We start from the raw sequence: 72,089 nt of genomic DNA, 5'->3' as shown, positions 1-72,089 counted from the left end.
TTCTGACTTAATCCTTATATATTTATGTTGCAATAACATTAAGTTTAGGCCTTGCTCGATTGTGCCAATCCCTTTTTGAAAACCAAATTGCAAGTCGCTCATGACTTCATTTTCCTCCGCCCAGCTTAGGAGTCTTGCCAACACTATTCGTCCCAAAATTTTTATTGAAGAATCAAGAAGGGAGATTGGCCTATAACAGGCACAGCTGTTTCTATCCCCCTTCTTGTAAATAGGGACGATGACAGAGGTGAACCAGGAATCTTTTAAGCCCCTCGATAAAGCCGCATTAAAAAGTTGTACCAACATTGGGCCCCAGATTTCAGTATTTACTTTGAATAAGTCCGCAGGGATCCCATCAGACCCAGCTGCCTTTTCTCCTTTGGTAGCTCTTAGAGCGAGCAGTACCTCATCAAGAGTTACAACCAAATTTGGGCCTGGTTGTAAATCCAAGCTGGTCTGAGGACCTCCACTACGAGTATTATCCTGAGCCTTGTAAAGATTGGAGAAATGGTCCACCCAATTATCCTCATTTATTGCGATCTCAATTCGCGCCGTATGGGTTTCGTAAGGGAAGGGGGTGTTAATTACTTTCCAAAATGCGACGGAATTTTTAGTTTTTGAAGCCTCGCAGAGTGAATCTATTGCCTCCTTGTTTAGCGCAATTTTCCTTACTTTAAGGGCCTGGTTATATGCAGACCTGCATGTTCTTATTCCACCTGTGTCCCTGGGGCTTCTGTGCACTGCATGTTTTAGATTTTTTAGCGCCCTGGTACAAGCATTGTAGAACCAACTCCTGGATCCCTTACCTCTTCGTTTTGACTCCACCCGTAAGCCACTTTTTATGTTTGTAGCTATAATACCAAAGTGTTCAATTATTTGATCACTACTAGAATTATCTCCCAAACAGGTCATAAAGCTAGTAGAGCATACCTCCCAGAGTTCCTTGAAGAATGTAGCGGGGATTACTTTACTCCAGTTAAGTGTGTACCCATTTTGTCTCCCAAGAACCACGTCAACCGCTGCCTCAACAAGAGGCGCGGCCGAAGATGGGTCTGGGAATAAATCTGCTACCTTAAGGCATTGGGGGAGATGATCACTTATAGGCATTGGGATATTTGTAACCCCCACAACTCTATGATTAAGATTACTGGAGGAGATAATAAAGTCAATGGTTGACACCAAACCTCTACCAACAAAGGTCGGGACAAAGGGTGTGGGTTTTAGTGCTGTTTCATTGGCAAACCCCAAGTCGAACATAAATAATAATTCGTTCAACAAATCCCCCATTAAAGTGTGATCAAAGTGAGTCAGATTCATGTCTCTCTCTGTCATTAGGCCGCATAGGCCCTGACTCCCTTTGGTACACAGTGAACAGTTAAAATCCCCCCCCCCATAAAATTACTAGTTCTCTGTCATTTTTATCTACCTCTAACTGAACTTCCTCCTTGAGCTGCTTCATCGCAGCCGCAATTTCTTCCCTTGGGACATTATTATAAAAATTAATAATGATCACCTTTGCTCCTTTAAGATCTCTTAAAATTATGAGCTGAAAATAATTGGAATATAAATAACATTGGACCTGTTTGATTTTAAGTTTATTTGAAACAAACGTAGTCAAACCACCCCTTGCCCTTCCAAAGTGGCCTCCAACTGCTGGGGTAAAAAAGGTTCTATAACCATTTACATGGATTGGGTCCTGGATCCATGTTTCTTGCAGGGCCACTATGTCCTGGCCGCTTATTACAGACTCCCAGGCTGGGTTAGTGATTTTTTGCCTCAACCCAGCTACGTTCCAGAAAAGCAGTTCACAAAAGTCACTCTTCACCTGTGTCGGGCCATTACCTGTCTTTTCTCTACTCCCATAATTGTCGCCTACGATGGATTGCATCTGCTCCAGTAGATCACTGTCACAAGGTGTCAGCCCATCGAGAGTGAGGGTCTTATTTACTATGGGAGGTTCTTGAGATGACTCAGTGGGGGCCTCGATGTTATTAGAGAAAACCCCACCCCTAGTAAGAACTTGAGAAGCTGGGGGAGAGGGCTTTTTCCCAACCACAGTTTCTATGGGAATCTGGGCTTGCTGCCAATCTACCCCATCCAGACCAGAAAAGATCTGGTAGCGGTTTTGGATCGGTAAATTATACATATATGGAAACAATCCTCTATTGTTCCATGGTCCACCTTGAGTAGGGTTGGGTCCCAAATATGGTAGGTAATGATTACTGGGAGGGGGGTAATGATAGACCTGATGCTCATTTCTGAGATAAAAGTCCTCCGGCCTCTGAGTGTAAAGAGAGGGGCCTTGACCACTTGGATAACCAGAACTACCCAGCATAGGCGGTACTCCCCCAGGCCCAACCCTATCCCATGGTCTTACATTTCCAAGCCCCCAACGTTGATGAACTGGCTTCTTAATAAGCTGGCTGTCCCTGCCCCAGTTATTAAAACGTTTTGGGGGTGCATAGGGATAGAAATAGGAGAGAAGATGTGTGGAGATGGAGTCGCTACTTCTAGCATCAAACCAGTCCCCAATATGCCTCACAGCCCTATGATCCTTAAAATTGATGATTATAACATCACCATTTTTATCCTTTGGCCTGGCTCCCACCCAGTTGGCACGCCTTAGACTTATAATTTCACCATTTATTGATGCAGGTAACGGTCTATTATCACGGAGCCAGAAGACAACCTTATTCCGTAATGTACCATGATCTTCCCATTTACCTGCAGGCAGTTCTGGGACCCCTGCCATTACAATAACATAAGGAGCAGAATCAGGGGTTAAGTCTATGACACGATTAGTTTTTTCGGGAGCGATGGCCAAAACATTCCCTTTACTTATCTTGGTCGTTAGTAAGTCCTTACTACTACCTTGATTTTGGATTCCCCCTGGTTTAGATGTTTGCTCCTTAGTTACAGGAGCCGCCAGTTGAGATATGGCCGTTTGTGAGGTTGGAGTTATTAACGTAATCACAGGGCTACCCGATCTTACCCCCTCTTGCACAGATTTCTGTTTTTGTACAGGTACCGGTGTTGTAGATGCTGGTGTTATGGGTACTAACATTGGAGGGGGAGCTGTTACTATGGATTTTGCAGGTGGCTTGGCTCTTAATAAAGGGTTTGCCTTAGGTTTCTCTAGCCCCTTTACCAGGTCAAATAAGAGAAGGGAATTCTGTTCGACCTTCTTCTCTATTTGATCTAGATGTGCGCACATCATAATTGTCTTATCTAGGAGTGGTTGCGTCACACCCCTGATAAGTTCTACAATTTTGGCCATCATGACCGCCTCACATCCTGGAATTTGACCAGTTTGTGACTGGGGGGCATGAACAGCCCCTTTCCTTATTTTGAGTGCTCGATTTCCCAATGGCTCGCCCCCCCCTATTTTTGCTGTTTGTCGTAATAAGGGGGGATGTAGGGGACATGGGCGATGGCTCAATAGGAAGTTTTGGGGAGCCCGATAGCCTAACACTATCATTCCCAGTAAGTAAGTCCAATGCAGATGAACTAGCGGGTGTACTAGACAAAGGATGATTACTTATCATGGTGGGGTCATCAGAAGTGCTTTCAATATTATCTGTGACCCCTGAGTGTGATAAATCAATAAGAAGCAAGGAATCTTTAGGGCGTTTGGACGCGGTGACATCCCCTATTTCTCCTTGTCTGACTGATCTGATTTCTGTGAATAGTGATGAAGATCCAAACTCTCCCCCCCCCCTCCTTGTGTAGTTTTATGGTTGATTTTCCTTTGTTTCCCCCTGCGTCTCACTCGGGCTTTCTTAAATCTTCTAGGGGATTCCCTTACAGCAGGCTCAAGTATTTCAGAAGAGCCTATACCTGTCCCCATGAGGGCTTGGACGTTAGAATCCTCATCGTTCTGACCCGCATGAACCATGGCAACTACAGTAGTTACTTTGCCTACAGGGGGAGGGGGTTCCTCTGGCACAGGTGTATCTGTGACAGTAAATGGAAGCTCAGGTGTAATTGTAGGAGAATGCTCCAACCCCAGAGACGCCCTTCTGTTGTTGTTAATTTGCGCAACCTTTTTAATTAAAAAGTTGTCCATAGTTACCAATTTGGAGGGCATAATAGAGGATAATTCCAGACTTTCTGTTGTTGTTAATTTGCGCAACCTTTTTAATTAAAAAGTTGTCCATAGTTACCAATTTGGAGGGCATAATAGAGGATAATTCCAGACTTAAATAGGGAAAAGGGGTGTGGCCCCGGCCCGGCTCCTTCGGTCCCCGGAGGGCCACAGAGGGCCCACCCTTTGCCCGGGCTTAGCCACGGGCTACGACCGGCGCGCGTCCCGCGATGCGCATTAATGGAGTCACAAAAATTCTTGTTTGGTGAAAGGGGGCGGGGCTCTGGGAGGGGGCGCGGCTCACGCGGGAAGAGGACCAGCTGCTGGTGTTGATTGCTGGTCCTCGCAGTCCCGGGGCCGCGCCTCTCACCTCCGCTGCGGCCTCGCTGGTCGGCTCCTCTACACGCTGGACTCCTGAAAGTGCTAAAGGCAAGTTGGCTACTCCTGTAGCTTCGCTGAGGGTAGAATTACGGCAGGACCTCTATGCGAGCGGCTCCCGCGTAGCGGGGGCCGCGAGAGGTAAAGAGCACTTCCATGGGGGCGGGGCTCTGGGAGGGGGCGCGGCTCACGCGGGAAGAGGACCAGCTGCTGGTCTTGATTGCTGGTCCTCGCAGTCCCGGGGCCGCGCCTCTCACCTCCGCTGCGGCCTCCCTGGTCGGCTCCTCTGCACGCTGGACTCCTGAAAGGGCTAAAGGCAAGTTGGCTACTCCTGTAGCTTCGCTGAGGGTAGAATTACGGCAGGACCTCTATGCGAGCGGCTCCCGCGTAGCGGGGGCCGCGAGAGGTAAAGAGCACTTCGATGGGGGCGGGGCTCTGGGAGGGGGCGCGGCTCACGCGGGAAGAGGACCAGCTGCTGGTGTTGATTGCTGGTCCTCGCAGTCCCGGGGCCGCGCCTCTCACCTCCGCTGCGGCCTCGCTGGTCGGCTCCTCTGCACGCTGGACTCCTGAAAGGGCTAAAGGCAAGTTGGCTACTCCTGTAGCTTCGCTGAGGGTAGAATTACGGCAGGACCTCTATGCGAGCGGCTCCCGCGTAGCGGGGGCCGCGAGAGGTAAAGAGCACTTCGATGGGGGCGGGGCTCTGGGAGGGGGCGCGGCTCACGCGGGAAGAGGACCAGCTGCTGGTGTTGATTGCTGGTCCTCGCAGTCCCGGGGCCGCGCCTCTCACCTCCGCTGCGGCCTCGCTGGTCGGCTCCTCTGCACGCTGGACTCCTGAAAGGGCTAAAGGCAAGTTGGCTACTCCTGTAGCTTCGCTGAGGGTAGAATTACGGCAGGACCTCTATGCGAGCGGCTCCCGCGTAGCGGGGGCCGCGAGAGGTAAAGAGCACTTCGATGGGGGCGGGGCTCTGGGAGGGGGCGCGGCTCACGCAGGAAGAGGACCAGCTGCTGGTGTTGATTGCTGGTCCTCGCAGTCCCGGGGCCGCGCCTCTCACCTCCGCTGCGGCCTCGCTGGTCGGCTCCTCTGCACGCTGGACTCCTGAAAGGGCTAAAGGCAAGTTGGCTACTCCTGTAGCTTCGCTGAGGGTAGAATTACGGCAGGACCTCTATGCGAGCGGCACCCACTGTGATACAGAAAACCCTCTGTATTGTGGAAACAAGCAAAGGGCAATCCCCTGGTGAAGATTTCTCCAGTGTAATGACCACCAGCATGTTACCCTAATGTTGGATGATATTTGGTGGATTCTCCTCTTTCTTTCAGATATTGGGGGACTTTCTTCTACCACCATATTCTGAGACCTTTAATACTTGTCGTACCCATGCAGTCCATTCCATAATTCCCAAACCCTTGCACCGACTGTGATTCCCAAATTACCTCTAAGGGTGCAAGGCCCCTTCTTTAACTGGGAATCTGGAGGCGCTGTTAAGTGCCTGCGCCTTCATGTGGGCGCATGCCCTCATTTGTGCGGGGTTGTTTCAAGGCACGGCCTCTCGCTTACGCCTGCAAATATTCTCCTTGCATGAGATGCACCAGACGTTCTTAATTTGTAAAATATTAAGTGCCAGGGCCCAACATATTACACATGGGACCACAACAGCTTGCACAACCTGTATGTCACGTTAAACGGCAGGTTAAAGAACATCTTTTTTTTTTTTTTTTTTTTTTAAATGTCTTAAATAGCTGCTTAAAAATACATATAAAGTGCCACCATTTCTCATAAACATGCGCTGGTGTTTACAGAAAAATGCCAGTGCTCAGCCCCAGCAAACACCGGCACAAATTAAGCACTAAGGGCCCGATGTAGGTAGAATAGAGTTACCGATTCTTAATTACCGAAAATTACCGAATTTTACCGAATCGGTAATTAAGAATCGGTAAATCTAAGGGGTGGATATGTAGGTATTCCAGATGTGCTGGAATATCGATTCGGTAAAATTCGGTATCGTGTTTCGAGACTTACCGATTCGGTATCGACCGATTCGGTAGATACCGATTCGGTAATGGCCATACAACCGTATGGTCCTAAAGTCCCATAGGAATGCATTGGCAAAACCGAATCGGTATTTACCGATTCGGTAGTTCCCGATTCGGTATAAATACCGAATCGGTAAATACCGATTCGGTAAATACCGAATCGGCAAACACGGAATCGGCAAGCAAGAAAGTGAAACTAATGAAAGCAGCCAATGAGGTGAAAGCACCCCACCCTAGCAGGGAGTGGCAACCCAGGCAGGTGCAACTCATCAGAACTTTCTGGAGAGGCAGCCAGAGCTGAGCAGTGAGAGTGAGCAGCAGAGAGAGTGTTTGGAGATCAGTGAACACAGTGGAAATGGCAAGCAGCTCTGAGAGCCAGAAGGATGACAGAAAGCGCAAGGTCAAGTTCAGCAGCATGGAGCTGCAAGTATTGGTGGAGGAGGTGGTGAGGGTCCACAGGCAGCTGTATCGGAGGCTGTCCCTCACAGTCCCTGAGTCAACAAAGAGGAAACTGTGGAGTGCCATCAGTGAGAGGGTCAATGCTGTTGGTGTGACCCCCAGGAGCATGGATGACCTCAAGAAGAGGTTTTATGATATCCGGAGCCTCACCAAGAGGAAATTGGCAGAGCTGCACAAGCAGGCAGGACTGACCGGTGGAGGCAGGAACCCCGCGCCCCCCCTCACTGAACTGGAGGAACTGGTGTCCACAACCATTGAGACTGCGAGTGTGGTGTGAGTTGGGGACATGGACAGCTCAGCCAGAGCCAAAGCTAAAGGTAAGAAGCATGCACAGCATGACACACCCTACCAGACACCTCCCCATTGGCCCCAATGTACAGCCAAACCCCAGTCCAGTACTGCTAGCAAAATACATGAGCAATGCATGATGGAAAATGTAGACAGCTAATGTAGGAACAATTTACAGTGCACATTAAACTGCAATGCACTTTAAGAAAGAAGCAGAGTAATGAAAATGACATGTGCAATGCATTTATTATAGTGACAGTAAGACATTTCCGCTCAGTTGACAAATGCTACTTTATTCCTAGGGGCGCCATCAGGTAGTGGAGCAGCAGCTGCACAAGTCTCAGCTCCAGCAACAGCAGACAGTGCGGTGGCAGGGCCAAGCAGCATGGATTCCTCGCAGGAGGTGGAGGACAGCAGTGCCATGGCCAATGAGGATGACTCAGGACATGCCCTCTTATCTCCCCACTCCCCCCAATTGTCACAATCCCCACCATTGCAGTTCTCACCAGAGAACTCACCCACACGGTCCCAGCCAGCACCTGCCACTGCTCCAGCCAGGAGGAGTATTGTGGTGGCCCCATTGTCCATCATGGAGGGAGCTGCGGGTCAGGCACCAGCACCCACACCTGTGACACCTGTGGCACAGCCGGACACCCAGCAGACCAGCACCAATCGGCGCCACCCACGCACTTCCAGCAGTGCTAATCCATCACGAGAGGGCATCGTCTTCCAAGGGCTTGAGGGGAGCATGGTCCGAATACAGCGGATGCAGGCCAAGTCCATCCTCGCTTGCCACCGGCAATTGCGTGCGCATAACCTGCAGATGGTGGAAATGACAAAGGGATTTACAGACTTTGTGGCAAGTAACCGGGAGATAGCAACTGGAATGGGGCGCATTACAACTGCCATAACACAGCTGTGTGCCAAGATGGACCAGCATGAGCACATAAGGCGCAGGGATGCCCGTGTACAGAACCGGGCAATTACCCGGCTTGCCGCAGCAACAGCCCTGCTATGCCGCCGAGGCGCAAATATGGAAGAGTGCCTCACTCAAAACACTGCGGAGGTGACCAGGGGCATGGCTCGCATCACCAGTGCCATGGAGACACTCATTATTTCCAACGCAGTGGTTAATCCTGCCCTGGACGTGGCCGAGGCTGGGGACAGCAGCAGCCGCAGCAGTCCGGCCAGCGCAGTGTCCGAGCCGCGCCGGAGCTCCAGGCGCTCCGCAGAGGCAGCCGGACATGCAGAAGGGGGGGAGCCGCATCCCAGTGGGTCTGCAAAGCGCAGCAGGAAATGACACTGCCAGTGTGGGTGAGGCAACCCGGCCCATTTCCTGTCCCCACATTGTAGTTAAACATTTCAATTGTTGCACATCAGTGCTGTAACGTTGTACCACAATTAAAACAGTTTAATTTCTTCACATCCATAACGTGTCTGTGCATCTGTACTCACTCAGAAATAGTTGTCTGTTATCTCCTCACGTCTGACCCTGCCATCACTTGGTGTAGACACTCCAGCAGGTTGTGTTTGTGGCACAGCAATGTCATCGTCAGGGTCCTCGTAGTCAGACAACTCTACCTCTGTGCCCTTCTTGACCGCAAGGTTGTGCAACATTGCACAGACAGCAATTATCTTGCAGCAGGTGATGGGGGTATATTGCCTTGCACCTCCGCTCTTGTGCAAGCATCTGAACCTGCTTTTCCAGATGCCGAAGGTCCGTTCTATTACATTCCTTGTGCTTTTGTGCGCACGGTTATACCTCCTTTGGCTGGGTGTTGAGGGGTTGAGGTAGGGGGTGAGAATGAATGAGCGGAGGGCATATGCACTGTCGCCTAGAAGGAAAAGGGGTAACATTACTCACATGCATACATGTACTTCACACTGCTATTTAGGTTATGGGGGTCTGACACTGTGTCTTACCTAGGAGGTATCCTTCACCGAATTCCCCTGCCGTCAGCCGTGCATAAATTCCGCTATTTTGGAAAATGTAGGAGTCGTGGGTACTCTCTGGAAATTTTGCTACCACGTCAGTGATGACACACTTCGTATTACAAATCACCTGCACATTTATGGTGTGCCGTGACTTCCGATTGCGGTATACGTATTCCGTGTCTGCAGGGGGGGCAAATCGGAATGTGTGCGCCATCTATGCAGCCAATGATGTGGGGGAATCCTGCCATCTGGTAGAAGTCTGCTTTTGTCTGTACCAGTTCTGCTTGGGTTGCAGGGAAAGAAATGTATTGGTCCATCCTTTGTATCATGGCGTCAAGGAACTTGTGGAAGAACCTTGACAGGCTGCTCTGGGTCACCCCTCCTGCCACAGCAACTACACTTTGATAGCTGCCAGACGCAAGCAGGTGTAGGCTGCATAGCACCTGCACGTGCACTGGGATTGCGTGTGCCCTTGGGGTGGTGTGCTGCAACAGGGGTTGGAGGTCCCTAATGAGCTCTAAGATGGTCTCTGGGTCCAGCCTGTACCTCTGTAGGAACTCTGCATCTGTCAGCATGGACAGGCTGATCCGCTCTCTGTACACCTGCTCCTGTCTCAGCCATTCCCTCTCTCCTTCCTGCTGTAGCCGTAGCCGTATTGCTATGACATAAAATGCTGCCATGGTGCAAGACGAAATGCATTTTGGGTCAATTTTTATAGGTTGCACCTGGTTACCACCTGATTCCAATCTATGGTAAATACCGACTCTTAAATACCGAATTTGAAGCTAATTCGGTATTTCAGAGCTTTCCTACATCTCAATCTTCAGTTTTACCGAATCGGTATTTTTAACGAATCGGTTTTATAACGATTCGGTATTTTTATCCGATTCAGTGAATTTTCAGATTCTGTATTCTACCGATTTGGTGATTTTTCCGAATCCCTATTTTTACCGAATCGGTTAGTTAACGATTCGGTATACTTACCGAATCTGTGTTTTTTCCATTCGGTATTCTACCGAATCGGTAACTTTTCCGATTCGGTATTTTCACCGATTTGGGCGGTTTTCGGACTGCTACATTCCGATGGCTCGATACCGATCGGTAACGGCCGAAAATACCGATTTTCGGCTGTTACAGACCGACCTACATCGGGCCCTAAATGCCTTGCAGGGGAGTGCAAAATGCCTGTCACCCTTCGGTGCAGAACATTATTCGCTGCACCTGCCCTGCCCATGGAAGACATACTTGGAAACATGGCATTCCTGATTCTATGTACCATTCATGGGTACGGTTTGCCTTTTCCAGTGTCTGGTTAGGGTTGCCCAACACTGGGCCCAAGATCATAGGCTCTTTAGAAAATTAAACTATAGTAAATTAAAAAAGTATATATACCAAATGGATATCCCAGTTTTTACAGGAATATGTATTTATTATACAATAATGTACTGTGTTATACTTCATGATGCACTCGCTCTGCTAGTTGGCTGATATAATAGCATCTTGTTGGAGATTGATAAGGTCTATCTTCTTTCACTTCTTTTGCTATCTAAATGTACTCAATAAGCTGATGATTTTTTTATTTTGGGTGGTGATTGTAATCAAGTACTGGGCCCCTTTATTGATTGTCAATCTTCAGTTAAATGTATTCCCCACAAAATGCAGAAACAGTTCCTTTCCTTTATATCCAAATGTCTTCTGGTAGACTCATGCAGAATCTCTAAAACCATCTAATAAAGAATTATTTTTTTTCCCTCCACATGTTTCTTTTTCTAAATTGTACCATATCTTTGTTTCTAAATTACTCACCCAAAATCATTCTTCTATTGAGCCAATTGTAATCTCTGACCATGCCCCTGTCTTTACTGACCTCAATCTTATCCCGGTGCATTCCAAATCCAATAGATGGAGAGTCAATAATTCTCTCTTGCCTAATCCTGACTTTACATCTTCCTTTTTGACTTTCTCTGAGGACTTTTTTGAGGTTCACACAGACCCTACTATTTCTCCACAATCACTTTGAGATACCTTCAAAGCTTCTGCTCGAGGTCATATCATTGACTTTGTTTCTCGGAGAAAGTGATCTCTTCTTAAACAACATCCTTTTACTCAATATCAAACGATTGGAGCATCAATATTCGTCTTCTTCTCCAGCTAACTTAAAGGATCTTGTTCGTGCAAAATTAAAGTTTAACTACATTTCTACAGATAATGCCTCTTTAATTCTACTTCGAAGTAGCGCCCGTTATTACGGTGGTCGCAATAAAACGGGTAAGCTCCTAGCTAATTATCTGAAAATTCATAACCAGTCCTATATTTTAGATTCTGTCAAAAACGATAAAGGGGGGGGGGTGGCTTAGCAGGCGATGTGAGCAGACGTGCTCTGGAAAGGCTCCCGCACCCAGCCGCCTTTAGAAGCAATTTTAGGTGGAGCTGGGGGACTAAAAACGGCACCTCTGGACCACGCTTGGGGTGTTTTGGTGGCCGGTGACTTTTGGGAAACTCCAGGCTCTCAGGTGGCGGCATTCGGCGGACTACGGAGGTGGTCGGTGGCGGGCCCGGAGGAACGCCCCGCCATTTTGTGAGACCCCCGGATGAAGCGCCCCTGGACCCAGTGGCTTCATACTGAACCCTGCAGGCGGCAGAGGCGATCCGGGCTGGTGCCCCCCGGGGGTCTGGGGACCTGGCTGTCATCGTGGACTGTCATCTTGGGACTGAAGCCTGAGGACATTGCTTTGGAGGACGGGCTTTAGTGGTTCTCCTTTGAGCGGTGAGGAGAGACTTGGAGGCCGGGTCCGTTTGGGCGGTCATCCAGGGACGCTGGTGTTGCTATCCAGTACCTGTGCCTGGCATTTAGCGCTGCGGCGCGGGGGAGGCACTTTCTGGGGCTGTGGGACCGCCCTGGGGTCTGGTCTGGTGCGCTGAAGTGGGGGAGTTGTGTCCTGGAGTGAGCTACAGGTGAAGATTCGGGTTGGTGCATTTCCCCCCCCCTCGCTTTCCCCCTTATACTTGTTCCCCACTCCCCTCGGGGGTGCATCCTGATTGAACAGTGCGGGGTACACTGACTGATTGCAGCCACAGGTCTGGCAATGACACGGTCTAAGAGCCTTCATGGCCTCCTTCATGTCCGAGCTCAAGACTGAGATAGGCTCTCTGCGCTCCGAGGTTCACTCCGGCGTCAAGGAGCTGCGGAAGGAGGTCACGGATTTGGGAGACCGGGTCGATGGACTCGAAAAAATAGTGGATGCTCGTACCAGGGACCAAGAGCAGCTATGGCAACGTCTGGCGGCACTCGAGGAACAAAACTTAGAGTTGCAAGTCAAGCAGGAGGACCTTGAAAACAGGAGCCGCCGGAATAACCTCCGCATCCGGGGGGTTCCTCTTGAAGCGGAGGGGAAGGATATATTGACTTACATGGCCCAACTCCTTCACGAGGTTTGGGGAGATGAGGATGCCTCTCCGCCGGCTTTGGACCGCGCTCATCGGGTGTCCGGGCCCGCGGGAAGGCCGGGTCCCCTCCCGGACATTCTGACGGGAGTACACTTCTTCACTGAGAAGCAGGCTATCTTGAAGGTGGCGAGAGACAAACCGGATCTCAGCTACGATGGCCACAAAATCCAAATCTTTCAAGTCTTGGCGCCCAACACCCTGCGCAGAAGGAGGGCTTTCCGACCAGTGACGGAGAGACTGCGGGCCCTCAGCATCCCCTACCAATGGGGTCATCCATTCGCCCTCATCTTTCGCTGGGAGGATAAACGCAGAGTAGTACGGTCCTTCCAGGAAGCGGCACAACTGCTTAAATTGCCGGAATCGCCGGCACATAGCCCTACTTGCCCGCAGCGCCAGGAGAGAGTTCCGGCCCGACCGGCTTGGACTACTGTGCACCGCCGCCGTCGCTCCCCCCGCTGGATGAGAGGTCCTCCTCGCAGGCTAAACAAGATATCATAGCACACATCAAATCCCTGGAAGGGGAGCGCGAGAGTTCGCCACCACAACTATCCACCCCGTGACCTGGTGCTTCGCGATGGAATACGCCTAGATGTCTGAGCTGCTGCGGACGATGTCCCGGGTCCCCCGGATCTGTAGGGGGTGATCGGCTGTCCACCTGACTTCTGTGAGGCTGACATGCTCCTACTTCATATGTGGGGTGGAATGCTAGATTTTAGGTTTCATCGTTAAGTGGACCTCAACAACGCTGCAGAGACTAACGATAAGCCCTTTCCCACAAAATCACTGCACGTCCTCTGCTGCTCCTGTGGACTTCACGACAGGATCTCTTCCACGTTGCAGTGGCCACTGGGATGTCCTTCCTCATATGGCCACCAAGCGTCCCCTGTGCTCCGCAGAGACTCAGAGTTAGGAATGCTCCATGATGGAATTCTTGTGGCCCTCCTGTTCATGGGGTTTTGTAACTCATGCCTGACCATACGCATAGTACACCCTAGCCCCGGTCAGGGCGGTTGGGGTGCTGGGGCTCTGAGGTCCTTAGCTTCAATAATTCCTGTAGGTACCCCCCAAACTGTTCTCTAGGGAGTGACATCTCTGAGTGCGTCTGAACCCTTGGGTAGAGGACGCCCCGTGACTGGGACAGCATGCTGTGGCCCTGTTGGCCTATGTTGGCCTCTGTTGTTGACAGGCCTGCTTGGCCGCCTCTGGAACTTCTATTCCTCTTCTCCTTTTCTATCTCCTTTCTGGCTCTCTCTCTTCTCTCTCTTCTCCTTCTCAGGAGCGACGGGGTGGGGGCTAGGTGGCTGCAATCTTCTGGGCAGGCGGGGAGGGGGGCTGCTGCACCAATACCCTTTTCCTCACAGTGGTGGGAGTGGGAGGCGTGGCTGGGCCCTGATTGCTGCGCGATATGGCTGTGAACACCCCCAGGCCTTTGAAAGTCCTAACACTTATTGTTAAGGGCTTAAACTCCCCCAATAAGCGTAGGCAGGTATGGCGCTACCCTCTCCAGCAATACGCAGACATCGTATTTCTCCAGGAAACGCCCCTTCTGCAGGCAGACACGCAGCGCATGGCACACCCTAAGTATCCTCTTCAGTTTTGGGCTGCTGCTGACACTAAAACAGCGGGAGTGGCCATATTGTGTAGGGCTGGCTTCAGGCGGGGGGGCGGCAAAGCCCTCCCGGGGTGGTGATGGGCACTTTCTTAAAATCCAGGTGCATTTGGGGAGGCGTCAGTTTACCCTCTGTAACATATACGCGCCTAACCAGATGCAGGGCAGGTACCTCCAGACGCTTCTGCGGGAGCAGATCTCATGTGTGGACCCGTCCTTGATATTGGGAGGGGACTTTGATCTAGTCTGGGACCCGGACATGGACCGTAGCGATGCTTCCTTCAGCACCACCGGAGCAATGTCCTCTGCGCTACGCACGCAGATTGCGGAGCTAGGGTTAATTGATGTGTGGCGTTACCATTGCTCGGAGCTGAGGGGTTATTCCTCTTACTCACATGCCCACCGCTCATACTCCCGCATAGACTTCCTGTTTGCTTCGCTCGATCTGGTGCGGGATATGCTGGGGGCCTCCATATCGGATATATCACTGTCTGATCACACTCATGTCGAGCTGCTATGCGGGACCCAGCTGCTTCTCGCGCCCGAGAGACGCGTTGGTCTCTGCCACCGAGCATCCTTCGAGACGCTGCGGATGTTGAAAGCATCAGGGAGGCTATAGATTCTTACTTTCTCTACAATGACATCCCGGAGATGCCATTCCCAGTGGTATCGGATGCCTTCAAGGCCACGATTCGGGGCCACGTCACTTCCCTAACCGTAGCGCGGAGGCGCGAAGCCTGCAAGTTGGAGGCTGACCTGACGAAGGACATTAAGAATGCTGAGTTACGGGATCGGGAGCGTACGACACTGGAGTCCAGGAGGAGGCTGGCCAACCTCAGGGTACAGCTCAGGCTTCTACGCACCAACAAGGCCGAGCACTCTTTGCTGGCACTGAAGCAGAGGTATTTTGAGGGAGGGGACAAGGTGGGGCGCCTGCTGGCGGGGAGGTTGCAAGCACGTGCGGCTAAGGCCCACATAGCAAATATCCAGCTTCCGGATGGGTCCAGGGCTGTCTCGGAGAGGGGTAAGCAGGCTGCCCTGGACAATTATGAAGGGACACCGCTGCATCCAGTGTGTGCGGTGGAGCTGGAGGAATCTATAACCGAGGAGGAAGTCACGGCGGCCGTTAGAGACCTCCCCATGGGGAAAACACCGGGACCGGATGGCCTACCCTTGTCTTTCTATCGCACCTTCCAGGCCCAGCTTAGACCCTACCTTCTGAGACTGTTCAACTCCTTTACGGACAGTGAGGGACCATCCCCCGACATGGGTATGACGGAGATCGCATTGATACAGAAACCTGGGAAGGACCCCGCACAGTGTGCATCTTATCGTCCTATAGCTCTACTGAACCTTAAAATATATACCAAACTCCTCGCTAAACGCCTCGACCCTTATATGCCGGGGCTTGTGGACCCTGATCAGGCCGGGTTCATTCGTAACCGACAGGGTGCGGATAACGTGCGTAGGCTTGCGCATCTCGTGGGGAAGGTACACCACTGGAAAATTCCAGCCTGTCTCCTATCATTGGATGCGGAGAAGGCATTCGACCGGGTGGACTGGACCTTCCTCAAGGCGGGTACTTCATAAATTTAGATCATGGCCCCATATGTAGGGCCCCAGGCCAGGATCCGGGTCAATGGCCACCTAACACCATTGCTGCCTATTCACAGGGGCACGAGGCAGGGGTGCCCCCTCTCACCCCTGCTGTTTGCTCTCGCAGTAGAGCCCCTAGCGGAGATGATACGTTGGGAGCCGGGCATCCATGGGGTCGTGCACGGTGGATGGGACAATAAAATGGCATTGTTTGTGGACGACCTGATCCTTACTCTTACGCGTCCGCGGGAGTCTCTCACGGCCCTGCACGGGGTGCTCTGTCTTTATGAGAGGGCCTCTGGCCTCAAGGACACCCATGATAAATCTTGGGCTCTCAATCTCACCATACTGAAAGAGGAGATACCCTCTTTGAGAGAGGCGGTGCCTTACCGGTGGGCCGAGCACCATGTCCGATATCTGGGTCTTCTTCTGACCCCCCTCTTTGGACACGTGGTCGTTGGTGAACTTGCAGGAGTGCCAGAAAGCGGTTTTGGAGGAACTGCGATGGTGGAAGCCCCTGATGTTGTCATGATTGGTTAGACTTAATGCTGTTAAGATGTCGATCCTTCCTAAAATCTTATACGTGTTTCAATGTCTTCCCACCCCGGTCCCGCTCCACTGTATACGGAGTTTACAACGCGAACTCACGTCCTTCATTTGGGGCCGGAAACGCTCCCGCTTCTCTCAGAAGGTCCTTATGGCGCAGCGGGATAGGGAGGGTCTGGCCTGCCCTGACCTGGTGCAATACTACTGGGCCTCTCACCTCCACTTTGTGGTGGAGTGGGCGGCGCGTGAGAGGGAGAAAGGGTGGTTACATATGGGCCGAGCAGTAACGGGGCGCACTATCTGGGACCTAGCGTGGTTACACCGGACAGCCCGCTCCAACAGCGCCTATCTAGCAGTGCCTACGAGGATGGTCTTGGACATTTGGGACAGTGTAGCCGTGTCCAAGGGACTCACCACGTTCCCATCCCTGCACACCCCTATAGTGGGGAACCCGCACTTTCCACCGCCCTGTCAATCTCGAGCATTTGATAAATGGACGCAGGGAGACTGCAGGGTGATCTGTGATCTCTACGACGGGGGTACTCTTAAAACCTTTGCCCACTGTCGGGAGAAGTTCTGCGTGCCGCCAGAGGCACGCTTGCAATATGCGCAGCTGCGACATTGGGTCTCTGAAGGGGATATGCGCCAGGCAGCCACACGAGACTTCACCCCTTTCGAAAAATTGGTGCGTTCCCTTGGGGGTTCTAAGGGGCTAATCTCCCAGATTTACCACATCCTGCAACATCCACGGTCTATGTCTTCCCACCCATATCAGCGCCAGTGGCAGCTGGCGGTGGACACGGGCGTTGAACCTCTGCAGTGGGACAGGCTCTGGAGGGATATCCCCAAGATATACCAAGCATCCCGCAAAGGGAAAATGCCTACAAACTTATGACCCAATGGTACTACACGCCCCTACGGCTCCATAAGATGTTCCCCGCGGTCTCCCCTAAGTGCTGGACGTGTCAGTCTGCATCTGGGGACTTCACCCATGTATGGTGGGCGTGTCCGATCCTGTCCGTCTTCTGGAAGGAGGTTCTCAGCCACATTAGGGGTTGCTGGGGTTTCCCCTACCTGAAGCCGTAAGCACAATTCTACTTGGTATTAGACCTGCCACCCTCAAGGCGCTCACCTGCAGCGATTGGATCCTGGCACTCCAAATGCTTGGGGCGGCCAAGCAGCTTATAGCCCTACACTGGAAGAGACCTGAAGTCCCACCCATAGCATTCTGGTTTCTACGGCTCTGGCATGTCCTAGCGATGGAACTTCTCACAGCGCAACTGCATGCACGCGATACGCGTTTTGGGGCGTTCTGGCGACCCCTGGTGCGCTACCTCTGCTCAGTCGAACACGCGCGCCACATGCCTACCAAGCTCATAACCCTGCGCCTCTTTGACGACGCCATTGTCCCCTCAGACCCCAACAGGCTACTCTCTTAGGCATCTTACACAACGCTGGAGTTACATGGGATGTCCTTCCCCTGTTGGCCTCCCCCCTACGGCGCACCCACGCCCCGTCCTCACTCTCTCTTCTCTACCTCTTATCTCCCCTATCCCTCTTTTACCTTTTCCCTTTTTCCCTTCTTCTCTCTGTTTTCAAACTCCCTACATGTTCACTGAGCCCCGTTGGGCCGCCCTTGAGTGTTGGGCTAGTTGCCCGGTAGTTAATTCCCAATGGTACTGTGATCTGGGTTACTTATGTGCCACATCGATATTGCAGCTTCTGTTATGCCACGCGGCCGGCCCCGCTGGGGTTGTAGGCAAGGCGCTGTGTTAACATGTGTCTATGCGTAAACCTAACGCTCTAAATGTTGTTTCTTTCGCGGGTATGGGGTTGTAGGCTTAACGCTGTGTTCAGAAGGCCCTACCATTGGGGTTAATCTTCAAAATAAAACAGACTTGAAACAAAAACGATAAAGGTCTTCCTGTTTTTAAAGACTCCGAAATTCTGGCAGAATCTCCACCTCTGAATGTTTTTGAAAAAAGATTATTTACAAATCTCTAAGATCTCCCTTGATACTCATAGAGACCTTTCGTCCTTGGAGGCTGACATTTCTATATCTGAGATCCTTCAGGTTCTTCAATCTCTTAAGAAGAATAAGTCCCTTGACCTAGACGGATTCATGGTTGAATGCTTTCTACATTTTTCTAATATTCTTCTCCCTAAGCTGTTACATCTCTATCATTTTTTTTCTGCATCTGGTTCTACTGGTGGTTCCTTCCAAGAAGCTACTATCTGTCTCATTCATAGAGATGGGAAGGATCCGAATCTTTGCGAAAATTACAGGCCTATTTCATTAGTCAATGTTGATTATAACTTTTTTGCCAAAATGCTTGCTTTACATCGCGATCCCCTCCTTCCTTTAATGATTGGGAAGGAACAGTCAGGGTTAATTAAGGAAAGCAGTACCTCGGATACTTCTAGATTATTCTTTAATGTTTTAAACAAGGCTTCTTCCCTTTAGCACCCTCTATCAGCTATATCTATTGAGGCTGAGAAAGCATTTGATCGAATTGCTCAAATCCCTAGCATGGAATGGGTAAGGTCCTCACTTTATCTCGTACGTTTCCTTACTCTCCCAATCTCCAATGGCCTCGTTTTAGTTAATGGAAACATTGCTAGCTATTTCCATTGGCCCGTGGGGTCCGTCAGGGATGCCCTCTGTCCCCTTTATTATTTACATTAGCTTTGGAGCATTTTCTATCCCCTATTAGCAATAATGCTGACATTTGTGGATTTCAGTATGGAACTGATCATCTAAAATGTTCCGCTTATACTGACGACGTACTACTTTTCATTTCCTCACCTGAACAGTCCGTTCCAGCTCTTCTTCAGGAACTTGCTTCATTTTCCTCACTTTAAGGCTATAGAATTAATTCTGACAAAACTGAAGGTATGCCCCTTAATAAGCTTACTTTTAGTCAATCTTTCGATGCCACAGGATTTCACTGGGATATTTCCAAAATTAAATATTTGGGCATCTGGTTTACCTCCTCCATTATAGGTTCAGTTTCAGCTAATGTTAATATTTGTCTAGATAAAGTTGAAAAGCTCTTCTCATCCTGGAATCCACTATTCATCTCCTGGTGGTGGTCATTTGGACTCTAAATGATGGTGTCACCCATAATTTAAATACACTTTCAATGATCCCAGTCAATATGCCTGCTTCGTTCTTGAAGCAATTGGATTCTAAACTTTCTAGGTACCTTTGGAATAACAAAAAAAGCCAGAATCTCCCTATGGTGGAGCTAATTTTCCCGACTTTCGGTTATACCACAGGGCTTTGTGTCTCCAACAAGCTTCTAGATGGCTTTTTTTTACACAATCTTCGTATACTCCCTTATGGTTGGACATTGAATGTTCTTTCCTTTTTCCTTTTATCCCCCGTGAAGTTATAGCCTTCTCAGCTAAAACCTCCCTAATCTCCTCTTCCATTTTTAAACATACTGGTAATATTCTAAAACCAATTTACTACTAGCAGCCTGCAACTCGCGATTTATTTCGTCACTCGCCTCTCTGGTACAACAAACGTATCCATATTAACAACAAACCGATTTTTGGGTGAACTTGGAGACAAAGTGGCATCATTTGGGAAAATGATTTATTCACTAATAATGATCCTCTACCCTTTTCACAATTGCAACTCTTATTCAAATGTCCTTGCTCCTTTTTAACTACATTTCTTCTTCTTATAAATCTTCTTCTCGATGTTCTTTATTCTTTACCTGACACTCTTCCTTCCCCCTCTTCTCATTCCTCCCGTGGTTCATTTCTCACCTCTGTTCCTAATGATTCACCTATTTATAAACTTCTCCGCTCTTTATCTTATGCCAGATCAAAATCTAAGATATAATTGCAGTGGAAACTGGGTTTGGGCTGTATCTGGACTCTGACAATTTGGAACAACATTTGGGACAAACTCTTTAAAACCTCAAGAACTGCCTCCACTTCCCAATCTTTGTTTTTCCTCTGTCATAGACTTTACTTCACCCATCCTCTGCTAGCAAGATTCTCCATGAACTCCTCTCCTAAATGTTGGTCCTGTGATCACCAATCTGGCGACCTTATGCATATGTTGTTCCATTGTCCCCCTATAACTTCCTTCTGGGAAAAGTTTTGGTCTCAATTATCCCTTTTTTATCTATCTAAATTGTCCATTATCCTCCTTGACTCTCTTTTTGGGTAGTCTATATGAAGATATCCACTCACCACACAGTAATTTACGCTTATTAGATCTTATGCTAGTTCTTGTCTTCCAACTGATTGCTATTAATTGCAAATGTGCTTCAAATAACTCTTATGTAGCCTGGTGAAATAATGTTTGTCATTATCATAGATTAGATACTGCCTTCTCCTCTATGTATTTTACGTCTGCTAATAGTTTTATATTTGTTACCCTTCAGCTCTTTTGTGGATGAGGTTGCTCATAAATCTCCCAGTTGTACTTCACCTGAAAATTTTAAACAACCTTTATTTTATTTTCCTCTGCCATGAGTTCAAAATGTTATTACTCCTTGTTTGGATTTTTTATATTACTTAATATTATTATCTCCTTATTCTGATAATTTTTTGACTGCTTTTAACTTGGTCTTCCTGTTATTTATTCCCCTCCTTCCCTTTCCTCCATCTCCTCAGTATAGTTTCAAAATGATTAAACAGCTTCAATTCTTATGCTTCTCATGATTCTTAGTTTACTGTTTTATCTAATTCTTGTAACTGTTTTTGGTTATGTTATTTTTTGCCTAATAAAGCTGCTTTACCTAAAAGAAAAAGTTAATCTTTGAACTTTATTGCAACCCATTTACCATGCGTCCAACATAATGAGATAGTGGATGCTTACACCCTTTAATAGTATGTTACTGTGAAACGTATTAGACGCTATCAACCACACAACCAAATAAAACCCTTTGGGGATAATGTGCACTATCACACAAAAACATAAGGTGTACAAAAATGGTGAGCTTTCTGTATGGTAATGTTCATCTACATAGACACAAATAACACTGTGATTCTGGATACAATGACTTTTCAGTGTTATGAAACCAATTCTCCTAAAAGGGGCTGGAAAAAAATGGGCAAAGGGCACTGGAAATGACTGAGTACCTAGATTAGATTTAAAATGAGAAAGAAACATAATGGACTATATCTCATAAATGGCTGGTCAAAGTAGAAATGTTCATATTGAGAGGGCACCCACAGAATCTTCGCCATTTCTCACTGGCAACTGGAAACTGGTATTCAGCATTAGGGTCCAGCTGAGTCTCTAAAACAAGACATCGCCTGAGCTGCAAGAGGCAGACAGGTGGTTGAAAGAGTTCCAGAATCATGGGAAACCAGACAAAGTCAACGAGGAGTGACCCTAATGCCTTAGGTCAAAAACCTGTCTTTTTCTTGTCCTGATAATGGAGTGGGGCATCTACAATTTAAGAGACTGCACAAGGTGGGCAAGGGCAATGAAGCATCAAGGCACGTGCAGTCCTGCAATGCGTCCTGATTGTTCTACAACCAGAAGTTTAAAAATGTGACCTCTGCTTATATCAACTTAAGAATTTAGTCTACCAACACTTGGTGAAGATAAGTAGATGAACATTAAGAATATCGGGTCCATAATCCTCTCTATATGCTTAGCTTGACAATACGTCGGTAGTGGAAATAGTGGAGTCAATATAAGTGTAATTAGCTTTCTTAGCATCTAACGTTTCCTGCAGGTTCTGGATGCCTTTCCAAACCAGATGTCTTATATCTGGTTCTGGCGATTTGAAGTAATTGTGGCTCTCGGACAACTCTCCACCTGGAGGCTATCTCCACAACAATTTTAATGCTTGGTGGGCTTTGCTGCTTGCCCTTCTGGCCAGTACTCAGTTTGTCTCCAGATACCAGGTAACAGGGCTCCCTCTTCATCTAGGGCAGACGCTCCTTTTTGCCCCTGAAGCAGATCTTCTCTTGAGGTCCTTACACATACAACGTTATGGCTCAAGAGAAGCTGTATTTATCTAATACTTTTAGACAACTTTAGATCTCTTGCCTTGCTCTAAAATTTGGTGGTACTCAAGGATCCATATTGTCATCCTCTCTTTTAAACATCTAAATGAAGCCTCTAGGCCCAAAGCTTCTGGAAAACTGCATCTCCCAATGTAGTCCATGTTCTACTCAGAAAAATCTACTGTATTTTGTGACACAGTAAGGAATAATCTGCTGCAACTTCAGAACCCTTACCCTATGTAAACTACGTTTCCCTGAGAAAGTTGGGTGGCTTTTCATGCTTTTATGTGACTTGTATGGTTGCCCTTTTTGCTAGCTCCGTAGTATACAAAGATCTTGATAAAATGAATCTTTAAAAAAAAGATCATGGACTTTGAAGAAGCCCAGTTATAGGGAACAGATAAGCAATAAAGATGCCTTTATATGTTATTTTTATCTTGACACCTTTGCTGCCTATACAAGGGCAGAGGTTAGAGTTTGCCTTTTTAATATTTTTGTGACTTACCTTTTCCTGGAGAATTGTGTTTACGTTTCCTTCTCTTACTACAGTTAGAGGCTGTTGTCAAGTGAGCTATCTGAAAATCATTGTGAAACAAAAGGCTGCAAGATGTTGGATCTTTCTAACACACAACATTTAAATAGCTTGTAAATGAATAGGACAAACACTTTGCTCAAACGCTCCGTCTATCAACCCCTTTTGTATCGCTTTGTTCGCCCTAAGTGTGGCAGGGTATGCTCAGACGTGAGTCCCTTGCTCACTTGGCCACTGGATTCAAGCTAGCCTGGCTGATGAGGATTATGAATCCGAAACCAGTCCCAGGATGCTTGTTTCCGGTCCAGGGAAGACATGGCTTGGCAGTTCGGGCTGGACTGTTCCCATGAGGCACAGGGTCAGACTGATTTGCATATAGCCATGTCTGAACTGGGGAGGCCGAGTGAGCTAAAGAATGGTGATGGATTAAACCCAGATCAGTTGACTGGGGGTCAGTGTTTGATTTGCTCAAACGCTCCGTCCATCATCCCCTTTTGTATCATTAAGGAACTAAGAGGCAAGTCAGGAGTCATGTGTATCCTATATGTGGCTAGATTTGTATTACCTATGGAGCAAAAGTTTAGTCTATAAAATCAAACAACATTTTTTTTTATATAACAGACATGCTGAACTCGTGTAGTTTAAGTTTGTCTTAAACGTGATTATATGTGATAATGAAGAAAATGGCGGGTCTGTGAATTTAAATATTTGCCCAGGATCACATCATTTGAAACCAGTTTATGGGACAAGAACATTACAGTTAGGTCGAGTTGATTATTTAAGTCACTTGACCTGCAGGTCTAGTAACATATTTATGATTGTTCGAGGCCTGCTCCTTTCTCTTCCCCTTGAGGTGCTTTCATACCTAGACCTCCACCAACCAGTGACTAAGGTCCACACATCTGAAAGAGACATCAATTCAGATGCACACTGAGGAAGTCTACTATTGAGAGAAGCTGAACAGATATATACAAACCCAAGGGGAAGTCTTAAACTTCATAAACATAAAACGTATGCTGGGCACGACTGAAAATGTTTTAAACAACTAGGTTTAACTAGTTTAGAAAGTGCATGGGCGCAAACTGGAAGGTTCGGAATAACAGAATCTAGATCTGCCAACATATACACCAACAGGCAATTGTCCGCCTCTAAACACTTGCCAGGTAGAAGTATAGGGTAAGAAAAACTATGATTTGGAATTCTTCCCGAACATGTTTACCGGGTATTTTAAGATCTCCTTATAGATGGAAATATTTTGATAAGTGGGAGGAAAATATGCACATTTCTAACGTTTTCAGTATTCTTTGGAAAACTGCAACATAGGCTGCTGGACAGTATGAACCGCCAGTCCAGTTACAGGGCACATACAATTTAGCTAGAATAAAGATCGTAGAACATAGACTTTAAAAGAGGATGTCGTAGATAAACCTGAACAGCAGAGGGCAAGACCGTATCTGTCAGCAATGTGACATATGGAATTTCACATCCTCTTACTCATACACTGTCGCCTAAAATGACAAAGGGGCATATGTATCAACACCCGTGTTTGCGATTCTCAAATAGCGATTTTTTGGGGAATCGCTATTTGAGAATTGCAAAACGAGATGTATTAAAAAAATTGCAATTATTTAGTGATTTCTTAGTATTCCTTAATTGCGATTAGCAAATTGCAAAATCGCAATTAAGGAATACCTTCCCATTCATTCCTATGGGCCAGAAGGCCCATTGGAATGAATGGGAAATAATTCTCAATTTGCGATTAGCAATTTGAGAATCTCAAATTGAGAATAATTTCAAGGGTGCAAGGGTGTCATGAGGACACCCTGATGCACCCTTGAAATGGGCATGTGTGCGCATATGGCGCACATATATGCTCCAAGGGCATGTATGTGTGCTTCATGGCACTTTGAAACATGCCAAAAAGTGCATTATTGACAGAAATCGCAAATTACCACCAACTTGAAGTGTAGTGTAGTTCCTATATTCCCAATAGGCTCTGCGCATTGGAATAATACATACTATAGATTTGACATAGGACTGAGGTCCACTAGGTCTCTATCGAATATATTAGACTTAATTGTGAGTGCCAGCTAGCTCAGAGGTCACTAGAAACTTTCTCGAATGAACAAGAAGGGATTAGTTTCTGACAACCGCATAAACATGACAACTTTGTTTCCCAAGAATAAGAAATATATCTCTAGAGTCGCCGAAACAATAGATAGTTATTTCACTCAGTCAATCGTGCATGCTTCGTTTCACCAGAGGTGCAGAGAATTAGAGAGACGGGCATTTTCAATAAAAAGTATTTATTGAACAGTCTTCTGTCTCATGCAGGAGAAATTAACTGCTACAATCGTAATACTGGTTGCAAAGTACAATGCATACAGTACGAAGAGTATTATAAAATAATACTGTAAAAGCAAGATATTGTTTCTAAGCCATAAAATAAATAAAATACATATATTAATAAATAAAGACTAAAAGTACTCAACAGGTGCTTCTAAAATACGCCTACCCCTGTGTACCTAACCTAAGTCTAGTACAAGGGAAGAAGTAAGTGAGGTGTAGCTTAGTTTCAGTATTCTTTTTCAAGAATCTATCCAAGAATTCTCTAAGGGTCTAATCAGCTCCGTACCTTGGTTTTAGAATGAAGAAAGTCTGGTATCTCTCTCTCAGGACTCGATTTTCTTAACAACCCGCAAGGGTAGCTTGGAAACACTGGAGCTGGATTTCTCGGCAGGAGAAAAGACAGCATCTCTCTCAGTGGGTCTGCTGGAGGGTGGGCTTCCTTCGGCACTTGCTTCGGCGAGCTGTGTCGTGTGGGTAGATAGTCGAACTGCTGCAAACCACCATATCCTGGGCAAGTGTAGGCATGTTTATAGCTTGAAGGTGCCGAGTTTGACGTAAGGTTGGACATAATAACGTAATCAAAGACTCAGTTCTTTGAAAACGCCATGAGTTCTTGAATAAATCAATATTCAAGCAAGGGGAGGTCCCTGACTGCTGAAGGCGGGCTTTTCCAAGAAATCGTTGTGGATTTTCGGAACTAGTGGAAGTAGCCATGCCGTATTTGGACTGCCTGAGCTAAGTCTTAATATGGTTATGATTTCTATGCCTATATAAGGATATGGTGATTTATACCTATATAAGGGCATGAATCGGGAAAATTACACTAGGGTCCTAAAATGCTGTACAACACCCACTCCACTTTATTATGTTTGACATTACCAACTATAAGCATTTTTTTTTTTTTTTTAAACCTTTATTGTACAGAAGGCGCTCACAGATACGGGCCTACAACCCACCGGGCCGGCCACCACAATAAAATGTCATACGAGGCAATACAGGAGTGACAACAGGATTTCTAAATAGCTCATATGAAGGCAAAGGTAACAAGTCTTCGAGCCGCAATCACGGACAGGATAAGAGTAGGTTAATTTTATAATAGAAAAAGGGGGTTTCGCAGGATAATGACAATCTGTAGAGTCCAGAGGGCCGTGGTGAGCCGTGAGCAAGCCGAAGTTTCGAATACAGGAAAAGATCAAAAGAACAGTCACATTTTGGCAAAGGCAGAACGTGAGTCCCACATCAATAACAATCACAATCGCTGCTCAACGCCCTCCCACCACTACCATGGCACATAATAGTAAAACAGCGAAAAGTACGCTTACGAAACTAAAAGCCCTCCGTTACAGCAACCCTGGAGAGGAAAAGAAAAATAAGGGGGGGGAAAGGGAAAATAAGGGAGGAAAAGGACATCGGAAAAAGGAGGGGGAAAGTGAGGGCGCAGCGTCAGTGCACGCCCCCCACGGCTAATAAAGCACCCAATACTAATTCGGCACAAGGAACTAGTGGCCAGAGGAGAAACGAATGCATATTAAACCGTAACAGCAGACATACCAAAAGGGCCATGCCAGCACAAACACCCCGGGGGGCGATGTGCCGACACCGCGCCGCGAAATCAGGGGATACATAAGAGCCATAGAACCAAAAAAGGAACAAAGGAAGATACAATAAAACAGACCCCCCCACCACCCCGCACAGCCCACCCTGCACCCCTGCAGAAGGCTATGGCCTACCCCCCAGCAGCGTGCCTGTTGCCCTAATTAGAACCCGAAATATAGAAGAAATATAGAAAGAAAGAATCACGTAGATAAAAAAGGGGGAGGGGAAGGGAAAACAGGGAAAAACAGCGGGAGAGGAGCCACAGAATCAAAACCCCTTCGGCTCCCGCCCCCCGGCCCGAAAATACTCAGAGCCCACGGGAAGATAGTAAATACACGGATAAGCTCCAGGAACGTTAAGAAATATCAAACAGAATCATACAATTATAAACGGATCACCCAACCCTACCACAAAATAGCAGTCCATAGAGGCAAGATCAGCTCAACCCTGTCCTCGTTTTTCGCAAACTGTAGTCGTCCAACAAAGCAGGAACCAGAGCACATGGAAACGGAGGTGAATAACAGGGAGTCGAATCACAAATACACTCAAGTCATAGCGATCGCGACACGGATGATCCAGAAAGCACAGTAACCACCTCAGGCAAAGCAGGCACAGTTCCGAAGAGAACACGGAGAAAGCCGGTCCAGCGGCACAGTCACAGGATCTTCGCTCGGCCATGTGAGGCAAAAGAGGAAAAGGAGACCCAGCCAGGTCGGTCCAGACGGGATCCGGCTGGCGAACCTCCGGAGCAGAAGGAGGCACAGGATGAAGAAGGGCAGCGGACTTCCGTATGTCCACACCAACAGTAGCATCCAGGTCCACGACCCCAAGGAAAGGTCCAGCAGCACACAACAGAGATGAAGCCGCACAAACCGGAGGGGGCCCGGCAGGCCCAGCCAAAGGACCTCTCTCCAGGATAGCGATAGGTGCGGTCATGGGCGCCCCCCAGGAGCGCAGGGCGGCGAGGATGTCGCCAAGTGTAGGCTCACCTTTGCAGTATTCAGAAAACGTGCCGTGCGGCGGATCCGCATCGCCGGTCCCAGCAAGGCCGAGAGTCATAGAGCCGGCCGCCATCTTAGAAGCTCGGCGGGGCCGCTGCAAACACCAACCCCCGCCCGGGTACCAACGGGGCCAAATAGGATACCGGCAGCCACCGGTGGAGGTGCCACCAGGGCAAGAAGGGGGGCCACCAGAAGAAGGCGATGCGCCGGCACCCCACACGCCGCCGGCACCGTTCTCCGAGCCCGGGCGGAGGAACTCAAAATGGCCGGGTCGGAGAACAAAGGGGAGACGAGCCCGATGTACGGTGAACCCCGTCCATGGAAGGCAGTGCCCCAACACCAGGCCGCAGGACCGCCGGATCAGGCCCGGGGGGCCGCAATCGGTCTATTAGCACATCGGCCTCTCCGACCGACTCCACACCACCACCAAGGGCCGGCCACCGCACCCCGTCCAGCCCGGGCGCCGCCAAGGAGTGTCAGGCCCGGCCGCTCCGGAGGCCCCGAAGCAGACAGGGGCGTAACTCAGGATCCGCGACACCTAGGAACCACCGGAGCAAACGGTAAGCGCCTGTGAGGTATTGTCGTTCCACTGCACATCGTAGAATACTTCCCGGGGCAGGATAAAGTACAGGATAGTTGTTGCAGACAGGAGAGTGAACGGAGCCGAGCTAAAACGCGGCCATCTCGGACGCGAGCCTGGCTCCTCCCCAACTATAAGCATTTTTAAACATATCTAAAGCATGTGTTTACAATCCCACCCAAAATACACAAAATGCATTTTAAAATGGTTGCACACGAAAAATGAGCATTTGTACAGTACGCATATAAAAGGAATGATGTCATCCTAAGCATATAGTATGATATTAGTAATATCTAACTAACGGAATGAATCACGAGTGTACATTTTTATGAAATGGCCCCAGGTTTACAGAAGAAAAAGGTCGAGACCATTTCATAGCAGAATATATAGACTGTTATTGTTTTTGAGGACAAGGTCAAATATTGTCTTTAGGAAGTGTTCGAAAAAGAATTTCCTGTTCTCTAAGAATAGTTCTACTTTAAGCAGATTACTTTGTGCCAAAAAGAGTTAAATTTTGGAAAATGTCAAATCAAAATAGTAGAAAAAATAGGGTTCCAAAGTTAGAGGCTTTGTTTTTGAAAAACGAAGGCCAAATTCAGAGTTCATGGAACGCTGTGTGCAGATTTCTAAAGTTATTCTCGGTGTCAGGAGAAAATATCAAATCGTCTAAGCTGGCAAAGAAATCATCTACCACAGTCGGTGAAAGTGGAACTACTTCATTAAGTAGATCAATTGTGCACAGATGAGAAGCATCGCCGTCAACGTCAGTTGCATTAGCAATGTTCGCAGTAGATGGTACCTGTGTGCCTGTTGTTCCACGTACCTTACCATTAGCTGTAGTTGCTGGTGAGATCTCTACAAATGCCGTCATCAGGATTGGCAGCCGTTGGGGGCAACATGATGCATGAGCCATTACCGGACCTAGCAAGGCGTCAACATCCGTTGGCAGTGCTGATGGAAGTGTAAGACAAACGTCCAACACGCATTCTTCTCCGCAAAGCAGGCATCGTAGAACAGGTAAGATGCAATCTTGCCAGATTGGTCTGAACGAAAGAAACCATGTGATATTCAGATCTCTTTAACGAGCCAAGCCCAGAATCTGTGTAATTCTGTCACGGTACCGTATGGCCAGGAGAGCGTCCTCCATGGTAGTCTGGGTATCGCTGGTGACTGGACTTGCCATATCGGAGCAGAAGAAACAAAAATAGAATTCCTGCTACGAGTCCCAAAATGAGAGGCAGGCCGCCGAACACAGAGTGCACGAAATTTTGAAAAATACCTAGGACTGGTTCAAAGGGTGCTAACAGTCCCGAAAAACTGTCTTAAATACATGTACAATACCACTCGTATCAGACATGTTTAAGATATGACCTAACATTTCTGCGAAATGTATTGGACAGTTCCTTGATAATAGGGCATGTATCTCCGCAGAAGTCCTTGCGACTTGCAGATCATATGTTTCTCTGGACGAGGTCAGTGGCACAGTTTTTTGCAAAAGAATGGTTTTCATTCTGCTTAAAGTATCAATTCGTATAGAAGAGTGTAATAACTCGAAGGTAAAAGCAGTTTCTTTAAAGTATAAACTTTATTGAGTTCCCACATGTAGGTCCGACATACAAGCCGGATAGGCGTAAAATGGCCGGCACCAACTGACCAGCCTAACTGTCACAATGACGTACATAAACAAACGGGCAGCACGAGGCAATGGCTAATAGAGCCCACGCGCTCAGGGCGCGTGGTGGGCGAGACTACTACATATATCTCCTTTCCTCAGAGAGAAGGGAGAACAAAGCAGAAAGGGAATAAGAAGCGAGACGGGAAGAAGGAAAAAGGAGAGGAGAGGAGAGGAAGAAAATGAGAAAGGAGGGAACAAAAGTAATTGAAAGAAAAGGGAACTAACGCCGGTACCTGACCGGAATCCTGACCACTCTTTTGCTCCTCCTCAACACCGAGGGTGAATGGCATGAATCATGAACACTGCGATCTCTAGGAACAAAGTTGTGTGACACATCAAATACATCAGTGGAATTGTGCATACCATCCACTACATTTTTAACTTTTACGACTTTGTTCAAATTCCACCAGTTTTTTCCATTGACGCGAACTGCACTGCCACACACTTTGTCTACAACCACAGGTTTACTGAACTTAGATTCTCCCTTTTTGACAAAACCCTGTTTCTTTATTTTCACACAGTCACCTACAGTCACCTACAGCAATCTCCCTGCTTGTGACCCGCTTCCTGTCGTCAAAGTATTCTTTCTGCTTGGACTGTACCTTTTCAACCTTTGATCTGACCCTTTCATCTAGTTCTTGTGAAGTAGTGTTGGATCTAAACCATTTAGACATCCATGCAGGTCTAAACTCAGTACATGGCTTTCTGCCTCTCAGAAGTTCAAAGGGAGATACTCCCGTAGATGAATGAGGGGTGGTCCTGTAGAACCACAACATTGTTCTTACACTCGGGGGAACAGCTTTGTTGTGTTCAATGGCCCATTTGACACAATCACCAATTACTCTATTAAGCCTCTCGACCAAACCAATGGTTTGAGGATGGTAAAGAGAGCTTCTCAGATGGGTAATAGCAGATTCTTTAGGAAACTCTTCCACGTCAGCAGACACAAACTGCAACCCGTTATCGGAAATGATGGATAAGGGGAACCACTCTCTTATGAAGACTTCTTTCATGAAGTCCAGAATCTCCTTCAAGTCTACTCTGGATACAAACTTAACCTCTGGCCACTTAGTGTAATAATCCATCATCACTATGGCAAACTTACATTGCTTACTAGCTTCAGGGAGAGGTATGGGAGTGAGAGGGGGATTAAATGTGCGGAGACTTTTGTCGCTGCTGGCGCAAATGGTACACTCCTGCACCATAGCATCTATGTCCTTATCCATCTGTGGCCACCAAAAGTATTCTCTAACCCTACGTTTGGTAAGAGTGGCTTCCAAGTGTCCCTCGTGTGCTTTTTCAAGTAAGGTGGGTCTAACGCTTTCGGGAGGTATTAGCTTATCTAGCCTGAATACTAGACCATCCTCTATAGAAAGCTCTTCACATATTTTCACGAAAGGTTGTAAGGCCACATTCACATTCCTTTCCCTTGGACAACCCTGGATTGTGTACTTCTTCACATCTTTTAACACTTCATCTCTTGTCATAGCTGCGCTCCAACTTTCTTGCATCACCGAACATACATTCATTAACTCAACACTGGCTATGATACAATCCTCTTTCTCATCATAATCAATGTCGTCATCACACTGAGTGGCATGACTGGAGGTTACAGGCAAGCGTGACAGAGCATCCGCCCTCACATTTTTGCCCCCAGTGATGTGTGTTACCTCAAAATTGAATTGTAAAAGTTTTGATGCAAGACGGGCTATGCGAGGTGTAGCATTTCGATTGTTGGTGTTACCTTAAATAGCCACCCGAGCTTTATGGTCAGTTTGTAATGTGAATTTCCGTCCCCAAAGATAATTCTTGAATTTTTCAATGCCCCACCAACATGCAAGAAGTTCTTTTTCAGTTACTGAATAATGGGTTTCAGCCTCCCTCAGTACCCTGGATGCAAAACCAATAGTATGTTCCTGATGTCCAATTTCCTGTGTCAAAACTTCCCCCAATCCATAGTTACTAGCATCCACAGTCAATGTGCACGGTACATCAGGCAGAAATGGTTTCAAAGCTTTTACTGTGCTCAGTTGTTCTTTGAGCCAAGTAAAAGCTTGTTTGCAGTCATTGCCCCACACAAATTCACTTTTATCTTTCAACAATCTCGAAATGGGACGTACTTTGGTGGTGTAATCTTAAATAAAGCGTGCATAAAACTCCGTCAGCCCAAGCAGAGATTTAACTCCAGCTTTGTCTTTTGGGGCGGACGCATCCAAAATGGCCTGAACCAGACTTGGCTGGGGTGTGACCCCCGCACTTGAGATGGTGTGACCCAGATATTCCACACATTTGTCCCTTTTTAGAACCACACCATGCTCCTGAAATATGGAGAGAATCTTGTTCAGAACCAAATCATGCGCATTCTGATCCTTAGCGAATAAAAGGACATCATCTTGAAATATCGCTATGTTTTTTATGCCTTTAAGTAGGTTGACCATAACCCTTTGAAAGACAGTAGCTGCCGAAGCCAGGCCAAACGGCAAGCGACAGGATTGGAACAAGCCAGAGGGAGAGTTGAATGCAGTGTAGTGGCGTGAATCTGTATCAAGCTCAATCTGGTGGTACGCAGAGGCCAGGTCTAGTTTAGAGAAAACTTTAGCCCCTGCTACCACCCACAGCATTTCTGTAATATTGGGCAAGGGGTGCAAATCCACCCAAATCACCTTATTTAAGCTGCGCAAGTCAATGCAAATCCTCAGTTCATTATTTTTTTTCCGAGCAACTACCAAGGACGAAGACCAGTCCGAGGACTCAATGGGTTCAATTACCCCTCTTTTATACATGGACATAAGTTCTTTTTCCAGGTCCTCTCTTATACTGAAGGGTATGCTTCTGACCTTATGTTTGACGGGCACAGCATCCTCTCGTACCTTTATTTTATGTCTGAACCCTTTAATTCTTCCTAGCTGTCCTGAAAATACTTTAGGGTATTTGTTGAGCAAATCTTCAACATGTGTGTGATCACGGACAGACAATATCTGTTCACTTGCACCTGGATATGACATCATGCTAAACAAGCCTTGATGGAACCATCCTAATATGTTGAGGCCGTGGACAGCTACATATATTTTTCCATATATATGTCTGTTCTTGAAAATCATAACATCCTCAAAATACCCTAGAAGCTCTATTTTGCACCCTTCATAGAATACAGGCTCGCGATCTGGTGGTTGTAGGGGTCTTTGCCCCCATTTTTCTCTGAAAAGTGATTCTGTGATCATTGTGATCCGTGCACCTGAGTCCACTAGAAGTTGCAACTTTTTGTCACCAACCTCAATGCCCACATACGGATCCGCACAGTCATTGGGATCTCCACTTTTTACACCTCCATCGTTCACAACAAATACCATGTCTTTTAATTCACTCAGAGTATCATCATTGTCACTATCGCTTGATTCTTTAACACACCCTATATGAACGTTGTTTTTTTTTATGAGTCTGACACACTTTGTCAAAGTGTCCCATCTTGTCACAGTTGCGAAATACAGCGTTCCTAGCAGGACATGGTCTCCCATTTATTGCGTGAGAAGGATATCCACCCCTGAAACAGATGTCAGCTCTTTTGAAAAAAATATTTTGTTGAAGATCCTTCTTTTTCTTGTAATTTGTGAGGCGCACTGGAGTAAACATTTCAGTGTTTTTACATTCCAGTTCTTTAATGGAAGTTTGAGAAGTTTCTATGCTCTTAGCTATACGGATGGATTCATCAAGTGACGGATTTTCTAAAGAAAGCAATTTTTGTCTGATGGTTTTGTCAAGACATTTTCCTATGAATTGGTCACGAACCAACTTTTCACTGAAATTTTCAAATTCACATTCAGCAACCATTTTCCTTAGAGCTGTGATGTACGTGTCTACATCCTCCTCTATCTTTTGTGCCCTTTTGAAAAACTTGTGCCTCATCACTACAACACTTGGTTGCTTGTCATATCTTTTAGCCAGTTTTCTAACCGTGTCTTTGTATTCATCAGTTTCCTCACCTGCTACATCCACAACTTCTGGTAAATGCTTGAGTGTGTCCTTACCTTCAAATCCAAGTGAGTGGAGCAATAAAAACCTTTTTCTTTCAGGTCTAAATCTGTGCGCTCCTATTGCCCCCAAATAGTTCTCAAATGCGTCAAACCATTTTCTCCAGGCCACTGGTGGTTCTCCTGGAGTATCAAGAAAAGGTGGTGGAGGGTGGACAGACTGCATATTGTAAAGAGATTAACGATTTCAAAGGAGAACTTCTTTTTAAGAATTATAAATCTGGCAAATGTGGAAGGGTAAAGGTGTAAAGGTAACCCTCTTATTTCATACTATTTGTTATGCCCACAAAAACACCTTTATACTGTTTCATCCACCTCAACTAATATTTCATTCTAGCTGCCATGCTGTCATTTTATTTTCCTTGCAGCAAGTGTGCGTGCCACTGTGTTAATCTGCACGCTCTCGTTTTACGCTGATTAGTAAACTCCACTTTATTTCGTCACAGACGTTGCTTCCTCAATAAGAAGTGGCACTCCCAACATACCTTTACTCTTCAGATGCCTTTGTTAAAGTTCCGAAAGAAACTAGGAAATGCACCTCCTTCCCCTTTAAGAAATGCCTATTTGTTTTTTTCTTCAGGCAGGCAGGGGTGGTGCGATACAATGATTGACAGAGGCAGAGCCGAGACGCGCCAGTTTCACACTCGTCAGATTGCGTCAGCTTATTTCCTCACCTCTTGTTTGTCGCAGCTACTACCGCAACACCACAACTCCAACCCTGAAACTTCCAGCAACAGGACACCGCTCTCCGCATCGCTCGAGCTGACACAGGTAATACGTTACTTTTCTTTACGGCCAGCTCTTCAGCACATCGTTGTGACGAACTTCTATTTCACGTGGGTTCTTTGTGGGAACTCGGATACCTCGTCGCCAAAATCGAGTGTAATAACTCGAAGGTAAAAGCATAAACTTTATTGAGTTCCCACATGTAGGTCCTGTTGTGAACGTATCTAGGAGCCTATTTAAATTTTCCCGATTTATGCCCTTATGTGGTTATAACAAATCATATTCTTATAAAGGCATAAGAATCATATCCATATTTAGTCATAGCCAATGCAGTCCAAATACGGCAAGGCTACTCCCATAGACTCCTAGAAAGTACAACACGTTCTTTAAACAAACCAAGCCTCCAGCAGCCCGGGAATTCCCCCTGCTTCTGTTTTGATATAAATATACCATCATCTGCCTTAGCAAATACACGGTGGTTTGGAGCAGATCGGCTATCTACTTACCCGAAGCCCAGCTGTAACGAGAGCCGAAGGAAGCCGACCCTCCCATTGACGCACTGAGAGAGACGCTGTCTTTTCTCCTGCCGAGAAATCCAGCTCCAGTGTTTCCAGTCACAGTTGCTGGGAGATCGAGTCCTGAGAAAGAGATACAAGGCCTCCTTCATTCTAAAACCAAGGTACGGAGCTGATTAGACCCTTAGAGAATTCTTGATTCAGATTCTTGGCAAAAACTATCTTAACTTAAACTGCAGCTCACTTACTGCTTCCCACGTACTAGGCTTAGGTTAGGTACACCGGGGTAGGCTTATTTTAGAAACACCAGTTGAGTACGTTTAGTCAACTTTTAACATTGTATGTATTTTATCCGTTTTAAAGTATCTTCTGGCTCAGAAACCATATAAATGCTTTTACAGTATTATTTCATAATACTACTTTTACTGTACGCACTTTACTTTATGACAAGTATTGCAATTGTGGCAATTCACTTCTCTTGCATGAGAAAGAAGACTGCTCAATAAATAACCACTTTTATTGAAAACGCCCGTCTCTCTATTTCTCTGCACTCCTGGTGAAATTAAGTATGCACGATTGACAGTGAAATAGCCATCTATTGTTTCCGCGACTCTGGAGATATACTCCTTATTCTGGGGGGAGCAAAGTTGTCATGTTTATGCGGTTGTCAGAAACTAATCCCTTCTTGTCTATTCAAGAGAGTTAACTCCTTCCTGTTCACTCGAGAAAGTTTCTAGTGACCTCTGAGCTAGCTGGCATTCATAATTAAGTCTAACATATTCAATAGAGACCTAGTCGACCTCAGTCCTACGTCTAAACTATCGTTTATGTTATTCCAATGCGCAGAGCCTATTGGGAATATAGGAACTATACTACATGGCGCCCAACGTTTGGTAAGGCGATAATCTACCACTAGATACTAGAGTAACTCAGTCGTGCTTTTCACACAGACCCCTTTTTCCCGTAAAAACTCCAATAGACGTCTGGAGTGGGTAAAAGGTTAATATCCGCCAGAACTTAGTAGGATGAGAATCCTATGTATTAGTTTTTGGTTTAGTCAACGTTGAAGGATACAGTGTTCCAAAATATTGTGCACCTAATCTTTGTTTCTTTGAAACTTGCTCTGCAACAAAAAACTTTCTGTCAGAAAACATGTCGGAAAGTGACTACGAAAGGGAGAGAGCTAGAATAGCAGCTCAACTGTTGTTGGAATACACAACTCTCCAACAAAATGACCAGGATACAATAATCATCCCAGTCAATGTAAGGAAAACAATAACTATAAAACTAATAGAAAATGGAGTACCATCAAGAGGTGGTACAGTCATATTTGTGGTAGAGGCCCATGAATATCGGCAGACAGAGGTATTCTATTCATGGATACATTTTCCAGCAGCACATGCTGTGACACACGAGTTTCACTACTACAAAGTAGGGGAATCTCCAGAGGAATATGTCCCTTTCAATGACATTGAAATTCCGATAACATACCAAGAGCACCAGCTCTGGTTTAATGGCGCCCTAAAACATCAAAATCACTACACCAGGCTCGGTCCACTAGGAAGACCAGGAGCCACATGGCCGGTTCTAGCCAGCTATACACCACATCCTGACATTGAAAAAATGTCAAGCGGAGAACTTTTAGTTCAGCTAAAACAATTAATTAAAATACATAGACAATTGGTCCAATATGTCATGCGGACTTTAACAGTTCAACCAGCAATAAAAATTGCACAGCACACCCCTCACCAAGGGAACACAAATAAAATTACACCACAGACTATACAATCAGTCATTGTCAAATTACCCGCAAAACGGGAACAAATTCCGTTCTGATTGGCTCAAAAAATCACTCAAATAGGGGCAGTATTTCCTGATACTACACCTAATGAGAAACACAGAATCCTGACTATCTGTCTTCCAATGGGGATCTCACCACATGTAGAGGACTGTGACACATGGGGCACAGTCTTTGCTTCAATATACACAAAAACACATGGTGTTCCGTCTATGGCGGTTATACCAGACGTACTAAGAAATGAATACAGTCCAGAACCTGCTTTAAATCTAGTTATGAAATTACTGAAAAACTTTAAGCAAGTCTCAGCTATACTACTAGCCAACATAAAAGGAGAAGCAGCATCTGTGGCGATCCGCCAGAAATGAAAAGAAACAGATATAGCAGAACAACCTTTTGAACTAATTGAAAAATCCTATGAAGAACTAAGTAGAGATAATTTGGGTGGGAAACCACTAAAACCCCAACTAACTGAAAATCCTGAAAAAACCTTTATCAAAAATAATCTCAATACTTCAAAAAAGAGGTGGGGGGGGCGTGGCTTGACCGGCGATGTGAGCGGACGTGCTCTTGCGGAGCTCCCACCGCCGCTGGCCTTTTCATTAGCCATTAAAGCGGATTTTGGGGCACCGCCCCGCGACACCCCAGTGTCCTGACAGGCTGTGGGGGTGCTTACACGGACAGCGACTCCGGGGGGGGCGCCTGGTGAGACCCATGATGCGAGCGGACGGCTCGATACAGACGGGGCCTGCCTACCCGCCATTTTGAGACTCCGGGCAGGCGACCTGCTGCTGGCTATAGACGGACGCTATATGCGTCGGCGGCCACCTGCTGACACCCTCCCTGCCCGTCCATCGAGGTGAGGCTGCCGGACTTCCTACCTGTGGTCCCACCGGAGGGGAGGAGTACTTTGGTTGCTCCCTCCGAGCGCCCGCCACGTCTGGTGCGATCGGCGCCCCCCTTCCCGGGGCAGCGAGGCGGAGGCTCGGGGCTTGCTGTCCGGGCCCGGCCCTGCTCACGGGTGCTCCTGATCCCGCTCCCCCGCCGCGCTCTGAGGTGGGAGAGCAGAGCTGCAACGGAGATCTGCAACGGAGGTCCGGGCGGCGATCCGGCGTGGGCGGTGCCCCCGGGGCGCATCTTGAGGCAGACGGCGCTCGCCATGTTTCAGGCCTGCGCAGGGGCGCATTAACGGTGCAGCGGTGCGGCGGTCCTCTTCAACAGGAGAGCGGAGTCCGAGGGCTGCTGCTGGTGGTGCCGTCCTGTGACGGTCTCCTCCCCCTGCTGCCCCCTGCAGACTCCCCTGGGCATTGCCGGCGAGGATTGAAAAGAGGCAGTGCACGGGGCCCTGAAAGTGTAGAGAGCCTGTTTCCTTGCTGGAACGACACATTGGGAACGAGGGATACCCACACAGCGCTGACCCTGGACTGGAGGGCTGAGGCGGAAGGATCGCCCCACGCCGGTGTCTTCGGCTGTAAGGTACTGTTGCCTGGTGGACCCCGGTCTGCCTACCTCGCTGTGGTGGGAGTGCTGGGGGCCTGCTGTTGCAGGGGTCGAGTGTGCGGAGCCTTGGGCCCTTGAGTGCCTGGAGTGGGACCTGACCCTCAGGACTTCACGCCTGTATTCCTCCACTTCCCTCCTGGCCTTGCTCACACGCACTATTTCGGGCGGGGACCCCGAACCGGCCTGAGCCGACCTCCCCTGGCCTAAGCGGACGATGACACGCACGAACAGGGGCAACAAGGCGGATCCAGCGACGACCCCCAAGGATAACCCGGTGACAGCCATGTGGGGCAAAGCGGGGGCACCAGCGGCCGGTGAGGGCCCGTCCAGGGGGCCGGCGGACTCCCCGCCAGTCACGCAGGCGTTCATGGCCGCCTTTATGACTGACCTTAAGGCTGAGATTGGCTCCCTGGGAACGGAGGTACATTCATGCGTCACAGAGCTCAAGAGGGAGGTCAAGGAGCTTGGGGATCGCGTGGATAGCTTGGAGAGGACCATGAACACACGCACCGAAGACCAAGAACACTTGTGGCAGCGCTTAACGGCCCTTGAGGAGCAAAACATCGAGCTCCAGATCAAGCAGGAAGACTTAGAGAACCGGGGTCGGCGCAACAACCTCCGTATTCGCGGCGTGCCACTCGGTGAAGAAGGGAAGGACGTGATGGACTTCGTGGCGCAACTCCTCCACGAGGTGCGAGGTGATGAGGACGTGTTGCCTCCCACTCTTGACAGGGCGCACCGGGTGGCGGCCCCTGCAGGGAGGTCGGGCCTTCTACCGGACATTCTCACACGGGTGCATTTCTTTGTAGAGAAGGAAGAGATCTGGAAGCGTGCACGAGACAAGCCAGATCTACAATACAAGGGCCATAAGATCCAAATTTTCCAAGACTTGGCGCCCAATACCCTGAAGCGATGGCGTGCTTTCCACCCAGTGACGGAGAAGTTGCGGAGCATGAACATCCCGTACCAATTTGGCCATCCCTTTACGCTTATTTTTCAATGGGAGGGCAGGCGCAAAGCCTTGCGATCCTACAACGAGGCGGCGCGGCTCCTCAACATCGCGGGCTCTCCCCCGGAGAGTCCCTCTAGGCATCCTTCCCGCAAGAGAACACCGACTGGACCGGACTGGACCACGGTGCCGCGAAGATGGCGCGCGCCTCCTGCTGACGCACCCACGACCAGCCAACCTCGGCAGGACGTCATAGCCCACATTAGAGCTCTGGAGGAAGCGGAGATCGACCCTGAGGAGCGCTCACCTGAGAGGCGTCCTCCTACGCCGTGAGGATGGCGTCACACTTGCTGCATTCCTTTTAAGGTACTGTTCCCACGCACTCCCCCAGCGGACGGGGGGTTGTCGGATGATGGGTTGGGTTGGTTGGGCTCCTGATCCCTCTGTGCTGGGCCTGGGTGGGTGGGGGCTCCATACCTCCTAGTGCTTCCAGCCAGCCATGTCCCTCTGGAACTGTCCCCTGGGGAGTGACATCCCGATGGACATTCGAACCCGAGGGTGTAGGATGCCCTATTCTGGGGACAGTGTACTTTGGCCCTGTTGGCCGCAACTTTACGATTCATGCCTCCAGCCTCACCGGCTGCCGAATGTTTGGTTTTTGTACTTGACTTTTTCTCTCCTCTTCTTTCTCTCTTTTCTTCCTTCCTTTGCTTTCTGTGGGGGACCGGGGAGGGTGGGTGTGATGGCGGATGGGGTTGGGAGGGGTAGGACCTCTGAGTGGGGCGTATGGCTGGTGTGTGATTTGATGAGAATGACTTTGCTTGCGTATCCTAGGGCTCCCTGCAATGGCGAGTAATGTCACTAGACCCCTTACGATTTTATCCCTCAACGTTAAGGGCCTTAATTCGCCCAATAAGCGCAAGCAGATATGGCATTATTTCCTGCGACATGACCCGGATATCATTTTCATGCAAGAGACCCACCTTCTTCAGGCTGATACTGGGCGCATGGCACATCCTAGATACCCCCTCCAATACTGGGCGGCAGCGGACACGAAAACGGCAGGGGTGGCAATTTTGTGCAAAGCTGGCATCAGGCGAGGTAATGATAGGCTCTTCCGAGGTGGTGATGGCCGTTTCCTCAAGGTGACGGTTGAGGTGGGTCCTCGCCGTCTTACGCTGTGCAATGTGTATGCCCCTAATCTGGCGCAGGATCGCTTCCTTCGAGACCTTTTGCGTGACCAGGTCCTTCGGGGTGGGCCCTCTATTGTTCTCGGGGGTGACTTCAACCTGGTGTGGTGTCCTACGATGGACCGGAGTGCGGGCTCCTTTCATGGGGCGGGGGCGATGTCTCTGGCGCTTCGCAGACAGATCGGAGACTTAGGCTTATTCGACGCCTGGCGATACTTCTCTCCGGATAAAAGAGAGTATTCTTTTTATTCGAGTGCTCACCGTTCTTATTCTCGCATTGATCATGTCTTTATATCCCACGACCTGCTTCACGATGTGGTGGATGCTGGGATGTCGGACATATCCATCTCGGACCATGCGCATGTGGAGCTGCTTCTCAGGGACCCGCGGGACGGTCCTCTCAGAGAACGGAAATGGCATTTACCTCCGCACCTCCTCAGGGATGCAGCGTCTGTTGAGGACATTCGCACAGCCATTACCTCCTATTTTGAGTTTAATGACCTGCCGGAGACGCCTTTTCCGGTGGTATGGGACGCCTTTAAGGCCAAGATACGGGCCATATCTCGTCCCTTGAGATTGCGAGGGCACGGGAGAGGAGGGCAGTGGAGGACGGCTTGTTAAACGACCTGCGGGAGGCAGAGGCGCAGAATCAGGAGGGATCCACTTTAAGGACACGACGACGCCTAGCCAATCTACGAGGTCAGTTGCGCATGCTACGGGCGAACAGAGCGGAGAGCTCCCTTTTGGCTCTGAAGCGCTTGCATTTTGACAGAGGGGATAAAGTGGGGAAACTCTTGGCGAGACGGCTGAGGGTCAAGGCGGCCAGATCCCATTTAGCAAACGTGATGCTTCCCGACGGGTCTCGGGCGACGGTGGCGGGGGATAAACTGGGGGCGTTTCGGGACTATTACGCCTCATTGTACGCGGTGGCTCCACCGACCCCCGCCCAGTCGGAAGAGGTTCTGGAGCACTATAGCGGGACGCAGCTGCACCCCATTACGGCAGAACAGTTGGAGGAGCCGATAACGTTAGATGAGGTAACCGCGGCTATTAAGGACCTAAATTTGTGGGAGACGCCAGACCCTGACGGCTTGCCGCTCTCCTTTTATCGCCTATTCCAGTGTCAGCTGAGTCCATACCTCCTCCGGCTCTTTGCCTCTTTTGATGACGGTCAGGGCCCTTCCCCGGACATGGGGATGGCGGAAATAGCTTTAATTCCGAAGCCTGGGAAGGACCCAGCGCTCTGCTCGTCGTATCGCCCGATTGCGCTGCTCAATACCGATTTTAAAATATACACCAAGGTATTGGCTAAGAGACTGGATCCCCACATGCCTGACCTCGTTGACCCGGACCAGGTGGGCTTCATCCGGGGCCGCCAAGGGGCCGATAATGTACGGAAAATCGCACATTTGGTGGGGAAGGCGCACCATTGGCACATCCCGGCGTGCCTCCTGTCGCTGGACGCTGAGAAAGCGTTTGATCGCGTGGACTGGGTGTTCCTCCGGGCGGTCCTTTGTAAGATAGGGCTCGGTCCAAAGATGGTTGCCAGGATCATGGCACCTTATGCTGCGCCGCGGGCAAGGGTCCGTGTGAATGGGAGGTTGATGGATCCGATTGCCATTGGGAGAGGGACTAGACAAGGCTGCCCTCTCTCGCCTCTACTGTTTGCCTTGGCGATCGAACCTCTGGCAGATTTGATTAGGCGAAACCCGGACATCCAAGGCATTAGGATGGGTGGACAAGTCCATAAGGTGGCATTGTATGCGGACGACCTCATCCTCACCCTCACGGAGCCCCGACAGTCCTTACCGGCGCTCCATGCAGTGCTTTGCTCCTTCGAGGGCGCCTCCGGCCTGAAAATTAATCACGACAAATCGTGGGTACTTAACCTTACGATTCCCCCGGCCGATATCCCCTCACTGGAGCAGTTGTGCCCTTACCGTTGGACGGATCGCCATATCCGATACCTAGGCCTCTCCCTGACTCCCTCCTTAGAGGGATGGTCGGCACCCAACTGGGCGGAATGCCGCAAATCCGTCCTCAATGATCTGCAACGCTGGAAACCTCTTATCCCCTCATGGCTGGGTAGACTAAACGCAATCAAGATGTCTATCCTGCCCAAACTACTCTACCTATTCCAATGCCTTCCTACGCCTATCCCTTTGCCGAACATCCGAGCCCTGCAGAAAGACTGTACTAAATTCATCTGGGGGGGCAGGAGACCCCGCTTCTCTCAGGCACTCCTTATGGCCCCGCGGGATCGCGGAGGGCTTGGATGCCCTAATCTGGTGGATTATTACTGGGCCACCCACTTGCGTTTTGTGATTGAATGGGGCATCAGGCGGAGCGAGAAGGGGTGGCTCCATATGGATCGGGCGGTCACGGGTCGCACCATCTGGAATTTGGCTTGGATTCATAAGGCGGGGCGGTCCCCTAGTGCATATTTGGCGATACCCACGAAAACGGTCCTGAATGTGTGGGACAAGATAGCGGTGCAAAAAGGCCTCACGACTTTCCCCTCGCCGCACACCCCCATTGAAGACAACCCGTGGTTTCCACCGGCTAGCCGCACTACTGCCTTTCGTAAATGGACACAGGGAGACTGTAAAGTCCTTACAGATCTCTTTGACGGAGGCACCTTTAAGTCCTTTGCCCATTGTCGAGACGAATTCCATCTTCCGCCGGAGGCCGAGCTGCCATTTCTCCAATTGCGTCATTGGGCCTTATCGGACGCGGTGTACCTGGGGGCCGCCGGGCCTTCACCCCGTTTGAGCGTCTGGCCCGCTCCGGCATGGGCACGACGGGCCTAATTTCTCAGATCTATCGAATTTTACAACATCCCCAAACTCCCCCCTCGCACCGTACCAGCAAAAATGGCACGGGATGCTGGGAACAGATATTGCTCAGACACAATGGGCTCGCCTCTGGGGGGATGTCCCTAAAATATACCGCAGTATACCACAGCAAGAGAATGCGTACAAAGTAATGATGCAATGGTATTACACGCTGCAGCGCTTGCACAGGATGTTCCCCTCTGCGTCTCCCGGTTGCTGGAGATGCCATCATGTGCCTGGGGACTTCCTGCACATCTGGTGGACTTGCCCCGTGATCGCTATCTTTTGGAAGGAGGTTTTGAGCCACATAAGGGGGGTGCTTGGATTTCCTCTGCCTGATGCCGCTAGTACAGTGTTGCTGGGAATCAAACCTGCCAACTTGCTTGCCCTGACTCGTAATGAATGGACTATATCGCTGCAAATGCTGGGTGCTGCCAGACAACTTATTGCCCTGTATTGGAAGAAGGCGGAGGCTCCCCCCCTAGCTATATGGTTTGGCAGGCTATGGCAGGTCATCACTATGGAGATGCTTTCAGCAAGGCTGCAGTCCCGCACAACCCGCTTTGAGAAAGTTTGGCGGCCTCTAGTGACTTATCTGTGCAAAAGCGAATACGCTAGAAATTTGCCCCCAAAGCTGCGAGCGCTGCATCTAGTGGATGATGCGGTGATCCCCTTTACCCCCCGCAGCGCCCTGGGATAACGATCTGTGACACCGGAATGGAACTCCGGAAATGTGCCTTGCTGGCTGCTCCCCCCTGGGTCCTCTCGTCCCCACTGCCCTGGCTGTTTCTTTCTTCCCCTCCTCTCTTCCTCTCTGCTCCCTCTAGATACTATCTCTACCTTTTCTGTTGCCTTCTTTTAGGCTCCTGGTTCTGTGTTGGACCACCATGGTCCGATGTTCGTTTCCGTTTGACCCACTAGTTGCTGCTCGCCTTCGGGGTTGAGTCTAAGGCGGGGTGACACCCGGGCGTGGTGGACTGCATGTACTGACCTCTCATGTGAGCGACCTGATGGGGTTATAGACTGAACATGGAATGTAGGACTGCAAGAATAATGGATCATGCAAGCACAAGAAGAAACTGCGCAGCAAGTTATATGTCGCGGCCGGCCCCTTGAGGGTTGTAGGCTTATCGCTGTGTAAGTGTCACCCTTTTCTCTGAGTATCCCCGACTGGGGCCTTAATAACATAGATGTTAAATAAAAAAAAAAAGAGGTGGGATGGTAATAAACAAACCACTGCCAGAGAAAAACAGTTTCAGTCCAGAGGAAGGCCCCCTCAAAGGAGAGATAGATCTCCAGAACGAGGAGGCAAGTCTCCACAAAGGGAGCCCTCTGAAAAAAGATACAACCTTAGAGATAGGGATAAATTAAGAAAACCTGACACGTCTCTCTCGATCTTTTCAGACTTCCTCACAGAAATCAGAAAGAAGAGGACGGTCAGAACACAAAGAAGAGCACGTCAAGTCCAAAGGCAAGGAACCTGCTCATCAAAGTAAAAAATTACAATTTCCAAAAAAGAAGGTAGGTAGTATTAAAATAAAACATGCCGAGGATTCTGAGGACACAACTGAAAAACGGAGAATGGGCCCAGACAATGCTAGACAGCGCAGCAGAAGTGACCATAGCTCGCAAGATCCTGATGAATCTTCTGGAGACAGTGGACACGAATGAATACATTCAAGTGGAAACTGCAGACACCAGAGTTAGTGTACCCCATACATTATACGAAATAACATTACGTATAGAGGGGGACAAAACTAGGAAAATAAGGGGTCTCTTTTGGGATAAACTATCTAAAGGCTATGATATCCTTCAAGCAGAGAAAGACTGGCCACCAGAGTTTGTCAGGGAGTGCCCACATGGCGAAGAAATGATTATGCCTGCCTTCTCAAATCACATTCCAATTCATAAAAAATACACATATGCTAGAAAATGGGCAGTGGCCCAAGCCCCTGCATTATATAAAAATCATGTAGGATGGGATGAGGATTCTCCTCACCATAAAATTCAGTTAAAAAACCAACCTACTGCACAGAGGCAGTATCCTGTTAAGCAAGAAGCTAAAAAACAAGTCAGGGAGATCTTAGATCAACTTGAATATCAGGGGGTGATTGAAACATGCACCTCACAAATGAACAATCCTTTGTTTCCTGTCTCCAAACCAGACAATTCATATAGTCTAGTTTTGGACGTTTTGAACGTATCTAGGACCCTATTTAAATATTCCAGATTTATGCCCTTATGTGGTTATAACAAATCATATCCTTATAAAGGCATAAGAATCATATCCATATTTAGTCATAGCCAATGCAGTCCAAATATGGCAAGGCTACTCCCATAGACTCGTAGAAAGTACAATGCGTTCTTTAAACAAACCAAGCCTCCAGCAGCCCGGGAATTCCCCCTGCTTCTGTTTTGATTTGTCCAAGAACTCCTGGAGTGCTGAAAGAACTGCGAGTTCTTAGTGACGTCTTATGTCCAACCTTACGTCAAACTCGGCACCTTCCAGGTATAAATATACCATCATCTGCCTTAGCAAACACACAGTGGTTTGGAGCTGATCGGCTATCTACTTACCCGAAGCCCAGCTGTAACGAGAGCCGAAGGAAGCCGACCCTCCCATTGACGCACTGAGAGAGACGCTGTCTTTTCTCCTGCCGAGAAATCCAGCTCCAGTGTTTCCACTCACCCTTGCGGGTTGCTGGGAGATTGAGTCCTGAGAAAGAGATACAAGACCTCCTTCATTCTAAAACCAAGGTACGGAGCTGATTAGACCCTTAGAGAATTCTTGATTCAGATTCGTGGCAAAAACTATCTTAACTTAAACTGCAGCTCACTTACTCCTTCCCACGTACTAGGCTTAGGTTAGGTACACCGGGGTAGGCTTATTTTAGAAACACCAGTTGAGTACGTTTAGTCAACTTTTATCATTGTATGTATTTTATCCGTTTTAAAGTATCTTCTGGCTCAGAAACCATATAAATGCTTTTACAGTATTATTTCATAATACTACTTTTACTGTACGCACTTTACTTTATGACAAGTATTGTAATTGTGGCAATTCACTTCTCTTGCATGAGAAAGAAGACTGCTCAATAAATAACCACTTTTATTGAAAACGCCCGTCTCTCTATTTCTCTACACTCCTAGTGAAACTAAGAATGCACGATTGACTGAGTGAAATAGCCATCTATTGTTTCCGCGACTCTAGAGATATACTCCTTATTCTGGGGGGAGCAAAGTTGTCATGTTTATGCGGTTGTCAGAAACTAATCCCTTCTTGTCTATTCAGGAGAGTTAACTCCTTCCTGTTCACTCGAGAAAGTTTCTAGTGACCTCTGATCTAGCTGGCATTCATAATTAAGTCTAACATATTCAATAGAGACCTAGTCGACCTCAGTCCTACGTCTAAACTATCGTTTATGTTATTCCAATGCGCAGAGCCAATTGGGAATATAAGAACTACACTACAGTCCGACATGCAAGCCGGATAGGCGTAAAATGGCCGGCACCAACTGACCAGCCTAACTGTCACAATGACGTACATAAACAAACGGGCAGCACGAGGCAATGGCTAATAGAGCCCACGCGCTCAGGGCGCGGGGTGGGCGAGACTACTACAAAGAGATATTCAGTGAAGGCCATAGCGGCGACTCCCCGTCTGTCTCGCTTTTAGGAAACAATACTTGCGTACAACATGTGACCCTGGCTGACACACTAACGAGATAGGCTATACCTGGCATCATTCCACAACAGCTGTGATCACTCAACATTATATAGCTACCATTGAATAGCTGCCTAAAAACTGGGTCTATCACCGCTGCTGGAGAACCGTGCTGGTGGCAGGAAAGGTTATTTGAAGAACCCTCGCAGGCTCCATGTAAATTAATACCTTGACACAAAAGTGTACCACTTAGTGAGTTCATACAATTTTGTCCACTAAGAAATACCTCCTTTCCCCCACTCCAACATTTGTGTGTGTATGGTAAATTCGAGGTTGACTTAATGTACACTTTACCCAACCTTTCATACAGGCCTGCTGGTATGTATTTTAAGCAATACTGAAACTGGAAAATCGTCACTGGTATCGTGATGGTGCCATGTATTATCAATTCTACGACTGGCTTCTCAGAAACAGTTAATGGTAATCTTTCCAGTTTTCAATGCTCAGCGCTGTATAGTCTGCTCCTCTTTGTGCCAAAGAGATTTGTTTATCTGTAACGTTAAATACTGTATACAATGACGTGGTATTGATTAGACGCCATGGCACATAGCCTGAACGAAGATTTTGTAACGTCCAGCCTAGCAGCATTATAGAACGTAATTGAGACTGACCATGTTGTAACATTAGCATGTCCTGCTCTATTATGTCAACGGCAGAGGATACAATGCTGTCCAAAGAATAAATTCTGAAGGACAGAGTCGTTAACCCATTGTCCACTACAGAGAGGCTTTTCTCTAAATTAATACGATCAATTTCTCGTATTCTTTCTGCAGTTTCCATTTGCGTGACTTTCCATGCTTCATTGTAAGCAGAGTATATACCGGTGTATATGAAACGTTTTTGATTCGGTTTACGAGGACCAAGTAGGAAGTCTCGTAAATCAACGCCTTCTTTAAGTAAAGTTAAGTGTTGTTTAATTTCTGGAAGTGTGGATTTCTGTAGCCACTCAAGGCATAGCTTTCCTACACATTATGTTGTAACTATCCCTGGATGTAGTCTCTGGGAATATCTTGGATCTGGCCTAATTACTTTGAACACTTGAGTTTTGTTCAGGAATCTATCTTGACAGTTATTCATGTGTGTGAGCCAGATTAACCATGTTTTCCAATCAGGATTAGTTCTGTTCTGTTGTTAAATATAGTTTATGTCTACTTCCTCATCTGTAGTTCCATAACTATCAGGTGTGGGTTTAGGTATGGACGGTTTGTTTAAATCTTTTATCTCAGCCAAGCCAAGACAAGATGTTTGTTGAACAGTGTCATTTAAAAACATTATTTCTGGGATAATGCAGGCTCTAAATAAGGCTTCTAAACCTTGCACCTGCCAATCTTTTGTGTCCCAGACAGTTTTTGTCTCAATGTTGTCTCTCCAAAAGTTAAAACCTAATGTAGACTGTTGAGCATAAAAGGCCGCAGACTAAATTTGTTTAGTATTAGTCAACATGTTTTTCATTCCTGTTTTATTCACATTTTTTAAATGAAACATTTCTGAATTTGTGACATTAAACCCTGAGAAGTATGGAAACTTTCCATAAAATGTTTTTGAACTGCCTTTTGGCGGTGTTGGACAATGTTCCCATTGATTATAAGTAAAAACATTTCTAGGGTTTGCAGATTTGTGCAAATAATGGTGACCATAATGATTAAAACAATACATTTGTTCCTAATCTGATGACCCTTCTAAGTATTCATGTTTTGTGAATTTAGCTGACATTTCTAAATATGTCATCATGTTATTAGCAGTTTCAAAGTCCCAATCATCAGAAAATGTGCTGGGTGAGACAAAGTCACTCAAAGAAACCTTAAACTGGTGTGGAATTTTCAACAGTTCCACCGGGCCATAAATGTCATAATCAGTTGTGTCCCAGGCTATACCACCAGGTATAGAAAAGGCTGTGATGTTCACTGATGACAGGTCTCTTCGCTCACGATGAGGTGATTTGTGAGGTTTCAGGAGCAAGTTGATATTCTTACTTGCTGTGTCCATTGTACTGTATTTTACATCTATCATCTTTCCCAAACTTAAAACAAGAATGAGCCAAAGTAGGAGAAATAGTACACCTAACACAATCCAAAATTCAACCCATGGTGAAACCAGATATGTATTTTCAAGTTGATGTAAGAGTTCTGTTATTTTTTCTTTAAAAGTTTTATTAGCTGGCGTAGTTTCAGGTTCACTGGGATCCTCTGAAAATGTATCAAGATTGATGAAATAGCCAGAGGCAGTTCTGTCAATTGTTGGAATTGCATCAGGATTGTTTGGAATCGCTGGAGCTGTTTCTTCCTTTGTCATATTAGTATAGTCAGAGGCTATATCATTGTAGACAGGTGTTTCTTGACGAACTGTTATTTGGGTCTCAAGAGGTACACGTTCCATGGCTTTGTTGCATAGTCCTTCTTTTCTCACTGCAGGCTTATCAAAGGTGATAAGTATTTCAGTTTGAACCTCTTGGATTGTAGCAAGATTTGGTCGTCTGCTACATCTTGGGAGTCCAATGGGCCTACTACTTATTATCGGCCACATGATGTGGTTTGACCAGGTCGATGGACACGACTCTGTTCTCCCTTTTTCCAGCAAGGGGCGGTAGTAACACTGATCTTGCTCCGTGGATTGCTAAGACAGGTACTGGTTTTCTGTAAGAAGGCCCAAATTCCTTCTTCACCGCGATCTTTTCCCTGACTAGATCCCCAATCTTTAGAATCCAGACAGGTCTTGCTGGGACAGGTGGTTTTTCTTCAGTGGTCGTTGGCTTCTGTATAGTGTTACTCAGACTTCTTCTTGTTTCATTTAAGTCCTGCAAAACAGCCAAACGGTCTTTGATATCAAAAGGTTTTTGTTCCACCACTGAAGTGTGACGATCAAGATCCTGGATGAGCATTCTAGTACCAAATATTATTTCATATGGAGTGATTCCACCCCGAGAATTTATTGGAAGATTATTAAGACTACGTTGGACACTTATTAGATGTTTGACCCACCCGTCACCCGAGCCTAATACCCTAGCTGTTATAGATTGCTTTATGTCACGTTTTTTTCTTTCCACTACCGCATTTCCCTCAGTATGGAATGGACTTGAGTACCGCAATGCAACGCCCAAAGCTGGCCATGGCCTCTTTGTAAGCTCAAGAGCTAAACACAGGACCCTGGTCAGAATGTAGCGTGCCGATTGCGTATGTGCCGATAAAGACTCTCAAATCTTTTATAACAGTTCGGGCGTTAGCCGAGCGCTGAGGCCACATCCAAATGAATCTTGTCCTATTAGTTGAGGGACCGCATCTGTCCATGGTGACGTCTGCCTGTAGAAAGTCTAATGCTGTCTAACAGTGGTGTCTGTACTGGGCTGGCTACACTGTAGTCAGGTATCTGGTGGCTTTCAAAGCTATGATCTCTGTAACAGGTATCACAGTTAATTCCGTATTCGTAAATATGGGCATTCATCCCTGACCACTAGTACATCTCTTTCAGTTCTATTAGAGATTTTGAGATCCCTTGATGTGTCAGACCCTCTCCCATATGTGCTTCTTCTATCAAAGCACATCTGCATTTCCTGTTTGGAATTACTCTGTCCCCCACTCCAGAAATTCGAGCAAAAGGAACGCAGTTTGCATCAATTATGTATGTATATTCAAGTGGATAGTTTAGAGGTAATGTAGCTCCGCAGCCTTTGCTAGTGGCAATGACAGCTAGCATTGTTTTACCATCTATTTCTGTTTTTGAACGAGTGATTGCAGCTACAGAAGCCATTTGCACAGCTGCCTTTGCGGCTTCATCAGCCAGTGAATTCCCTGCAACGTGAACGCCATCACGCTGATGACTGATTGTATGGATCACGTGAGTCTTTTGTAGTTCTTTCTGTAATAGAACTACTTATTCCCAAAGCATTTAATGCTTAATTGTGCCACCTTTTGCGTCTTTGAAACTGTTTGAACCCAGTTCTGTAGATATTCATTGTAAGACTGGACGCAGTAATACGAATCGCACACTATGAGTGTGGGGAATTCGCGATCTATATTTTCAAGCGCCATCTTGAAAGCCTGTAGTTCAGCTCGCTGCACAGTCTCCGAGTGATTGAGTTTTAGTGACCATAGGTCGAAATTAACCTTCGCGCCAGCGACCTTTAACAATCACACACGCAGCACTATAGGCTTGTTTACCCCCAATTGCGGGCTGTGCTGATCCGTCTGTATAAATTATACATTCATAATGTTCTAGAGGCAGAATCTCAGTTGGCAGAGGACATTCGTGTTCATATTGTAGAAATTCTTGTGTTTTCAAGTAGGGGTCAAAAATGTATTCAACGTCTGTTGCAGCAAGAGAATTAACGCATTGTATCCATCCCAGATGTAAAGCCTTAGCATTTGGAATGCTCGCTTTTGTTACTGCCTCTAAAGCAGGTACAGGTGTAACGATCATTATGCGTTTACCCTGTGCGAGAGCTCTTTCTTTTGCTACTGCAGTTTGAACCGCTGTCAGAATTTTTTCTGTTGAAGTGAATTTCATTTCAGCTTGTGTGTACAAGTGTGACTTATAAGCTATTGGTACCTTTTCACCTTCATTAAAGGTTAGGTATTTGAATCCGGATCTCCCTGGGTTGATTCGGATCACAAGATTGCGCACGTTGGTGCGTGTCTGTAACTGGGTTTTTGTTAACATATCTGTTTGCACTGAACGCAAAATTTCTGTGTGTTTTTGAGTCCAATTAGTTGGTTTGAAATCAGGTTTCATTAGTTCGTAGAGAGGTTTAACCCTTCTGCGTAATTTAGTACATAAGTTCTAGGATTGACTGTAAGTTCTTCAGCGTCTTTGGAGGTTGAAGCAGCGCACATTTCTCTAGAAAGTTTGCTGCAAGGCTTTTGCCTTCACTTGAAAGTTTGTATCCTAAAAATAGGACGTTGAGGTGGGCAATTCGTGACTTTTTAAAATTGAATTTGTACCCTTCAGAGGCGAACCCAAGTATTATGGTGTTCACTCTTTTCAAGTGCACGTCCAAATCATCGTCTGTAAGATAGATGTCATCGACATAAGATAATGCCTCATCATCATACGTTTGTAGTAACTCTGTTACTCTGGCTGAAAATAACCCTGGACTATTCTTGAATCCCTGGGGGAGACGGCATAATTATCGTTGTGTCTCCATAATTGAGAAAGGGTCAAGTTCCTGCTTTCTGGTGCAATGTTTTGACAGAAGAAACCGTTCGAAATATCTAATGCGGTTTTATATTTTTTCTGCACAATGTTATTCATCAGTGCTGCACTGTGTGCATTTTGAACTGCAAAAGTTTTGCAACAAGAGTTTAAGTGTCTGTAGTCCAAAACTAGACGATATGTATTGTCTGGCTTGGAGACAGGAAACAAAGGATTATTCATAGATGAGGTGCATGTTTCAATCACCCCTTGGTATTCAAGTTGATTTAAAATCTCTCTGACCTGTTGTTTAGCTTCCTGCTTAACAGGATATTGCCTTTGCATTGTTGGTTGAGTTTTTAACTGGATTTTATGGTGAGGAGAATCCTCATCCCATCCTACGTGATTTTTATATAATGCTGGAGCCAGGGCTACAGCCCATTTTCTGGCATAGGTGTATTTTTTATGAATTGGAATGTGGTTAGAGAAGGCTGGCATAATGATCTCTTCGCCATGTGGGTACTCCCTGACAAATTCAGGTGGCCAGTCTTGTTCAGCTAGAAGAATGTCATAACCCTTCGATAGATTCTCCCAAAAGAGTGCTTTTATTTTTCTAGGTATGTCCCCCTCCATCGGGAGTGTTAATTCATATAACTTATTGGGTACACTAACCCTGGTGTCGGCAGTTTCAACTTGAATGCATTCATTCAAGTCCACTGTCTCCAGATGATCCTTCAGGATCTTCCGAGCTATGGTGACTTCTGCTGCGCTGTCTAGCATTGTCTGGGCCCACTCCCCGTTCTTGAGTTGTGTCCTCAAGATCCTCGGCATGTCTGATTTTCAGACTTGCTACCTTCTTCTTGGTGAATTTAGTTTTCTTATTTTTTGGAACGTGCTGTTCGTCTTTGGACTTCACGCATTCTTCCTTTTGTTCTGATCGTCCTCTTCTTTCGGATTTCTGCGAGGAAGTCTGAAAAGTACAAGAGGAACGTGTATCAGTATCTTGATATCTATCAGGTTTTCTCAAATGACCCCTATTTCTGAGGTTATACCTCTTTTCAGAGGGCTCCTTTTCAGGAGACCTACCTCTGGACTGAGAGCGTTTCTCTTTAGGAAGTGTCTGTTTAGTGTTTTCCCACTTATTTTTAGGAGTAGATTATTTTTAATAAAAACTTTTTCAGGATTTTCTGTTAGTTCGGGTTTTACTGGTTTCCCTCCATACTATCTCTTCCTAGTTCTTCAAAGGATTTCTCAATAATTCTTGCAAGTTCATATGGTTGCTCTGTTATATCAGTTTCTTTTAGTTTTTGGCGGATTGCCACGGATGCTGCTTCACCTTTGATGTTAGCTAATAGTATAGCCGAGACCTGTTTGAAATCTTTTAGTAACTTCATACCAAGATTTAAGGCAAGTTCTGGTCCGTATTCATTTTGCATCTGTTTTAGGACGTCTGGTATTACCGCCATAGACAGAACACCATGTGTTTTTCTGTAGATTGAAGCAAAGACTGTTCCTTAAGTGTCACAGTCCTCCACGTGTGGTACGATCCCCATTGGTAAACAGATTGTCAGAATTCTGTGTTTTTCATGAGGTGTACTATCGGGAAATACTGCCTCTATTTGAGTAATTTTTTTAGCTAATCAGAACGGAATGTGTTCCCTTTTTGCTGGCAATTTACCAATGACTGATTGTATAGTCTGTGGTGTAATTTTGTTTGTGTTCCCCTGTTGAGGGGTGTGCTGTGGAATCCTTATAGTAGGTTGGACTGTTAAAGTCCGCATGACATATTGAACCAACTGTCTATGTATTTTAGTTAATTGTTTTAGCTGAGCTAACAGTTCTGGTACTGTCATTTGTTCAATGTCAGGATGTGGTGTATAGCTGGCTAGTACTGGCCATGTTGCTCCTGGTCTACCTAGTGGACAGAGCCTGGTAATGTGATTTTGATGTTCTAGGGCGCCTTTAACCCGTTGGCTGCTGCCGTCGGCCATGGGCCGACGGCAGCACTAGCTCGCTGGTGCTGCCGTCGGCCAATGGCCAATGCGACCGCGCCTGTTTTTTAAAACGGCCGCACTGCAGCAAAAAAGCGGAAGCAGCCAACGGGTTAAACCAGAGCTGATGCTCTTGGTAAGTTAGTGGAATTTCAACGTCCTCGAAAGGAACGTATTCCACTAGAGGTTCCTCTACTTTGTAGTAGTGGAACTCGTGTGTTACTGGATTTGCTGCAGGAAACAGAATCCATGAATAGAATACCTCTGTCTGACGATATTCATGTGCCTCTATAACAAATATTACTTTACCACCTCTCGATGATACTCCATTATTTATAAGCTTTATAGTGATTGTTTTTGTTATATTTACCGGGATGAGTATAGCATCCTGGTCATTCTGTTGGAGACTTGTGTCGTCTAAAACTGCCTGAGCTGCTGCTGCAGCTCTCTCCCTTTCATCGTCACTCTCTGACATTTTGTTGACCGAAGGTTTGCAGAGCAAGTTTCAAGGAAACAAAGATAAGGTGCACAATATTTTTGGAACACTGTATCCTTCAATGTTGAACAAACCAAAAAACGAATACATAGGATTTTCATCCTACTCAGTTATGGCGGATATTATATCCTTTTACCCACTTCAGACATCTATTGGAGTTTTTTTACAGGAAAAAGGAGTCTGTGTGAAAAGCACGACTGAGTTACTCTAGTATCTAGCGTTAAATTAGTGCCTTACCAAACGTTGGGCGCCATGTAGTGTAGTTCCTCTATTCCCAATAGGCTCTGCGCATTGGAATAATGCATACAATTGATTTGACGTAGGACTGAGGTCCACTAGGTCTCTATCGAATATATTAGACTTAATTGTGAGTGCCAGCTAGCTCAGAGGTCACTAGAAACTTTCTCGAATGAACAAGAAGGGATTCGTTTCTGACAACCGCATAAACATGACAACGTTGTTTCCCAAGAATAAGAAATATATCTCTAGAGTCGCGGACACAATAGATAGTTATTTCACTCAGTCAATCGTGCATGCTTTGTTTCACCAGAGGTGCAGAGAATTAGAGTGACGGGCGTTTTCAATAAAAAGTATTTATTGAACAGTCTTCTGTCTCATGCAGGAGAAATGAACTGCTACAATCGTAATACTGGTTGCAAAGTACAATGCGTACAGTACGAAGAGTATTATAAAATAATACTGTAAAAGCATGATATGGTTTCTAAGCCATAAAATACATAGAATACATACATTAATAAATAAAGACTAAAAGTACTCAACTGGTGCTTCTAAAATACGCCTACCCCGGTGTACCTAACCTAAGTCTAGTACGAGGAAAGAAGTAAGTGAGGTGTAGCTTAGTTTCAGTATTCTTTGCCAAGAATCTATCCAAGAATTCTCAACGGGTCTAATCAGCTCCATACCTTGGTTTTAGAATGAAGGAGGTCTGGTATCTCTCTCTCAGGATTCGATTTCCCAACAACCCGCAAGGGTAGCTTGGAAACACTGGAGCTGGATTTCTCGGCAGGAGAAAAGACAGCGTCCCTCTCAGTGCGTCTGCTGGAGGGTCGGCTTCCTTCGGCACTTGCTTCGGCGATCTGTGTCGTGTAGGTAGAAAGTCGAACTGCTCCAAACCACTGTATCTTTGCCTGGGCAAGTGTGGGCATATTTATACCTTGAAGGTGCCGAGTTTGTTGTAAGGTTGGACATAATACCATCATCAAAGACTCAGTTCTTTGAAAACTCCATGAGTTCTTGGATAAATCAATATTCAAGCAAGGGGAGGTCCCTGACTGCTGAAGGCGGGTTTTTCCAAGAAATCGTTGTGGATTTTCGGAACTAGTGGAAGTAGCCATGCCGTATTTGGACTGCCTGAGCTAAGTCTTAATATGGTTATTTATTTATTTATTTTATTTCTTAAAGTTTTGTATAGCGCTAGCTAGACCCGAGGGTATCAGAGCGCTTCACAGCAAGTACAGAGGCATCAGACAGATATTGAGGACGGAAAACATGGCAAGGGGCACATGGGCAGGTACAGTCTGTACAATAGCAGCCAAGCGTAAAACAGGGCGGAAAGTCATAAGCAAGTCAATCAGCTCTGGGGTCACAGAGATCATGGAACTTCAAAGTCCAGGTGGAGTTCTAGTATGCTCCAGAACGCTCGAGGAAGAGGACTTTGAGTAACTTCTTGAATTTCGGGAAGGATGCGGTCATTCTTATGTGTGGGGGGATGGAGTTCCAAATCTTGGGAGCATTACCCGCAAAGGATTTGCTAGGTGTTGTGAGTTTCTGGGATTTCAGAGGAATGAGTAGGAGCGTGTTGGAGCTTCTGAGGTTTCTAGACTGACCGGCCCTTTTGAGCTTGTTGGCCAGGTATTCAGGTTTGCCTGTATGCAGGGCTTTGTGTGTGAGGCAGGCTGTACGGAAGCTGGCTCGTTGGTCAATAGGGAGCCACTTCAGATCCTTAAGAGCTGGGGTGATGTGCTCATATTTCTTTGTTCCTGTGACCATTCTTGCTGCGGCGTTTAGGGTAGAGGTCAGAGGTCGCAGGTGCGATTTGGCTGTTCCAATCAGAGTAGCAATGCCGTAGTCAATTCTGGAGAGTACCAGAGCCTGCGTGGCCTGTTTCAGGTCTTTCGTGGGGAGGAATGGTTTCAATTTGTAGAGCAGTTTCAGGTTCAGGAAAGCACTTTTGGCAGTTTTTGAGATGTGTTCTTTCATATCCAGTTTGGGGTCAAGGGTGATCCCTAGAGATTTTATGGAGTTCGATGGAACAAGAGGAACATTCAGGGCATTTAAGGCTTTCAGCCATTCTAGAATTTGGGGGTTTTCATCTTTGTTTGAGATGAGGAGCACTTCTGTGTTTTCTTCATTGAGTTTGAGGTGGTTGGATGAGAGCCAGAGTTGAACTTCAGAAAGTGTGTGGTTCAGTCTGTGGATGTCTGTGATCGACGTGGTTTCCAGATAGAGTTGTGTGTCGTCCGCATAGAGGTGGAAGGGGATTTTGGCTCTCCTTAGAATTGAGGTGAGGGGCTCCATGTAGATGTTGAAGAGTTGTGGAGAGAGTACTGACCCTTGTGGGACTCCTCTACTGATGGGAAGAATGTCCGATTCGCAGTTTTTAATTTTGATTCTGTGTGTGCGTTTGTTGAGAAAGGAGGAGAACCATTTTAGGACAGTCTTTTCCAGGCCCGCTCTCTCTTGGAGGATATTGAGTAGCAGGGCATGATCAACTTTGTCAAATGCAGCCGATAGGTCTAAGAGGATGAGACGGCTGCATTGGTTGGAGTCGAGCGACATGTGTAGATCGTCCAGGACATTAAGGATTGCGGTTTCAGTACTGCAGCCTTTTTTAAACCCTGATTGGTATGGGTCGAGAAGATTTGTGTTCTCTAAGTGCTGGGATAGCTGAGACAGCACACATCTTTCCAGAATTTTAGATAAGAGTGGAAGGTTCGAAACTGGTCTGAAGTTGTTCATATCTTGGAGGTCAAGGCCCATTTTTTTTAGTAGTGGCGTGACTTGACCTATTTTAAGGCAGTCAGGGATGGAGCCCTCGCTCAGAGAGCTGTTGATGATCTTGGCCCAGATAGGGGCTAGAGTGAGCTTCAAGTCTTTGGTCAATCTCGGGGGAAGCTGATCAAGGGAGTGGGTTGAGGGTTTGGCGGTGGCTATGAGATTGCTTATCAGTTCAACCTGGATAGGTTGGAAGGAGGACCAGCGAGTGGTTGTGGTTGCTGGTCTGAAGTGGGAAGTTGCAGAGGGGTGAGAGGAGGGCATAGTGCAGAGTGATCGATCAATTTTGGAAATTTTTTCGTTGAAGAAGCTGGCAAAGTCGTCACATTGGGATTTGGACACCACCATGTTGTCTGTCACAGGAATGGAGATTTGGTTCCTGATGATGTTGAAGGTTATGATTTCTATGCCTATATAAGGATATGGTGATTTATACCTACATAAGGGCATGAATCGGGAAAATTACACTAGAGTCCTAAAATGCTCTACAACAGAAGTTGGTGGTAATTTGCGATTTCTTAAGGAGAAATCGCACAACTTGGGTGCTTGATACATAGCATTTAAGGAATCGCAATTTACGATTCCTTAAATGCTTACGCAAAATTAAGGAATTGCAAATTTTGCGATTCCTTAATTTTGATATGCGATTTTCCTTATACGATGCGTTTTGCAAATTTGTAGTCGCAAATGCTGCTTTTTTGCAAATTGCAGCATTTGCGACTAAAAATCAGTTTCATACATATGCCCCAAAATCCCCTGCTATAGAAAATTCTCCAGAAGAATAAGAAATGTTTTGTTTTCCTGTGCTGTATTATGCTGAGGTATATTGTGCAGTGTCGACGTGTGCCATGTCTTGCTATAACATTCTATGTCATGTTGTGCTGTATCATGTCTATTTTGTTATGGTATGTTAAGGTACATTTTAAAGGGGCTATTCCTTTTAAAGGGTTAGTGTAAAGAAAATACCTCACTTTAGCCAGTCCTGCATCACTAACCAATCACCAATAATAGGCATTCTAGAATGTTTGATGATGTCAGCTGGGCTGTTTAGAGCTATTGTGACATTCACCAGATTGACCCCTTCAGGCTTATGTTTTCTGAGCAAATTCAAACTAAGTGCTGGCTGGCAATGTGCTTCAACTCCCTTTACGATTTTGGGGAATTATAGCGCTTTTGTGGCTTTTCTAACTGGCATTTTATGACAGAGCTGGGAAAGAAGCACAGATTGCTAATTCTGCTTGAATGAAAACTCTGAGATGGCAGAAAAAGCAGCCAAACATTGGACAGCCTGTTAGACTGTCAGATACTCAAAAACGTGCATAAAACCACAGCAGTGGTGTTGAACTGGAAAATCTTTGTCATTGCTTTTAAATATATAGGATGTGACAAAAATATTTAAATGAATTGGGAGAGAAATAAGGGCAGTGTTTTAAAATTCAGCCTTTGAGTTACTTGCGAGAAGTAATATCATTAACCTGGAGGCAGGGCCATTGGAATTTTGCGATTCTGCTGCGATTTTCACTTAATTCTAGATTTGCCGCATTAGTCCCATAACCCATCATCTGCTGCATAATCTGAGGATTTGGAAAATAAATAAATTTGGCATCTAGCTCAAACTAATCAAAAGTTACTATGGTGGCACATATTACTGTGCACTGGAACGCCTTTTGTAAAGGTTGACTAGTTAACTTTCAGGGCGTATTCCTGCATTTGGATGTTAAATTGTACTAATAAGGTAAATTCTTTACCCCGACAATGTTACTATGTGTAAAAACGATAAAATAATGAAGTAATACCATCACAAACTGTGCTGCCTACATTCCAATCGACCCAATTCATGCAGGAGAGTTCTGATTTATTTAAGCCAAAAATGGCTTAATTGTGGCTTTCTCCCTCCTGAAATTGTTTCTACTTCAATAGAAGGCAATTTCGGAAATATATTCTCCTGGTTCTTTTTTTTTTTTAATCTCCCTCTTTCTCCTTCTAAGCTGTTAGCAGGTATGTGCATTACACTGCATAATTTGCTGTTTCCTGCTGCCTTCTTTAGTCAATCCTGCTCCATAATTTAATAAATCCTTAGCTGCAAAATTCCAGTGGCCCTGCCTATCTGAAGCCCATAGGATGTATTGTTGCTAACTTCCCATTCTGCATGCACAATAATGACAGGTTGCAATTCTCTATGAGGTTTTACATCAATAAACACTTTAACCTACATCTATTATCATCTAACTATTTAAGTATCCTAACTCTTAACTTTTGCTTTGCTTCCTACAGGCTTAACGGTATTACCTCCCCAGCCTCCCATTGTCCTACTTCCCCTATGTTCACATCCATCATCTTAATGTATAACTATGGCAAGTGAAACTGCTCCCTGCCACTTAGAAAAGGCCTAACTACTACCTCCCCTCTTCTGACCCCACCCCCCTTTAGAGTCATTCATTTTTATTATGCGGGAAAGCATCTTGGTACACAGCCCAGCTGCCTACATCAACTTGCCGGCAGGGCCTATTCGCATAACAATGACACAGCGTCTGGGCCTACACCCCGGAGGGCGACCCCGCGTAAATGAAGAAGCTCAAGAAGCAGCCCCACCTGAGCTATAGCCACCGCTTTTATAAGGGAACAAACATGAAAAACAAAACCCCCCAACCTCCCATCCTCCCTTAACAACCCCCACCCCGCTCCGCATCAGCTTCTACCCACACCCTTCACCCTCCAGGATCAGCCAGCTCTACCCAGTAGCACTCAAACAGCAGGCGTAGCCCCGGCAGATTCCAAAGGGATGAGTTGTAAGATTTGTAGATATTTCGGGCATGTCACTTCTCGAAGGTCTTTAGACAGGAGTTGTAGGAACGGACCCCAGAGCTTAGCATATTCAGAGCCCATCCCATCCATGCCCAACGAGAGCTGTTCCATGGCTAGAATGTGCCAGAGCCTTTGAATCCAATCTCGGGGGTCAGGCATGGCCGGGGAGCCCCATTGTGCCAGGAGGACCTGTCTCGCAGTTAATAAAGCCAAAGCAATCTGCCTGCCCCTCAGCGAGCGCAAGGGAAAGAACTTAGGATGGGGAAGCCCCAACAGCACATGGTCAGGCATCCGGGGGAATGTAATCTGAAATGCAGCATCCAACTCATCTAATACTATGTTCCAATACTGCCCCAGCTTCGGGCAACGCCAGACAAGTGCACCAATGTCCCTGAAAGCCCACACCCCCGCCAGCAGAGGCCTGACTTCGTGACATCTCATGCCTTGACGCGCGCTGGGGTATAGTACCAATAGGCCGCTACTTTATATGCCGACTCGGTACCCGCAGTGTTAGGGGCCGTGTGCTGTGCGCGATAGAAAACATGCTCCCACTCTTTTCTTATCAGGGGCGCCCCAGCTCCGTTTCCCAGCGGACTTGCGCTTTCGTACGCTGCTTCTGCGGATGGCGTATAATCATCGCATATAGCTCCGAGATGAGCCTCAGGCAGTCCTTCTTGCAGCCCAACCACCTTTCAAACGCTGTCAAGGGCCGAGACATAAGGGCAACGTTGGCTGGTTGGGTCACCCAATGTGCCACCTGTGAATAATGGAAAGCGTCAGCCCTCGGTAGCTGGAAGTATTCTGCACATAACCGGGTAAACGGAATCAGACCATCCAGATCAAAGAGGGAACCCACCCTCTTACAGCCTTCCTCTCGCCAGCGATGGAAGACTGGGGATGCGCATCCCGTCGGAAAGTCCGGGTTATTGATCCAGCGGGCTATAGAAAATATATCATAAACAACGCTACCCAACTTCATAACCTATAGACAAAATTCTAAACTAAATATGGACCCATTCATAAACCTGATATATTTTGGGCCTACTGAATCAGGTGGTCAGAATAAATCTATATACACATTATCTACAAACTATATACATATTTATACATTTGCAGAAAGAATATTGTCATTAGAATAAAACCCAACCATTTAAACGACCACCATAGGCGACGTGATCTAGCTAATAGTAACCTACACTTCTGAATAACCAAGACCAGCTTGTTTGTCAAAAGTAAGATTTTATTTACTAAATTATGGTATATAAGTTGAAAGTTTTATAAATGAAATTTATTAGTAATAATGCAAGCATGATTGTAAAGAATTAAGAGAAAAATACAATTTAAGCAAATGAATCAAAAATCAAAGTGAATATTTAAAGTTTAGCATTTCTAAAACCTAAGTCCCTAAATAAGCTAAATAGATAGGAATTAAAGTAAAGTTCTTTGAGGATTCTTACGTGCTCCACGCAAAGTCCAGCAGCACTTCACCCTCATCGGAAAGTCAGAAAGCAGCAGCCAGCCCAACCCTAAGGGCATGACTTTTTATACCTTTCTACGCTAACTAAACTAGCAAAGGAAAGTTTTCAGAAATCCTCGACGTCCCATTGGCTGAGAGTGACAAGTGACATGTCACCCAATTCTCAAAAAGTTCCATAAAATCATATTTCATAGAGACCATTGTTCCTTCCACGTGAAGCCAGAAGCTTCCTGCGTTTGCAACTATGTATTAAGTCATCTTCGCAGCTTCCATAGACTTTCATTACACTTCCGCGGATGCCAAGTTAAGGACTGACAAAATGTTCACTTTCGACCTTGGCCATGTCCGACAGAATGATGTCAGCTCATCAGTTTTTGCTTTGTGAATGCAGCTTCAATAAACGTTTTAATTCAGAATGGGCGTCTCGTGACTTTCTGCAGAATTATATATCAGCTCTTTTTCTGCGGTTCAAATGACTAGGCCCAAAAGCAGGCAACTTATGTTTTCTAGTATAAAACAAACACAAGAAAAGTATTAATGTAAGAAATAAAGTAGATTCTGTATCCACCCCATGGTTTACTAATTAATTAACCCACCCGATTAATCAAAATGTTACCTAGCCATTGCAAACAAATAAAGCAGCGTTTATATTTACCAGTCTCCGTTATTCCATGAGACCCATATGCACCTAGAATAGTAGAAATGACATCACACAGACAAGGAAAAGCAAAACAAGCACATGCTTCTTTTAAGTTTGCAGCAGTTAGTAATGACAAAAACGAAAACAATAAATTATTTTATTATTTTGCACGAACAAAAAGATGCAACATTTATGCACGTTTATGAGCACACATGTTAGTCCCCCCACGTGTAAAGTTTAATCTAAGTTGTATTAGCACGACATATCACAAATCATTAATAATTTTATTCATGTTATGGAAATGTGACTTTGCGAGTTTAAACAAAATTTTGTTTTCTATCTCGCTCCATCAACTCCCTCATCTGGTGATTAACAAATCACCACACCAGCACTCAAAATTTTGGTAAATTAAATTTTTAAGAAATCGATTCAAATTCATTTGTGTCAGTAAACCTAAAAGTCTGTTTCTGCATAATCTTTGCAATTAACATGACGTTCTCTATGTAACTCCTGTAATTCGATCTCCCTTTCTTCTTCTTTTCTGAGTTTATAGATTCTTTTCTTTTCTTTCAATTGTTTCTTTCTTTTATGTAACAAACAACCTAATTTGGTCAAAATAAAAATGAATACTATTATAATCAAAGGTGCCAGAATCTTGCCAAGAATTGAACTTCCGATATTATGAAACCAGTTTTTAATTGCTTGAAACCTTTTTGAAAGTTTCCCTGTAAAATCTTCTTCTTCTAAAGGAATTATCTCTGAATGCATTTGAGTAATATTCTTAATATACATTTCAATATTCTTACTTTCATCAGGTATATATGTACAGCAATGTTGGACATGTAAAATGCCACAGACTCCTCCCTCTTTTGCTAGGAGTATGTCTAAAGCAAGTCGGTCTTGAATTACCATGGATCTAATTGCAATAACTTCAACATTCACTAATTGAAATCCATCAGCAGTGTCAGTTGATAATCTATCAACTATAGTGGACAATTTTCTAATTCTCCCAGCATTTAGGGTTATACCAACAAAAGGTATTACAGCTTGAAAAATATCTCCCAGAACTTCAGTAAAAGTTTCTCTTTTAGCTCTATTTACATAATTATGAATTTTGAACAATCCTTCTGAATCTCTGTCAACATGAAACACTTTAGGAAAAACAATTCCCACATAACAAGTTCCATACCAATGGTCTGGAAGGTTGTAGTAGGCTTTGTCACCACAAACAAAATAAATCCCAGGAAAGATAGGATCTTTTCCACCTTTAAATCCCCAACCTCCCATAATCTGATAAGTATCTTCACAGTTACTTGCACCTACAAAATAATTATCAAAAAGTGTGTTATCTCTTCTAATGCAAAGTTTTCCACTAACAGGTTTGTCTATGTGAATTGCAATATTTTCAAGCATTTTACCATTTAATCTCTCATCCTCTTTTTGCCAGAAGGCTGACTTAGTCTGCTTGACTAATTCATTTCTCTTATAAATTGCTCTTCTTTCTTCAACCATATTCAAAAATTTCTTTCCTTCAGCACTTAATTTACATGTTAGATTATTCTTGTAAGCATACTCGTAAGTGAGTTCGTTAGTAACAAGGAAATATTCTCTCATTTGTTTTGCTTTCTTATGCTTATTTAAAACATTATCAATCTTAACATTAGCAAAAATTTCATCATAATTTGAATAGTAATATTCTAAACGACCAGTTTGATAAAATAAACTAGTTAATACACTACATGTTACAGCATAAGTGAGAGGAAGCATATTATATGTTACTCCCTCAGAAACAGAAGCAGGTAACTTAACACAGACATAACAGTCTTTTGCATCCATTACCTTGACATATTCACTCAAAAGCTTTGTGAATGTATTACTTGAAAAATCACCTATTGATTTATCTTGATGAATGTTAGGCTGATGATCAATAACTTTTGCAGATGCACTATGTTTAGTTTGGCTAACCAGAGCTTTGCTTGTTAAATTAACTTTGTGTAATTCTCTATTCATTTCTAAAGGGATAATCACAGCTAGTACCAACCAGAGCAGAACTAAAATGAGCAGACACACCAGAGTCATCTTACAGCATCTTTTAAAAACAGAACATCTTGAAGTGTTCTCCTTAACATAAGGCATTTTTAGGTTAGTTTTAGCCTCAAAAATAAAAATAAATTTTAAAATTTATATACACCCCCCTTTTAAAATATATTTTTCTTTTATAACCCTAAACAAGATTTCTTCGACCTTATGTCATACATAAGTTTTCTTCAACTAAACAGTTTTTCTTCGACCTTGTGTCTTCTAACAAGATTTCTTCAGCCTTTTGCCAATTTAATATTTCTGTACTTCAATCATTGTCACTAATTTCTTGGATTTCGTTTTCTTCTTCACTACTATCATAAATGTCAATAACAGGTGGAATTACTAAGTAAGTCCACTCAGGAGACTTGTATTTTTGATTTGGTCTTATTATCCTCTTCCCTTTTCTTGATATCACTTCAATTTTTCTTCCAACTCCAACTTCTTTTCCAGGACTCTTTTGACTACTGATTTCTTCAACTTGTTCTATTGGCTTTTTAATCAGTCTGACTCTCAATCTTCCACCAGGCCAGTAGTCTGCTTTTCTCACGTACTTCTTCTTTGGTTCAGAATTATTTGATTCTGACTTCCAAGTCCTTTTCTTTTTCTTTTCACTTTCACCTTCCACGTCACTTTCTTCAGTTTCGTAGTCTGAAATTTCAATTGACTCAGGAACTTCTCTATTCGGCAATTTCACTCCTTCAGGAACTTCACTTTGTCTTCCATCACTGGTACTCGGTAATTCGTTCTCCTCCTCTTCCTCAATTACCTCTAACTTCCCAGATTTCGGATTTTTGTTCCTTACTTCAGAGTTTGTTCTCTGCCTTTCGATACTCTCCTGGTCTGAAACTTCTTTTGGTTCAGCTTCTTTGTCTTCAATAGAGACAACCGAATCCTCAGTTTTCTTTCCTTTTAACAGATTCTCTTCACCTTCAGAATCTATTTCAATGATTTCTAAGTCTTTTCTTGTCAGATTTCCATTCACTGGCACAGTTTCCAGATGTCGACTTTCTTGTCGATCTTCAGAATCTGGAATTATTTGACCTTCTGTTTCGCCTTCTGCCTCAGAATCAGAATCATCTGTGGTATCACTTTCAACATCAGAACTTTCAGGAGTTGGTACTGGAATAGTATGATTAGGATGAATCCAGCGTTTCAATCCTCTGCACTTTACAGCATTAGTAGTGATCAAGATTATCTGCCTAGGTTTCTGCCATCTAGGAGTTAGACAATTCCTCCTCCGATGTACTTTCGTTCTGACCCAATCGCCAGGTCTCAGATCATGAGTCAAAACCTTTTCATTTGATTGAGCTTCAGTTCCCACCTGATTAGACACAGAAGTTACCATATCAGATAACCTTTTACAGTAATCCAAAATTGCACTGTCATTTATGCTCAACAGTTTACCTACAGGTACAAAAGCTTGCCTCATAACTCTTCCCATTAAAATTTCATGAGGACTCAAACCTGTCTTTTTATCTGGTGTACTTCTTAATGACATCAAAACAAGTGGAAGAGCATCTGTCCACTTAATACCTGTCTCAAGACACATTTTTCCAATTCTGTTTTTGATTGTCCCATTTATTTGTTCAACTACACCTGATGCCTCTGGTCTGTATGCACAGTGTATTTTCTGCTCAATACTCAAAGCTTCACAAATTAACTTCATCAGTTTGTTATCAAAATGGCTTCCTCCATCACTCTCAATAGTGACTGGAAAACCGTACCTTGGGATGATTTCTCTGAGCATTAGTTTTGCTACTGTAATTGAATCACAATGTCGTGTAGGGAAAGCCTCTACCCATCTTGAGAATAAGCATACAATTACAAGTACATATTTCAAACAATTGTGTAAAGGCATTTCAATGAAATCTATTTGTAACCTGGTAAAGGGACCACCTTCTCGACCAATTATTCCTGTCCCCACCACTGATTTTCTGTTTGGATTCATTTGTTGGCATGACAAACACCTTTGACAAAAAGATTCAGCAATTGTTCTAAATTTGGTATTGAACCATGTTTCTCTGAAAAGTCTGACCATAGAATCTTTTCCTAGATGTGCAGGACCATGATATAATCTTGCCATGTCAGCAATCAAGCAATTTGGTAAGACTACTCTGCCATCTTTGTAAACCCACACTCCATCTTCTTCACGTGGTCTACAATCTGATTTTAACCATAGGTCTTTTTTTTCATCATCTGCTTCGTTTTGTAAATCTCTAATCTCATGCCATGTTTCTACAACAGTTGTTAGCATTAATGAATTTGAATCAGTTTCTTTACTCCTCTCCCGATTGTATGAATAATTTTTCCTTGCGCAGTACTTTGCTGTTTCGTCTGCGAAGGCATTTCCCTTGGAAATATAATCAGTTCCTCTAGTATGTGCTGCACATTTGACTATGGCAATTTCTTTTGGCAATTGTATTGCTTCAATTAATCTTCTAATGAAAACTGCATTTTTAATTGGAGATCCTGTCGATGTCATGTATCCTCTCTGTGACCAGAGTTGTCCATAATCATGTACAACTCCGTACCCATACTGACTATCAGTAATAATGGTAACTCTTATATCCTTTGATATTTCACATGCACGAATTAAAGCAATCAATTCAGCCACTTGTGCTGAACGAACTCCTTCAAGACATGATGCTTCTTCAACATCTACAACTGTACAAACTGAGTATGAAGCTTTCAAGACACCTCCTTCGGATCTTAAGCATGAGCCATCTACAAAGTAGACAAAATCCGATTCAGACAAAGGTCTGTCTTTGATGTCTTTTCTTGGTTTTGTGCAGAATTCCATGACATCTAAACATTCATGTTCAGTTTCAATGTCATCAACAATTTCAGAATCAGGCAGTAATGTAGAAGGATTCAGATTCAAACATCTTGAAATCGAAACATTATCTGCTCCCAGTATGATTTTCTCATACTTTGTCAATCTGCTACTTGTTAAATGTTGAGTCTTACCTCTTGTCAGTAATATTTCAACTGAATGAGGCACAAAAACTTTTACAGGAAATCCCATAATGATTCCTTCACTTTGTTCGAGGCTGATACTTGTAGCTGCAACTGCTTTCAAACAACCTGGTAATGCTTTTGCAATTGGATCAAGAACTGCAGAGAAGTATGCAATAGGTTTCTTTAAATTTCCATGTCTCTGAATTAACACAGATAATGCACATCCTTCTCTCTCACTGCAATACAGTTCAAAATCTTTCTCATAATTTGGCATACCTAAAGCAGGAGCTTGACATAAGCTCTTTTTCAGGTTCTCAAAAGATTCCATCTCAGCATCATTGAGAATAATTGGATCTTTTACATCTGATTTGGTCAGTCTTTGTAGTGGTTTTGCAATTACTGAAAATCCACTTATCCATTGTCGACAGTAACCTACCATTCCCAAGAACATTCTGACCTGTCTTTGTGTTCTTGGCGGTAACATTGCCTGAATCATTTTTATTCTCTCTATTGTTACTTGTCTTTTTCCTTTTGCAATTCTGTGACCAAGATATTTTACTTCTTGTTTGCAAAACTGTAGTTTTGCTGGGGACACTTTATGTCTTTCTTCTGCAAGGCGATTTAACAGAATTATTGTGTCTGTTACACAATTTTCTCTTGTCTTTGCAGCTATTAACAAATCATCAATATACTGTACCAACGTAGACCTACCTGGTAAGTCCAAATCTTCTAATGATCTTTTTAACACTTCGTTAAAGATTGAAGGACTTTCTGTATAGCCCTGAGGGATTCTTGTCCATCCAAGGGTCTTACCTTGGAATCTGAAAGCAAATATTTCATAACTGTCTGGATGTAAGGGAACAGTAAAGAATGCATTGCAAAGGTCAATGACTGTATACCATTCAGCATCATGTGGAATCTGAAATAGAATTACTGCTGGATTTGGAACCACAGGACAACATGGAACGACAATTTGATTAACCTTTCTCAAATCTTGTACGATTCTAAATGTTCCGTTAGACTTTTTAACTCCCATAATTGGTGAATTACAAGAGCTACTCTTCATTTCCTTTAATACACCTTGCTTGATTAATTTTTCAATTATAGGTGTAATACCTTCAATTGTTTCAGTTTTCATTTTATACTGTGGAGTATTTGGAAATTCTATTCCCTGTTTCAATGCAATTTTTACAGGATCTACGTTTTTCATTAGACCCATCTCATTTCCAGTAAAATCCCATATCTCAGATTTCACTGTTTCTTTTAGCTCTTCAGGTAAATCCTTTTCTTCAAATGCAGGAAACAATTTTGTTTCTTCTGCTTCCATCATCATCATTGTCATTCTGTATAAACCATCTTCCTCCATTGTTTGTAACTCAACTCCATCAGGAGAACAATATATTCTACAATTCATTTTACATAGGATGTCTCTACCTAATAGATTTACTGGACTACTATTACAAACCACAAATCTGTGTTTATCTCTGTAATTTCCAATTTCAACTGGTACTGGATCAGTTAAGTCTGTTTTAATTTGCTGATTACTTACTCCGACAACTTGGATGGTATCCCCAGAGAGAGGTAGGTTTTCAATTTCCACTGATCTAACAGTAGAACGGGTAGCACCAGTGTCCACTAGAAAAGTGATGTCTACATCATTAACTTTCCCGTTTACATAAGGACCAGACTGGTCAACCTCAAGAGTGGCTCCAACAACACACTCTTCCTCCTCTCTCGGGCACCGTCAGCAATAATCATCAGAATCACTGTCTTGACTTTCTGCTAATAAAAATTGTTGTGAAGCATTTTGCATTTGAACCCTTTGCTGCTTTTGCTGTTTCTGTGGTTTTATTACCTGTTCACTTCCCTGAAATCCCACGTTTGGATTATATTTTTGAACTCCCCCACAATTCGGAAAAGGTGGTTGTGGCAATTGGTCTTGACGATTATTCACCTGTTGTTGTTGCTGTTGCTGTAACTGTCGCTGAATATTAAATTCGTTTAACCCCTGTTGCATCTGTAGCTGTCGCTGCAGGTCAACACCATTCTGCATCTGTGGATTCAATAAGGGATTCTTTAAGTTTTTAGGAGGATGAGGACACTCGTCCCTCCAATGTCCAATTTCGCCACAATTAAAACAAGGTAATCTTTGTTTCAGCTCTTCTATCTTTGGGCTAAATTTCTTTGGGAAATTATTACCTTTAAACTTTCCTTGTATCTGGTTTGTATTTCCAGTTTGAACAAAATTAGTGTTCTTATTACCCATGCTGGCAATCTGTTGCTCAGCCACCTTTACCTGAGCCCACATGGCTTTCTCCTTCAGCTTCTTCTGTTTTACTTCTATTTCATCACTGCAATACTTTGCTTTTCTTAGAATATCATCTACAGATAGTGATTGCCATCCGACAATACTAGTTCTAATCATTTCTCCAATTTCAGGTTTTAGTCCATAAACAAATCTATAGATAAAATGACTCATGTCTTTTTCATCTAATTTTTCATAACCACTGTATTGTTTAAAGATTAACAATAGTCTTTCATAAAAAGAATGAACTGATTCTTTTGTTTCCTGTTCTGTTCTTTCTATTTTAACCCAATCAACTTCTTTGGGTGGAATTTTGTTTTTCATCCAAACAATTACTTTCTCATAAAAATCCATTACGATTGGATTTGGGGCACCTGTTTCTTTAATTCGTTCAGGTTCTGCTTTTGGCCAACTAATCGATATTTTGCATTCTGTCCAAAGATCAGATGGAACAACAATGTCAAAAAATCCATCTAAATCAATCCACAGAACTTTTGACACTTTGATGAATCTATCAACTTGCCTGTACCACTCAACTGGTTTTTCCCTCAATTTTGGAAAATCATTTGTAAATAACAGAATGTCCTGTCTCGACCAAGGGATATGAACATATCCTCCACCTGCAACTTCTCTCATTGGAAATTGTTTTGACAATTTATCCAATCTTTCATCTTCCTTCTTTTTCGTCCATTTTACTCTCCATTTATTCAGTTCTCCTAGCTTTTTGATATAGACAATCAAATCTTTAATGTGAACTATTCTTCCCATTGAGTTCAAACTCTCAATGTCGCTTTCTGAAAAATCTAATCTGTAATGCTTTGCAAAATTCTTTTGTTTACTCACATCGATTTCAAGTTCTGCTGCTAGATCCTCTAATTGATCATATTTATTTTTCGTTTTCCACTGGATGCTTTTGCAAATGAATAGTAGTTCATCATCCCGATAGTAATTTAAACTATCTGGGCCTATTGTTCCAATTATTAATTCTTCGATATTCGCTTTTAATTTGGCCACATCAAGTTTTGGTGTGGTTACCCTGACTTCAGGACTCCCTATATCTGACATAGCACCCATTGGTGTTTTTGGAGATAAATCCTCATTAAAAGTTAAATCAGGCATTCTCGATCTAGAAGTGTTTAATTCAGTTAAGTCTGAATAAAATTTTTCAGTAGCCTTTTGAGTTTCAGTATTTAAAGGAATAGTTAATCCATTTTTGTTTGTATCTCTTTGGTCAAATACAGGCTGAACAGGACCTATTGTTACTGGAACTGTGACAGCTTCCATGCCTTTTGTCATTCTTTTAATTAATTCTTCTTTAGATCTTAAATATTCATTATAATCAACATCCTCAACATTTCTTGCCTCTCTTGCATAATCTTTTGGCGGTTCCCTTGCTCTTGGAGTCATTGAAAAATGTCTACCTTCATTTCGAACATTCTCGAATTCTGGTCTTCTAGGAGTTTCAGTGATTTCACAATTATTTGGATAAAGTTTAGGAGCTTCACTAATTGGAGGTGCACTCGGTGAAGTTTCAGTAGAAACCACCGGAGTAGACCATGATCTAGGAGGTCTCAAAGGCTGATTAGGCTGATTCTTTCTAGCAGTTGTATATATTTCTTCCATAACTGCATCCTCAGATTCACTTTCCATAGATTTCCCTGTAGGAGAACCCATTACCATTTCATGAATTAAATACAATCCTTCACTCATGTTTCCCTGTCTCCACATTCGCAATCTATCTTCATGAGTTTCTCTTTTCCAAGATGGATTTTTAGAAGGTCTTTTAATTCCACTAGCTTCTCTTTGTAACTGATACATTTCGTCTTCCCACTCAACTAAAGCT

Source organism: Lissotriton helveticus, chromosome 6, assembly GCF_964261635.1.
Source record: "Lissotriton helveticus chromosome 6, aLisHel1.1, whole genome shotgun sequence".
In the NCBI taxonomy this organism is placed as follows: domain Eukaryota; kingdom Metazoa; phylum Chordata; class Amphibia; order Caudata; family Salamandridae; genus Lissotriton; species Lissotriton helveticus.
Note: the sequence above shows the minus strand (reverse complement) of the source record.